The sequence below is a fragment of the Haliotis cracherodii genome, unplaced genomic scaffold, assembly GCF_022045235.1.
Source record: "Haliotis cracherodii isolate W230 unplaced genomic scaffold, xgHalCrac1.p SCAF_33, whole genome shotgun sequence".
Taxonomy (NCBI): Eukaryota; Metazoa; Mollusca; class Gastropoda; order Lepetellida; family Haliotidae; genus Haliotis; species Haliotis cracherodii.
In genome coordinates this window covers 99,642-164,502 of record NW_027266290.1, presented here as the reverse complement: position 1 = coordinate 164,502, position 64,861 = coordinate 99,642, and the positions used below count along the sequence as shown (strand labels likewise).

General features: G+C 41.8%; 2 protein-coding genes across 2 annotated transcripts; both read right to left on the bottom strand.

Moving 5' to 3' along the window:
* Window positions 1–4,186: 4,186 nt before the first annotated feature.
* LOC139477343 (retinal-binding protein-like) lies at window positions 4,187–23,777 on the bottom strand. Its single transcript, XM_071259897.1, has 13 exons — window positions 23,763–23,777; window positions 22,022–22,090; window positions 20,263–20,332; window positions 17,186–17,229; window positions 16,746–16,808; window positions 14,028–14,216; window positions 13,560–13,635; window positions 12,718–12,798; window positions 11,364–11,447; window positions 10,834–10,940; window positions 9,195–9,334; window positions 7,232–7,380; window positions 4,187–4,362 (listed from the first exon to the last, which is right to left on the bottom strand). The coding sequence occupies exons 1-13, from the start codon at window positions 23,775–23,777 to the stop codon at window positions 4,187–4,189; spliced, it is 1,263 nt and encodes a 420-aa protein (XP_071115998.1).
* A 12,635-nt stretch (window positions 23,778–36,412) lies between these two features.
* On the bottom strand, window positions 36,413–60,357 carry LOC139477344 (SEC14-like protein 3). Its single transcript, XM_071259898.1, has 12 exons — window positions 60,235–60,357; window positions 52,906–52,975; window positions 52,345–52,388; window positions 50,507–50,663; window positions 48,522–48,616; window positions 47,382–47,457; window positions 45,881–45,961; window positions 44,393–44,476; window positions 42,527–42,633; window positions 39,089–39,228; window positions 38,835–39,001; window positions 36,413–38,267 (listed from the first exon to the last, which is right to left on the bottom strand). The coding sequence occupies exons 1-12, from the start codon at window positions 60,286–60,288 to the stop codon at window positions 38,113–38,115; spliced, it is 1,230 nt and encodes a 409-aa protein (XP_071115999.1). The 5' UTR covers window positions 60,289–60,357; the 3' UTR covers window positions 36,413–38,112.
* Window positions 60,358–64,861: the final 4,504 nt, after the last annotated feature.

The window sequence follows — 64,861 nt, the reverse complement described above, 5'->3', positions numbered from 1 at the left end:
AAATGAAAATTCATTCACTTCTTTTATAGTATTGACTGAAACGAACAGTGTCTCTTTCTCTTTATTGTACATAAACAACAGACCGCTTCCGTGGTCTTGTGGTAGAGCGCCCGCCCGGACAGAGGAATTTCCGAGGTACGATTCCCGGTCGCGCCATACCCAAATACGTTAAAAGATGGTTTTTTGTTGTTACCCTATCTGTCGCTCGGGATTAAGGGGCTAAAACAAGGCCTTGAGTCAGTATACTGTGTTTGAGTTGGATATTCATGTTAAACTGCGGCATGGTATCATAGTGTGCTCACTATAAATGGGCATCAGTCCGGACTAGTACAAGCAGCCACACACACACGTGTGCATGCACGTCGCTATATAAGTGCAATAATCTCCGACGCGACGTTAAACCCCGTTTCATGTCACCTCGCATAAACAAGAGGAAAGACATCCGAATATATGGTGCTTAAGAATGAGCAGACATATTGATGGGTGTGGTAAAGAAAACTTTACAAACTATTTATAGATAAAACTCAACTCGCCAAGAGAAGGAGACACTGTCTTATATTTCAAGTGAGACTAAACTCTGGTACACAATTTGATGAGTGAGTGAGTTTGGTTTAACGCCGCTTTGAACAGTATTCCAGTTATATCACGGCGTGTCAGCTTAATGTGGGAGGAAAGTCCGAAGTGATGCAGGTCTCAGACGTTTACCACTTCGGTGAAACCCACGAGCACGGGTATGGTGCTGACAAACCTAGAAACATAATTGGGGCGAACCGGGATTCGAACCAACAATCATAGGTTTCTGGCGTGTCAAAGGGAGGCAACTTTGCACAGCGAACTGCGGCGCCGTAGACGACTTGGACACCCGTGCCCCCTTGCAAGACAGAGTTAAAATTAAAAAAAAACTCAGGAAGTGGAGATGATTTTGCTCTTTTTAACTTTTGTTAATTATATACATAGTTACACGCGACACATATAATTCTCTATGGTGTTTATGCCATTTCTGGTCGTATCCCACTTCTGGTCGCTACAGGCGTCACCCTGCAGCTGACAAGTTTCCCTTGCCGTGGCTGCCTGGTCAACCTTTCAGGTCAAGTGGACAAGGTGTCCGATCTGTGAGAAGGTCCGTAGTCAAATCCTGCCACATGCTTCGGTAATTGTATGGCCGCCACACAGGCAATCATTTCAAGTTTATGCATGGCCAACTATTCTTGATCGATCACAACACGACGCATAGATGTCGCAACTCACAGACAGCCGGAAACCAGTCTCTCTGAGCAGGGCGTCTTTGTCGTGTATGGCACATCCTCTCAAGACTTGTTCTGCGAATATTATATTATTCATCATTATGCAAAGACAATATAGGCAAAATAAAAAAAGGTGTCAAGGTATATTTGAGGTTAAATGCCCTAAAAAAGCCCTTTGGACAAAATATACAAGCCGAAAATGTAAAAAAAGTGAAACATAGAGCAATATTATTTACATGCCAATTTCAGGGTATATGATCATTCCTGAGACAAGAAAATTAATTAACGAGTTCTTGGCTTTACATAAAACACAGGTTGTAAAATATCTTTGGAACAATGAGCGCAAAAACGAAGCCTTTTTCTATCAGGATATACAAAAAGTAACAGCGGCCAGATAAAACGAAAATGCTTTGTAATGTAAAACACAACAACACCAAATACCATATCACAGGCATTTTTATTTTCTTAACAATTTACAAAATTTATGTTTGTTGTCCAATCCCATTAAAAGAGATCTTTACTCCGATACGATACGTGTCTGTGAAAGATCTGAGGACATCTCCGTTTTTAATCTGCCAATCGGTGTCGAGACGTATTCTCGGTACGAGTGAGCGAAGAATTCACACAAGCATAACGGAATATAACCGAGGAAATCCGAATGCGAAAAAAATCCCCGCTAATAGGCGAGGTGAAATTGGGTTTAACGTCGCGTCCAAGATTATTGCACTTATTTAGCGACGTGCATGCACGCGTGTGTGTGTGTGGCTGCTTGTACTAGTCCGGACTGATACCGATTTATAGTGCTAGCTCACTGAGATACCATGCCGCAGTTGAACATCAATACCCCACTCAGACACAGTATACTGACTCCGAGCCGACCAGTCCTTGTTTTAGCCCCTTAATGTCGAGCGCCAGACAGGGTAACAACAAGTACCATCTTTTAACGTCTTTTGGTATGACGCAGCCGTGGATCGAACCCGGACCTTCCGCTCTCCGGGCGGACGCCCCTAGTTTTCCTAGTCAGTGATGGACACTTCCTAGGGAGTAAAAGAAATGAAGCCGAATTGTTTTATGATGCTGACATCTGATTGGCTCTACAACCCACGCATCTTTCCTTACGATTAGGTGGTCAAAGTAGTTCAGGTTTCACCAGACGCAACCTTCTGTAAAAGTGTCCAGTCTGAAAACGCTCGGCCATTTCCGTGACGGAAATGGGCGATGCTGGCCGATTGCAGAGGTGTCCTCAAATCGTGAAGCAGAAAGGTATTGTATGGGAGAGAAAGTGAACTGATTTTAATGAGATTGTCTGTTGTCGAGGCACTGACGCCTGGGTATTCATTCCCAATAAAATACATGATAAATACAACATGAGCATGCTCTCACAGGTAATGTACATTCGGACACTCAACCATGATAACTTGGACCCGTGGGGATGCCGGCTAATAATAGGTCCCCAGTAGCCGAGAACCGCGACTGTAGGACCCCATCGCGTCTCTCGGCTAGGTCCCCAGCAACCCATGCTGGTCGTAAGAGCCGACCAAATTGATCGGGTTGTCAGGATTGATGGCGTGTCATCGTATCCCGACGGCGTTGATCGTTGTTCACAATATCAATCACTGGATTGTCTTGTCCAGACTCGATTATCTACCGCTGTTATATAGCTGGAATATTGCTGAGTGCGGCGTTAAACAACAAACAAACAAAACAAAATCATTCTTGGAATACAAGAAGCTCATCGTGCAAGGATAATGAATAAATAAAACATCCATACAAACACATGGTGTTATACTAGCAACGCCCTTAACATGAATAAACTACTGTAAGCGTTACATAACATCAAGGCAATGATTTATGCGGGATGTTTAAACGTCGATTAGTGTGTATACATACTGAAAAATGTTTTAATTCATTTCAGTCATATTGAAACACTTAAGCGAGGGAGTATGGCATTGTGGCGTTTTTATCAGTACTCATAAGACATAAAGCATATAGGCTTGACACTATGTACTCATGTTGGGATCAGTGTGGCGATGCCTTCCCTTCCTTAACTCACAACCCATATACCTCCGCGTTGTATCACTGATGGTGAGATTGCCTCCCCTCCGGCCAAACATTGTCCCACCCCATATACCCCCGCGTTGTATCACTGATGGTGAGATTGCCACCCCTCCGGCCAATCATTGTCCCACCCCATATACCCCCGCGTTGTATCACTGATGGTGAGATTGCCACCCCTCCTGCCAATCATTGTCCCACCCCATATACCCCCGCGTTGTATCACTGATGGTGAGATTGCCTACCCTCCTGCCAATCATTGTCCCACCCCATATACACCCGCGTTGTATCACTGATGGTGAGATTGCCTACCCTCCTGCCAATCATTGTCCCACCCCATATACACCCGCGTTGTATCACTGATGGTGAGATTGCCTACCCCCCTGCCAATCATTGTCCCACCCCATATACCCCAGCGTTGTATCACTGATGGTGAGATTGCCACCCCTCCTGCCAATCATTGTCCCACCCCATATACACCCGCGTTGTATCACTGATGGTGAGATTGCCTCCCCTCCGGCCAATCATTGTCCCACCCCATATACCTCAGCGTTGTATCACTGATGGTGAGATTGCCTCCCCTCCGGCCAATCATTGTCCCACCCCATATACACCCGCGTTGTATCACTGATGGTGAGATTGCCTCCCCTCCGGCCAATCATTGTCCCACCCCATATACCCCCGCGTTGTATCACTGATTGCCCCACCCTCCGCCCAACCCATATACCTCCGCGTTGTATCAGTGATGACGACATTGCCCCCTCCCCTCCCAATGCTTCTCTCACCCAACCTCACAGACATCCGCGTAGTGCCAGTGAAAGCCAACAATCATTCTCCCCCACCCCCACTCTGACCCCCCGTTCATAATATCCGCTGTCTCCCACCCCCTACATCCGGGTGGTGACAGTCGTGTCAGTGATGACGAGGTCTCTCCAACTCCCATCTCCCACGATCATATGGTCAATCTCCGTCTCAATGTTATCGTCTGCTGCCACTATCTCCACGCTGTACTGAATCTTCTTGCCTCGCGCCCAGCTGAACGAGTTGTCGAAACAAAGTTCGTCTGGAAGAGAGATGGGGAGTGAGTGAGTATGATTAAAAGCCGCTTTTAGGAATATTTTAACATTATCACGTAGGGGACAGCAGAAATTGGCTTCACACATTGTACCCATGTTGGGAATCGAACCCGGATCTTCGGCGTGACGAGAGAATGGGGAAGAGACTTACAGGGAAGTCTCGTTGACACGGGCCCCCAGTCTAGAGGTTAAATTTGTTAGTTTTAAGGTGTTAGCAGAACTCCATGTTAATTCCATTATATTTTGTGACACAGGTAAGATACACATCTTCGGCGAAATATTACCTCAATTTTTGTTATTAGTTTGACTACGCAATATGATCTTCAAAGAGTGAGCGTGTACGTTTTACGCCGCTATTAACAATATTTCAGCAATATCACCGCGTGAAACCAGAAATAGGCTTCACACATTTTACCCATGTGGGGAATCGAACCCGGTTCTTTGGCTTGTCGAGCCAACGCTTTAACCACTAGACTACTCCACCACCCCGAGCTTCAAAGAGCAACATAGAAAAGAAACGAGACGTGGTGCATGTACTGACCAAATTAAGGTTGTGTACTGGTAAAACGATACATTGACTTTGTAAGTAGAAATAAATCTGATGTCGATTTGCCAATGCAAATGACTGAGTTTCAACTCTCAGACATCCTCGACACTGGCGTGCCCACGAACCAGACAACGTGTGCAAAACGGTTATGTGGCAGACGACACAAATATCGAAATAATGTTTACCACAAAATGACTCCAATTACAGAGATAAGACGTAAACAAGGCTACTTTTTTTCCAAAATACTATAATAACCCCGCAACGCAAAGGAACCTCGTGTCCAGAATTAAACGCTTGAACATAACACAAGGATTGCATCATATACGTATATGTATATCCACTTTAGGATTGTATTCTTGAGGAGACGTATGTATGTTTGAAACAGGCGCAGCTAGATGAAACCTACAATTATGGTGTATGATGAATCACCCAAATACATGCATGTGCGATACAGACAGGTGACCAGGTTGAAGAAGATATACCAGACGATGACATGAAGCAGGCAAGAGAGGAAATGACATGACGTCGACAACAGAGGCAGATACATGACGCGGACAATAGAGGATTGACGCGGACAATAGAGACTTGACGCGGACACAGAGACTTGACGCGGACAATAGAGACTTGACGCGGACGACAGAGACTTAACGTGGACAATAGAGACTTGACGCGGACAATAGAGACTTGACGCGCACAACAGATACTTAACGCGGACACCAGAGACTTAACACGGACACCAGGGACTTGACGTGGACAACAGAGACTTAACGTGGACAATAGAGACTTAACGCGGACAATAGAGACTTGACGCGGACAAAAGAGACTTGACGTGGACAATAGAGACTTAACGCGGACACCAGAGACTTAACGCGGACACCAGAGACTTAACGCGGACAGCAGAGACTTAACGCGGACAATAGAGACTTGACGCGGACAATAGAGAATTGACGCGGACAATAGAGACTTAACGCGGACAATAGAGACTTAACGCGGACAGCAGAGACTTAACGCGGACAATAGAGACTTGGCGTGGACAGCAGAAACTTGACGCGGACACAGAGACTTGACGTGGACGACAGAGACTTGACCCCGGGCTGACAGAGACTTAACGTGGACAATAGAGACTTGACGCGGAGCTGACATCAGAAGTAGATACTTGACGCGGACAACAGAGGCAGAGATGTATTGCAACAACAGAGGCAAAACTAGATGCAGACATCAGAGGTAGACACTTGACGCGGACAAAAGAGACTTGACGTGGACAACAGAGGCTTGACGTGGACAACAGAGGCAGAGATGTATTGCAACAACAGAGGCAATAACTAGATGGAGACATGAGAGGTAGACACTTGACGCGGACAAAAGAGACCTGAGGCGGACAACAGAGACTTCACGTGGACAACAGAGACTTCACGTGGACAACAGAGACTTGACGTGGACAACAGAGACTTGACGTGGACAACAGTGACATGAACAGACAACAGAGGCAACTGCCTGGCGCTGACAACAGAGGCAATGAAGAGATGAAGACATCAGAGGCATATGCTTGACGCTGACAACAGACGCAATGAAGAGATGCAGGCGTCACTGTAGGACCTACTGCTAGGTGCTGTCCTCCACCACCATTGATGCAGGAATCTGCTCTATGCAATAATGCAGGGTCTTTTGTCGGAAGAGGCTGTATTTGTTATCAAATCGCAGAGTGTCTGAAGTGGAAGGGTTAACACAACAGAGGTTAGTTGGAGGTAAAGGGTTAACAGTGTCGTCCAGTTGTGGCATACATGACCAAGGATCAGACGTGCTTAATCAGAACGTGCAGGTAATTGTATTATGATGAGGTATTAGGTGATTAAATACTATTAATGTGAAAACATTAAAATGGTATTTCGTGGTGAAATAAAACTTTGTGCCGGAACTTCTTCCAGTCTGCATTATTGACACTCGTTTGTTGTTCGGACTGGATAGATAATAAATAGGACAAAAACATTCTTAAAATAACATGTTTATCTCATTTTGTGACCTGAAAATAATGACATTTTACCTCGAGGCTACGTCACTCATGACACATCAACTTTGTCAGGTTGGGTGATGAAATGTCATTTGACAAGTAAAATCAAAGGTCTTCGAATTCTGTTATACGTGACAGATAGTCTGTTGATTATATATGTAACTCTGATGATGATGTGTTTAAAAATAAAGCCAACTTCCGTTAGATAACCGGTTTAAAACAACTTGAAGAGAAAACAATCATTATGAATTTGGTTAGTTTTGAATGTTATCAGACACAGGCAAGGTGAAGGTCAACCTACATGTTCCCGCCTCCTCGCACGTGCAGCTGCCATCTTCTGGTACCATGTGACTGTTGACGCGTTCTAGAGGCAGGATGGGTATCTTTGCACCCTCTCTCAGCAGGAATACTCCAAAACTGATGTCGAATCCTTCCGTTTTAAATTCCCACCTGGCAGACATAAAATCACGAAAGTAAATTAATCCTCTAATAACACATTCAGTTATTAGCTCACCTGACTAAAAGTAAGTGGTGTGCTTGTCTGTCGTTAACATCTTCACGGAAGCCACGATTCCAATGAAGCTAAAACTTAACAGGCTTGTTCCCAGCAATGATTACACCTCAATTTGTTCAAGAAGTTCCAGGGGGCACGGTTGGCCCAGTCGTCTAAGGCGCCGCGATTCGTTGTGCAGAGTTGAGTCCCCTGGACACGCCAGAAACCTGTGAATGTGGGTTCGAATCCCGGTTCGCCCCGATTATGTTTCTAGGTTTGTCAGCACCATTCCCGTGCTCGTGGGTTTCACCGTAGTGGTAAACGTCTGAGACCTGGATCACTTCGGGCTTTCCTCCCACATTAAGCTGACACGCCGTTATATAACTGGAATAAGGTTAAAAGCGGCGTTAAAACCCAACTCACTCACTCAAGAAGTTCGAATCCGATTTTCAATTTGGTCGCCAGAGTAACCACTTTGAAAAAGCCACATATATGGTCCTTACTGAGTCATTGTTTGGTAAACATTTAATGGAATTTGGCACTAAAACCATTCTGTTAGCGGACATGTCTTTGGTCGTTTCTCAGCCAATTTTAATGTAATGAAATTGGTATTTGTTTAGTTTGTTATTTTGATCATGATTTTTAATTCTCTGCAAATGCATAGTTGGTTCTGTAAATCTCTCTTCTGATGAAGAGGCTGAAAAATCGGAATTTGTATGTTTGGCATGTTTGTTTGGTCTTATGATGACATCATATGGTGCTCAAATTAATAGGATTTTCATGTTGGTGTTAAGCACCGCACAAAATATTTAGATATCAATGTTGACAGCAACATTGGCTATACATAAACAGGTGAGATGCATTGGTGTGGCACTATTATTCTTTCTTCTTGTGATGTTTGGTGTAAACAAATACTCAAGGAAAAAGGGGTAGTGAAACTCTTCCTGCTTGTAGCCAAGGGTGGAAACTGGACTGGACTTTTGTAGTCAGTTAAATCCCTTACCTCTAGAAGATGGGTTTCGCCACGACATCTTCGTGTTAAACACGATGACATGACGCTAAATATAGCCGTCCAATCGTAACACTCTCTTGAACGCTAGGAATGATCTGCTAAGTTTGAGAAATGAGACATGGAGGTACGGTAACGTCTGAATCCAGGGTACTTATCATGAGACAATCTACCATGACGCTGAAGAAGGCTTGATGTTGATTGGTCAAAATCAGGCATATAATTTTATTGATACCTCAAAATCACACAGAAAACCAGGAGTATGCAAATATCGATCTATCGACAGACAACGCATCGATTGCGGATAACCCATTAACCTGGACCTGCATAAGTTCGATGTCAGAACAAAAGTTAAAGCGTTAGGTTCCAAATAAGAGGTATCGAATCTACCGGAGGACGGGGGCGGTCGGGTTGCTTAGTGGTTAAAGCGGTCGCTCGTCACGCCGAAGACCCGGGTTCGATTCCTGACATGGGTACAATGTGTGAAGCCCATTTCTGGTGTCCCCCGCCGTGATATTGCTGGAATATTGCTAAAAGCGGCGTAAAACCATACTCACTCACTACAGGAGGACGACCTCAAATCTCCAAAATGAATATATAATACCGTGGATAATCGAGGATGGTATTTCTCTGCTAACAAAAGACAGTCGAATACCGCCATACCATGAATTAATTGACATTGTATAAACAGTGTGCGTGTGCGTGCGTGTGTGTGCGCGCACGTGCGTGCGTGCAAGTGCGTCTATTGTGTCTTTGTCGTACCTGAGGATGCTGCCTGGCGTGTCCACCTCATACTTCAGGATGATCTTGTCTCCTCGAGGAATAGTGGTGGTCTCCATGTTGTCAGTGTTGGTCAGACTCTGTAGGTAGTAGGTCTCCGGCACATCACCGCCCGCAGGGATCTGCAGTCACAGAGTGAGTGAGTGAGTGAGTGTTTGATGTTTAACGCCGCACTCAGCAATATTCCACCTATATGACGGCGTTCTGTAAATAATCGAGTCTGGACCAGACAATCCAGTGATTGATAGCACGAGCATCGATCCACGCAATTGGGATAAGATGACATGCATCAACCAAGTCAGCAAGTCTGACCACCTGATCCCGTTAGTCACCTCTTCCGACAAGCATGGGTTGCTGAAGACCTATTCTAACCTGGATCTTCACGGGTCGAGTCTTTCAGTGGGAGCAGTGTACTGCAGGCATTAGTATTTAAAATCCTGAATCGGTTCATTCTCTTACGACAAGCATAGTCGCCTTCTACGGCAAAAAGAGTGTTTGAGTGTGTGAGCTGGTCAGTCGCGTGTCTCATGTTGGACACCACAGGTGGCAGGCTAACGGAGTGACAATATGTTTACGCCGCTTTCTGCAATACTCCAGCAATATCACGACGATGGACATCATACGTAAGCTCCACACATTGTATATTGTGGGGAATCGAAGACGTACCTTCGGATATCCGAGCGAATGCTTAAACCACTAAGTGTGAGTGAGTGAGTTGGGTTTTATCGCGGCTTTTAACAGTATTACAGTTATACCGCGGCGTGTCAGCTTAATGTGGGAGGAAAGCCCGAAGTGATGCAGGTCTCAGACGTTTACCACTTCGATGAAACCCACGAGCACTGGTATGGTGCTGACAAACCTAGAAACATAATTGGGGCGAAGCGGGTTCGAACCCAGAATCATAGGTTTCTGTCGTGCCTAAGGGACGCAACTCTGCACAGCGAATTCGCGGCGCCTTAGACGACTGGGCCACCCGTGCCCCCCTTAACCACTAAGAATACCCCAACTCACTTGGTCATGCCGTAGTCGTATACCGACTTGGTAAAACCCACCATAGACCATGGTCTCTGAACCAAGAAACAAAATGCTGACAAGCCAACCATCATTATTTATACATTACTGGAGGGGCGGTCGGGTAGCCTGGTTGTTAAAGCGTTCGCTCGTCACGCCGAAAACCCGGGTTCGATTCCCGACATGGGTACAATGTGTGAAGCCCATTTCTGGTGTCCCCCGCCGTGATATTGCTGGAATATTGCTAAAAGCGGCGTAAAACCTCACTCACTCACTCAATACATTATTGGACACGGACAAGGTACTAAATTCAACATTTTTCACTCTTTGTCTCATTGCTCACCACTGAATCCTGAATACTACATAAACCAATTCTCAAAAACATTAAGAAAAGGGTAGTTTGAACTTACTGAAAAAATATCGAATATTTTTTAAAAATAAAAAATTTACGCACACCATTACTTAATTTTCGATGTTGAATCTGTGTACCAAATACGATTTTAATTGCGTCCGGCCTACCACAATGGGTCTGGAACCTTCTAGATAGCTCCCCAGTTCTCTCCTACCAAAAGGGGACTGGAAGCCTCTCAAAACTCAGCACTTTGCCTACCAGCTCTGAACAATAAGGGTCGCCATCTTTGCCTTTCATAGCTCCACCAAGGAAGACCGGAAGTTGATCGGCGTCGATGTGTTCCAACAACACGCCCGAGAAGTCTCCTGGAAGAGAGTATATCAGCATGTGTATACTCAACAACGTAACAGCGTTAATATAGAGGTGTGATATACTCCTCAAAATAAGTTAGAGAATTTTGTTCATATTACTTTTGTTAATATGTCATGGCAAGGGTGTACTCTAACTTCTTTTGAGTAGTATAACTATGACACTGCGCGATGAGCCGCGACTCAGAGGGCCGAGTATGGGCACCCACTTCCTGGTCTGTCACACAAACCTTGAAACAAATATATCCAATAAAGCCCATGCAAGTCTATCTGAGGTGGCAAGTCTAGATTACTGCAGAATCAATATTCCGATAAAGAGTCTCTGGGGTCGTTTTTATTATATTTTTATTAAGATGATTTTACAACTGTTCTTTTCAGTAAGATATGTTCATTTTAGAGACTAGGTGTTAGTCTACCCACCTCCAAGCACATGGATCTTGTTCTTCATTTCCTCACTGATGAGCGGGCGGCAGAGCTTGTAGAGCAAGGGGAAGATCCGGGGAGCTGGGGGGAAGATCAAGAGTGTCAGTTGGTGATTGAGTATATAGTGCTTATCGTCGCTCAAGGCAATATGAAAAATAAATCACTAGAAAGAGCCTCACACATTGTACACATGTTAAAAAATCAAATTGTTCGACGTGACGTACCAACGCTTCCCATCAAGGCTACCCCGCCGCCCTTAAAACAGCAGTACGATCTGTGGCCCAGTAAGAAACTGGCGTAGTTGACAATACTTGACCTTTTAGTGGGATGGCCTAGCAGTTAAAGTGTTCACTAATCAAGACGAAGACCGGGTTCGATTCCGAGAATGGGAACAATGTGTTTAGCCCTTTTTGCTCCATCGCGATATTGATGGTACATGTATATTGTTTAAAGCGGCTTAAAATCCAACTCACCCATAAAACGATACAACGCAGTCAAGCAACGATTCTACGTACAGTCAAACCTCCGTATATGGTCTTATAACGACACTTGGGGCGGCGGGGTAGCCTAGTTAGCTCGTCACGCCGAAGACCGGGGTTCGGTTCCCCACATGGGTACAATGTCTGAAGCCCATTTCTTGTGTCCCATCTGTTGAAGACTATTCGAGGCAAGGCGGAGCCTTTTATGTGGATAAGAGTGAGTGAGTGAGTTGGGCTAGACGCCGCTTTGAACAGTACTACAATTACATCCTGGCGTGTCAGCTTGATGAGGACAGATCGAAGTAATGAAGGTCTTTGACGCAGACAACTTTGGGGAAAACCACGAAGACGGATGTGGTTCGAACAAGATCAGGCGAAATGGGATTCGAACCCACGACCATATGTTTGTTTACACCTAATGGAAGCAGCTCTACACAGTGAATAGCAACCCGTGAAGATTCTGGGTTAGAATTGGTCTTCTGCAACCCATGCTTGTCGAAAGAGGCGACTAACGGGATTGGGTGGTCAGGCTCACTGACTTGGTACATGCAAGTCATTGTATCCCAATTGCATGGATCGATGCTTATGATGTCAATCACTAGATTGTCTGGTCCAGACTCAAATATTTACAGACCACCGTCATATATGTAGAATATTGCTGACTGCGGCGTTAAACAAGAAACAAACAAACAGTGAATTGCGGACGACTGAACCAGCCGTGACCCCAGGTTTTGGAGGGTTCTATCTTGTTGGGTGAGTGAGTGAGTTAAAACTTATTATTTCAGCCATAGCGAGACGAGAACAAGTTGCTAAGTATACAATATAATATGGAACACGATCCTTCAGCTGCATGTGTTTTAGTGATGACTGACCGTTGACAACAAACATCCTCTTCATCATCTCCGGGTAGTTGTCCTCGAGGACTTTCACCAGGTAGAGGTACATCTGTAGACCTGCAGATAAACACGAGTTCATAAACAATAAGGTGAATCACACTATGTGATACGCTTAAGGGCAGGGCTTTTGACAAATTGAGTAACCTGCTCCTGAAATTCCCGGAATGAAATAAAACGTAAAAAAATCCTTCACTCGCCATGGATGCCCTGCTTCTAAAATAAGGAAGGAGATTCAGAGGTGGTTGGGTTTCAGGGTGTCAGTGGTGGTAGTGGTGATGATGGTGGTGGTGGTGGTGGTGGTGGTGGTTAAAAAGGGGGGTGGGCGCGAAATTTTATCACAATAAAAGGAGGACATGAAAAAAAAATGACACAGTTCTATTTTAAATAGAAAATTTACACATTTGAACATTATACATGTACAGGGATCGGTCATTTATTATAGGTCGCCCGACCCGCCCCACCCCGACCCCTCTTTATAATAGACCCGTGAAGATTCCGGGGTAGAATAGGTCTTCGGCAACCCCTGCTTGCCGTAAAAGGTGACAATGCTTGTCGTAAAAGGCGACTAACGAGATCGGGGATCTGAATATTCCGATTAACGCATGTGTGATGTGGAAGACGGGCCTTTCCAGGAAGCGTGTATTTAACACGGCTGTTGGTCAAGGGCGACACACATACTACATTCGCTTTTCCAATGGACACTCCTCTAGATCCGCCTATGTGTGTGATCGTGCCTGTAGATACATGTGAGATTATGTTGCTCGAGACTAGATACTATTGACGGAGTTATATTCTAGAGATGGTTCCATGCTACCTACCCGGCCTCCACATCATACGACTACTGACGCCCTCCATGTCGAATACCACCGTGATGCCGTCCACTCGACGGCCCAGCTGAAACAGAAAAACTGATTTAGGACAACACCTTCTGAAATTAACCGTTTCACGGTTTTAAATACTAACGTCTGAGGTACACTGCTACCTACGACAGTCTGCTCCAATTGAAAGACTCGAACCGTGAAAATCCGGGTTAGAATAGGTCTTCAGCAACCCATGCTAGCTGTAAAAGGCGACTAACGACATCGGGTGGTCAGGCTCGCTGACTTGGTTGATGCATGTCATCGTATCCCAATTGCGTGGATCGATGTTCATGATGTCAATCACTGGACTGTCTGGTCCAGACTCGATTATTTACAGACCGCTGTCATACAGCTGGAATATTGCTTAGTGCGGCATTAAACAACAAATTAATCACTGAAAGACTGACCCACCCACGCCCGCTTTACCTTCTGGGACTGTGTTTCCCAGTCGCGGACAGTTCCCTCACATTGCAGGATCTTCGTCTTCTCCAGGTCCAGTTTTTTGCAGGAGAACATGATTCCCTTCATGTCCAGACGCCCGTATCTCTCCACCCGGACCGGCGACCCCTCCTTGTCGTACCCGCAGAACCCACCCGTCAGGTACTTCTGCAGGACCTGAAGGTTTGGTTTGGATTGGTTTGGTTTGGTTTGTTGTTTAAAGCCGCACTCAGCAATATTCCAGCTATATGACGGCGGTCTGTAAATAATCGAGTCTGGACCAGAAAATCCAGTGATTGATATCATGAGCATCGATTCACCCAACTGGGATCGGTGACATGCATCAACCAAGTCAGCGAGCCTGACCACCCGATCCCGTAAGTCACCTTTTACGACAAGCATAGACGCCTTTTACGACAAGCATAGTCACCTTTTACGGCAAGCATGGGTTGCTGAAGACCTGTTCTACCCCGGAAAGGACCTGAAGGAAACAGCTTCTCAGTCGCCGGTCTCAAACTTAAATACGAGGATTGATTGATACGGTCTAAGCCTCACACATAAGTAACCCGTGAAGATCTGGGTTAGAATAGGTACTTCAGCAACCCATGTTTGTCGAAAGAGGCGACTAACGGGATCTGGTGGTCAGCAGATTTGGTTGATGCATGTCATTGTATCACAATGATGTAGATCGATGCTCATGATGTCAATCACTGGATTGTGTGGTCCAGACTCGATTATTAACAAACCGTCGTCATACAGTTGCAATATTTTTGGTGCGGCGTTAAACAACAAACAAACAAACAATCACATGGAAGTAAGCAGGGGTCTGTGACCTTTGGAAAAAGGACACACTGGAGGAACGTGCAGCTATTTCATGGAAAAACAAAAAAGAATGTCTCAATGACTCAATTTGAGTGGATATTCCCCTAAGACATCAGGGGCATGGGTCGTCTAAGGCGCCGCGATTCGCTGTGCAGAGCTGTGCAGAGTTGTGGCCCTTGGGCACGCCAGAAACCTATGATTGTGGGTTCGAATCCGGGTTCACCCCGATTGTGTTTCTAGGTTTGTCAGCACCATACCCGTACTCGTGGGTTTCACCGAAGTGGTAAACGTCTGAGACCTGCATCACTTCGGGCTTTCCTCCCACATTAAGCTGACACGCTTAACAGGAATACTGTTAAAAGCGGCGCTAAACCCAACTCACTCACTCTAAGACATCATGTAATGCCCACACCAGTAAAGTTCACTTTAACGCAATTCCTTCTCTGTGAGGTTTACAATTTATAAGTCAACCCTCGTTAAGCTATACTTGACCCAAACCTTAGGGTATATGATGTAACGACTTTGTCGAAACATCTGTTATAAGTCACAACCGTTACTCTATCTTGAGTATTAGCACCCCTCCGGGAAGAGAACAGGTCTTCAGCAACCCACGAAATGTAACACATTTAAATTGTAAGACCTAGGGTTTACAATTTAATTGTATAAACAACCTTTCAGTGTGCTTCAAACGTTGACTTTTGCTTCGTTAAAAGGCACATGAAACATCAAACGAACCTCCTTGAATTTTTAATAACTGATGGAAATGAATAAGGGAACATTTAGTTTTAGACACAGTAAAATGATATGATATCATGGGTTCCCAGCCTTGTCTGTCAAACAGCTTTGGAAACAATTCACACAGACAGATCTCAACATTTGATTCTGGCGTACTGAATGTGCATGAGCGCTATTTCGCACGTACTGACAACAGAGACAGTATAATAGATAATCTATTACATGGTCCCTGCTTACATTTTTCATTGTTCCCTTATTCGTTTCAATCAGCATATTTTCTACCAAATCCTCGAGTCTCTAAAACTGTTACTGCACATGTACTGACAACAGAGACAGTATAATAGATAATCTATTATATGGTCCCTGTTACATTTTTCATTGTTCCCTTATTCGTTTCAATCAGCATATTTTCTACCAAATCCTCGAGTCTCTAAAACTGTTACTGCACATGTACTGACAACAGAGACAGTATAATAGATAATCTATTATATGGTCCCTGTTACATTTTTCATTGTTCCCTTATTCGTTTCAATCAGTATATTTTCTTCCAAATCCCCGAGTCTCTTAAACTGTAACTGAGCACGTGGTCTGCATGAGATTGCATTATGATGAGTGACGAGACAAGCTGCATCCATCGACTAGTTGATGCGTGGCGTGATGCAGGGGATTATTCTGATCCGTGATCGTTGTCGGGAGAAGCAAAACCCTCTCGGAACGCCATCACGGATTAATCCAATTAGTACAAATGCGGGTCATATGAATTCCTGCAAGGGGTTTGTCATTAGTTCATTGTTTAATATGTTTAATGTTATTAAAGAAAGCATACTGTTTTGCTATGCAGTAATAACACCATGTGGGGAGGTCCGGGGAGGGAAGCTGGTTTAAGAACTCGTAGTCACTGCGCCCAGTTATTGAATGACCGTATGTGAGCATGTATCACAAATTACGTGTTATATACATGCACGGACATGACATGTCTCAGTATGCCGTGTATATGTTACAGTCAATCTGTAGATTGTCTGACATTTTAGTTGTTTTGTAAATTGCTTGATGCACTTAGGCAGTTTACAAGAAGCCTAAATATTTACACACTCGGACAATTTATTTAACTTGCATGCAGGAGCAGGCCAACACGCGTCTGAGTCTCACCTCTGGGGGAGTGTAGTTTTTGACAAGATCTTCGATCTTCATCTTTTCTCTGTAGGCCATGCTCTGAAGAACAAGAGTGAGTTCAGTGAGTGAGTGAGTTTTCCTTTACGCCGCTTTTAGCAATATTCCAACAATATGACAGAGCATCTCTAGAATTGTGCTTTACACACTGTGCTCAAGCGGGGTTTCGAAACCGGGTCTTCGGCGTGACGAGCGAACGCTTTCACCACGAGACTACCCCAAAGTTCCTTTTGTACTGGTTAGTGTAAATGAACGGATCCAAGATGCGACTTTTGCAAATGGTAATAAAATGTTACTTCATAAATGCTGAGCAATGCTTCATCAATCTTATGTCACTTGATAATGTGATTATTTGATACTGGTTTATGCTATTCTATTCACGTCATACCATTAGGTATTAATTGTAAAATTGTACTCACCGTCCTAAACATGTGTTCGGCTTTGGCAACGTCGAACTGTCGGGCTGTTGACAAGGACAAAGTTGTAATGAGGCTTGTGTCAATATGACCTTACGTTATATCATACAGGAAGGGTGAATGGGAGAGTTTAGTATAACACAGCTCTTAGCAGTATGTCTTTTGTTTGTTTGTTGTGTAATGCCGCACTCAGCAATAGTCAAGCTATAACAATAACAAGTCCATTTATACTGTGTCTAATTCCATTCACCATGTTAATGCTCATAGCGCAACATAGTTTTAGCAAATAATGCTGATGAAAAATGAGTAGAGCAAGATTGGATAGTGTTGTCTGAAAAGGTGTGTTTTCCCCATGAGCCTTAAAGGATGTAAGCGATGGCGATAGCTTAAGATCAGATGGTAGTTTGTTCCATAGCGAGGAACCGCAAAACTGGAAAGATCTCTGACTAAATGTTTTGAGACGGGTTTCTGGGACTTGTAAAAGGTGATTATTCTGAGAGCGGAGAGATCTGGAAGGCATGTATTTAGGCAGTAGTTCGGTAAGATAATTGGGCTGTTTCCATGTAGCATTTGTAGACCGGGGTTAGAATTTTGAATTCAGTTCTAGCTTTGAGTGGTAACTAGTGCAGCGACATCAGAGCAGGTGTTACTGGAGTCCATTTGGATGTGTTCGTGACGATACGTGCTGCTGTATTTTGTACACGTTGGAGCCTGTGGAGCTGATCATTTGTGGTGTTACTCATGAGACTATTGCAAAAGTCAAGCCGTGATATGACTAACGATCTAGCCAAAGTGTGTGCAGCTTCTTTTGTGAGTAGATGAACGCTTCCAATGCTGCGGAGATGAAAGAAGCAGGACCTTGAGACACGGCTTACATGTTGTTCCATAGTTAGTCCACTGTCCAGACAAAGTCTTAACGCCGAGATGTTTCACTGATATTGAGAATGCGATATGGGAATCACCAACTAGTATGTTGTTAACTCCCTCTTTCTCAAGCTTAGTTCTGGTACCAGTCAATAATGCCTCTGTCTTGTTGTCGTTTGATTTTAGTTTGTTTTCAATCATCCACGACTTGATGGCTCTGGTGCAATCTTCGAATTTATTAAGCTGTTTCAGTTTCAATTGGCGTGAAAGTCTTCATCAGTTGCGTATCATCGGCGTAGCACTGTTAGCTCAGTAGTCGCTTAGAGGTGATATGACCCACACTTTTAATGTACAGTGTGAAAAGAATGGAGCCCAGAACTGACCCTTGGGGAACAAAACTATCTGATGTTGCCTCATTGACAGTGACTGACTGAAAAACAATCTGGAATGATGTTTGTGTGACTGTCATGGGTGGACTTCTCATCTAGGCTTTGTCGAATGTTTTGTATCTTGTTAACAAAGTAGTAAGTGAAATCATTGGTTAATTGTTTGCTGCTTGCTGATTTTGGCAGAGTCTTTTCCGTCTTCTTGCCCATCAAAGAGAAAGTGAACTTATAGAGATCGGATGGACGACCCGCACTGTCCTTGATTTTCTGTAGGCAGTAGGCTGTTTTAGAGGTTCTTATCTCCTGAGGGGGCACGGGTGGCCCAGTTGTCTAAGGCGCCGCGATTCGATATGCAGAGTTGCGTCCCTTAGATACGCCAGAAACCTATGACTGTGCGTTCGAATCCCGATTCGCCTCGATTATGTTTCTAGGTTTGTCAGCACCATACCCGTGCTCGTGGGTTTCACCGAATTGGTAAACGTCTGAGACCTGCATCACTTCGGGCTTTTCTCCCACATTAAGCTGACACTCCGCGATATAACTGGAAAACTGTTTAAAAAAGCGGCGCTAAACACAACTCACTCACTCACTCACTCACTCACTCTTATCTGCTGAGTAACGACACTGCGAGCCGCTTTATCGATCTGTCTATGAACTTCCAGTTTTGATTTACGCCACTGACGTTCAGCAATACGTCCATGTGCCTTTGCACGTGAAACACTATCAGAATACCAAGGAGCTGCAGGCCTACTGGGGCTTGGCTTGTCTACACCTGGTGCATGTAGATGAAGGAGATTGGAGAGTGTGGAGTGGTAAGGCTGGCAAATCTTGTCTAGATCATAGGGTGGATCTATCAGTAGACTAGATTTGTTTCTATATGACGGCAGTAAATAATCGAGTCTAGACCAGACAATCCAGTGATTGACATCATGAACATCGATCCATGGAATTCGGATACGATCAACCAAGTCAGCGAGCTTGACCAACAGATCCCGTTAGTCGCCTCTTATAGACGCCTTTTACGACAAGCATGGGTTGCTGAAGACTTATTCTAACAGGCATCTTCTCGGGTCTCGAATGTCAGTGATATCACGGCGTGACAGCGTCGTCGTGAGAGAGGAAAGTAGGCGTGTATCACGTTGGTGAAACCCACGAGCAAGGGTGTGGTACTGACAGACAGACCAAGTGTCATAATCAGGACATGGCAAAGAAACAAAACTCTGCACAGAGAAACCACAGTTGCTCTATGAGCCACCTGTGCCCATCACGTAATAACTACTACTGCTATCACTACCACGACGACCTACGGGTGAAGATCCGGGTTAGAATTGGTCTTCAGCAACCCATGCTTATCGGAAGAGGCGACAAATGGGATCGGATAGTCAGGCTCGCTGACTTGGTTGGTGCATGCCAACGTATCCCAATTGCGTTGAACGATGCTCATGCTATCAATCACTGGATTGTCTCGACCATTTAAAGACCGCCGTCATATTGTTGGAATATTGCTGAGAGCGGCGTTAAACCCAACCAACCAACCAAACAAGGAAACTTACCTGAAGTCATCTGAACAAAATACATGTATACCAGCTTCATTTTCTTCAAACAAATAACAATAAACTGATAAACTGTAAAATCTTAAACGCTTAATCGGTCTCAGAGAGCTTTTATATAGATAATGCTTCATAATGCTTCATACTGCTTCACCTTAATTACAGAGTTTTTGTTTTGATTTTCTAGAACATGTGTTATTCCCCTTTAATAGGTCTACATGAGCGTCTTCCGGGAGTACTGGGGAGAAGACGACATGTCTTTCAAAATAAGACCACTCACCTTTCAGCCATTTAGTCAGCGAATGGTCGTCATGTCTGTCAGTCAACAGGTCCTGGATCTGAACTTTAAACTAAAACAAAACAAGGTATCTGAATATTGACTGGCAACTGTTGCCTGCACAACATGCGATATTATGGCATTGCTACACAAGCACCAATGCAACCCCACCCTCACAAGTGGCGTACCCTCAAACATGATTGCCACTAAACTGACATTTTTTGCAGTACATAAATGTATCGGGACGGCATTCCTTATTTTTTTCAAATCATGTTTTTATTTTACCGTAACGTTAAAAAAAATTAATCATTTTTCCAATGCAAAAAAAGCAACAAACGAGGTAGCGTGTACCGTTGCCAGATTCCCATCATGAGGTCACCGTGACCTGGGCGAGTGAAATATAATGTAAAACGCCGACCAATCAGCAACTGTTGCATTCGTCACCACTCGCCCCTTTCCGTAAAATGAAAGAAGACTCGTCCCCCTATCGATAAAAGGTTATGTGCGAAAATACGACAAACCAGTCAAAATGAGCGTGTAACTTCAAGTACTTCCGTAAAAAAAAAACCTCAGGAATAATGTTTGATTTTGCATATGTCTTGCATCTAAACAGATACCCAACATCCAGTTAAATGTGTTCAATCATACTGTATAATACCTTACGTCCCGATGTGTCTTTAATAACATCTGGAATATATATGACATGGCGGAAATATACGTGAATCATTACGCAACGAGTTGACAATTATCCCGGTTTGCGCTTAGACGGAACCCAGTTGCAAACCAATGGCCACGAGAGGGGCACGAGTCGCTATTCGGCTTGTCCCGGAATAACACGAGTTGGTCACGAATGCAACTGTTGTCTTCCTATACCCAGGGCTGGACACCGGGAGTTATATACACATCCTTACTATACATCTACTCCAATAGTTCATTTCAGACCAGTAGTTCATGAAACATACAAGATTTGGGAAGAACAAGGGTATTCCTTGAAATAATCTGTCTCCGAAAACGATGGAAGCAAAATATGATCGGAAACTTGTTCCCGCCTACCCCAATCTCGTGTCCTGTAAAACATGTTTTTCTTGAAGTGTTTTGTGAAAAATAGTCTGTCTTAAAGAAATGTTCTCAGGCCCTCTAGAGTGAGTGAGTGAATATGGTTTTACGCTGCTTTCAGCAATATTTTAGCAACATCACGGCGAGGTCACCAGAAATAGGCCTCACACATTGTACCCATGGTAGGGAATTAAAACCGGGTCTTCGGCGTAATGAGCGAACGCTTTAACCACTAGGCTACCCTACATGTACCTCAAGACGATGAAATGTGTTCCTTCTCTTAGTTTCACTACTAACTTATGAGAGTGTCTAACCCTGCCTAACACCTGACACACAACCCGCTGTCCAGAACATGGTTAGATATAGCATTATCTTTTCAACCCTGCATCGTGTACATGACTATATATTTATATTTATCATAGTGAGTGAGTGATTTAACGCCGCTTTAACATTTTTCCAGTTATATCACAGCGAAAGCCCGAAGTGATGCAGGTCAAAGACGTTTACCACTTCGGTGAAACCCACGAGCACGGGTATGGTGCTGACAAACCTAGAAACATAATCGAGGCGAGGATTCGAACCCACAATCATAGGTTTCCGACGTGTCCAAGGTACGCAACTCTGCACAGTGAATCGCGGCACCTTAGACGACTGGGCTTTCCGTGTCCACTATAGTTATCATATCATTGCCCCCCTTCCCCCTTACCTTCTGTAACGCCGGGTGCCCCTCCCCTTCGTCACGGACGCAGGAGCCATTGTGTTGGGCCAGAGTATACTGTGGATCCATAAAACAACTTCCTCTACAACAGCATCAATGTCTGTCACAACCATACACTCACACTCAATTTGTGCTGTGGGCGTCTGCGATCGCCTTCACTTCCAGCACCAGTTCAATAAGTGATGGTCTGATTCTGCTGCTGCTACTGCTGCTGCTATAGGAAACTGACTTATACTTAACTGATTCAGTAATCTGATCGACTTAACTATGTAGTACTGCCAGTCTAGACTTGCTCGCAGTCTCTTTCTCGCAAAATAATTCAGGCAATTCAAACAATTCAGATTTCGTTTTAATCATATCCGGAAGAAAAACTAGGATATTTTACATTCACCCAGGCTGTCTCTTTATATCTTTATATCTGAAGCAATGTTCAAATCACGAAAGGGCAGAAAAGTTCATCAATCAGAAAGATCTGTCATAGTTGACTTGGGCGAACTTGGGCAAATTAATATATTGGAAGATTCGTTGTGTGTTGTGTAGAAACAGGTTTTCATGATTGTAGTGTACATAAACGCGATTGTCGTAAAGTCTATTTACCTCTAGCGTGCACATTGGTCGCGTTGCGTGTGAAGAAGGCTAATTCTATCATATGGTCCAGTTATCTACTTAGCCCGGAGCATGCAGTGGGGATTTCTCGGATGACCTTCACTCTACGTACACGGAATCATCGATTGATCACTGACAGGTGCTCGATGTATGAGGGGTAGTGAGTATGTTTTACGCCGCTTTTAGCAATATTCCTGCAATATCACGGCGTAGAGCGCAAGAAAATGGGTTTTGCACATTATACTCATGTGGGGAATCGAACCCGGGTCTTTGGCGTGACGAGCGAACGCTTTGACCACCAGGTTTCCCCACTGCTCCTTATGAGGGGTAATATGTTTTGGACTCGGAGAGATTTGGGTTAGGTATTGGGCAAATGTTTTACATGTATGGTTAGAGTGAGTGAGTGAGTTTGGTTCTACGCCGCTATTAGCAATATTCCAGCAATATCACGGCGGGGGACACCAGAAATGGGCTTCACACATTGTACCCATGTCGGGATTCGAACTCGGATCTTCGGCGTGACGAGCGAACGCATTAACCACTAGGCTACCCGACCGCCCCTTTTATGATTAGAAGGCCAATAGAACAGTCAAGTACTATTTCTCCGTTCTCACTCAAGTCTCACTCCCACACACTGGTGTCTCATTTACATTATGTTGACCGAGATCACTCATTCAGGAATACAGCTCTGTACATTTTAACAGGCAACAACCACTTCCGTGGTCTAGTGGAACAGCGTCTGACGTCAGAGCGGAAGGTTCGACCCCCTGACCGCGTCATACCAAAGATATGAATCGAATGGTGCTTGTTGTTGCCCTGCCTGGCGCTTGGCAGTAAACAAGGATTGGTCGTCTCGGAGCCACTATTCGGTGGAAATGGTATTTCTATGAGTTCGAACTATAAAACAGGCTTTTGTTTGTCCGGACTAGTAACACACACACACACACACACACACACACACACACACACACACACACACACACACACACACACACACACACGTGTCGCTATATGAATGAATAATCTTGAATTCGACGTTCATCCCCACTTCACTTCACCTCACATTACAGGTAAACATGTATCAGTGTTAAAACACTCAAGGCTTCATTACAAAACATCTTACTTTCCGGCGATGCATCTTCTAGTTAAGGGACACTGATGATGTGTGGGAGTCGTCGTCATCAACGTCGTCGGTGTCGCTGTAGTTCATGCAGCAGCTCTGAAGCCGAAAGAATCATTTTCAACACGTCTTTTTAGAAAATATGTTAAAGTGTGGGAGGGCCAGACTCAGGTCACTAAGCGATCGTAACACTAAGATGATCGTAACTTCCATTCTTTAATACAGACTTACGACAGTCGTAGCACTGAGATGATCGTAACTTCCATTCTTTAACATAGACTTACGACAGTCGTAGCACTAAGATGATCGTAACTTCCATTCTTTAACATAGACTTGCGACAGTCGTAGCACTTAGATGATCGTAACTTCCATTCTTTAACATAGACTTACGACAGTCGTAGCACTAAGATGATCGTAACTTCCATTCTTTAACATAGACTTGCGACAGTCGTAGCACTTAGATGATCGTAACTTCCATTCTTTAACATAGGCTTACGACAGTCGTAGCACTAAGATGATCGTAACTTCCATTCTTTAACATAGGCTTACGACAGTCGTAGCACTGAGATGATCGTAACTTCCATTCTTTAACATAGACTTACGACAGTCGTAGCACTAAGATGATCGTAACTTCCATTCTTTAACATAGGCTTACGACAGTCGTAGCACTAAAATGATCGTAACTTCCATTCTTTAACATAGACATACGATAGTCGTAGCACTAAAATGATCGTAACTTCCATTCTTTAACATAGACATACGATAGTCGTAGCACTAAAATGATCGTAAATTCCATTTTTAACATAGGCTTACGATAGTCGAAGCGCTAAGATCTGTGTGGGTCCCTGGCAAAATGTTTGTCTGTCCTGTAACGACGCACTCAGCGATATTCTTACATCTGGTCAAACTTATCCACTTAACCGTTAAGATAAAACGTGGTTTTAGAGAAACGGAATATTGATGTGAGAGTTATGAGAAGTATATCTGGCTCCCTCCATCACGAATCGTGTTTAAAGTGTACATGTTGTCAACAAACCGAGTGTTATCCCAAATATAACATTAGTTACATTTGACTACTTTCTAAATGGCATTGTGTATTCATTGTGGTTGTCAAGCGTTAGAAGTAAACTGTCGGGTAAAAAAAAGTATACACTTGATAATTAGATTTGATAAATAAAATTACAAACGCTATGAAAACGTTGCTAGGCTGAAAACAGTCGCCGAAATACTGCAAACTCAAGGTCGAGTCCTCAAGGCGAATTACGGCGCCTTAATCGATTGTGCCATCCGTGCACCCTGAAGACAGCTATTAAGAATTGTGTATGGGATCACAGAAACAACATTGTTGCGCTGCCGCAGTGTCGCCCTTAGGTAAAATCAAACATATTATCCAAGGCGCGACAACGCAACAAGTGGACAAAAGGTCAACATTTCGCGTTGGCGCATTGTCGCGCATTGGTTAATTTTGACCCGTTTTGCTTGGTTTTTGGAGGGAGACAACGCGACAGTGGCCTTTCTAGGATTCCATAGCTAGAAGACAAAACGTCGAAAAGAAGTTTGAAAACAAATCCTCTTGTTATCAGTTTGTTATATTTAGGACCGACCTTCCATCACAATTCTACGACAGCTGTGGGAAACATTAAACACGTTATAGTGTATGAAAATCTTGTCCTAAACAGATAACTGTTAATGAGCCACGTTAAATGTCAGTCGTGACGGAAATAGGATCTTGCTGTTATTACATTTGACGACACTACCGCACACTAGTCCCTAGTCCCTGAAACATATTATTTCCCTTAAACCCACCCCTTTCTGTAATACTATAGCCCTAAATGAAGCAAGTCTAGGTTTCAACAGGTTCTGAATCGCCCATCTCACTGCGGCTCCTTTTCAATTTAAATGGAGTTGCTTGTTTCTATCAAAATAATATGTTTTCAGAGACCGAGCGTTAGTCTAACCGTACGCGTACAGCAACGCTTAGTATGGCGATTTTCAAACGTAAACCGTGACGTTACCGAAACGAATTGCTCCCATATACATATATTGCTTTATGCCATTTGAAATGAAAAAAAAGAAAGCTGGTGTATTTTGTTCAGATGACAGTAAATGATGGGGGTCTGAAAATAATCGTGCCTGAACCAGTCATCAATCATGAACATCTGATTTATGCATTTGGAATACGATGACATGCATCAATCAAGACAGCGAGCATGACCACCCGATTCATTTAGTTGCCTATGCAACAAGCATGGGTTGCTGAAGACCTATTGGGACCCGGATGTGCACGGGTTATACCACGTAGTGAGTGAGTTAATATTTAAAGTCACATCGGCAATATTTCAGCCATATCGTGACTTGAACATGGTATAGCATATATAAAAAACTGTCGTCAAAGGACAGTACAACAACTAGCAATATATCACAGATTATAATTTAAAACTAGTTTTAGATCAATAAAATGATTGGATTACGACAGACGACACATTATAAAAACAGGCTATTAATCAGCAACAACTAAAGTTAGGCCACCATACTGGGGACCATGGGGACTTACAGTACCTTTGCTACCTACATGGTTCCCCAGCAGGATTTACACCATTCCTTTAGTCATTGGCGAATGTTGACGAGAGTAGCCGAAAATTAAAATATACAAATATTCTGCGTTTAAAAACAGGGATAGATAAATTACTTTGAATGAAATGGTCTTACATATCCTCTCTATACCACGTAAGTAGTAGTCGCTATTATTGCAATTAAAGAAGTACGATGGATGTTTTTTTGGTTGGAGAAAAATTAAACTGCTGCTCTGAAAGAAAAACCTTGCATATTAGACAGGGTGGTTTGTACGTCTGTCACCTGGGTGTTTTGTTCAGTGTGGATGACGTACAGGCATTTACAATACATTTATTTAAACCTTCTGTAAAAGTAAGGCAAAGCAAAAGCAATTAGCACTGATTATCATTTATATACAATGTTTAGAGCATTTCGATTGGGCACTGGGCTAATCAATTCGCCGTCCTCCGTAAACAACATTTCTTACGTCCGGAAATACACGACCCGTCACGAATGACCTCACATTTCTCAAACTGGAAATGTCGGGGTATTGTCCACTTCTATGCGCTAGCCTCAGGTCAACAATCATTGCTATTTATACCCGATTTAACCTTATCACGTCAGCGTTAGAGGGGGACCAGCCGTGCTCTTCACGCCCGGTCAGCTATGAAAGAGGGCAGTTCTTCGTGGATATTTAGAGGATTGTTGTCATGTGTAATAAGTTCACACTTGTCGGATCAGTGTCACTTAGAATATCCTTACAAGTCGAGAGTTTGCTGGACGTAAAGGCTACCGCTACTTTAGTGATGAAGGTCATACTTACAAGGACCGTTGACGCATCTTTATAAATGCTTCGTGATCAACTTCACGTCACGGTGTAAGGATCTGTAAGAGCATAAGTGACTAACCATCCTTCTAATCTTAGAAAAAAACACCAAAGGTTAATGAAATAACAAACGGAAGGGTGTCACATTTTCTTTCCTCACGTTGTTATATTATTTCTATTGTTAAATTACATATGGTCATAAGGGGATGTCCAACGTACGGCGAACGCTAAATTCTGTCCAGATCAGGGTTTTCTTAAAACAGGCCATGCGTATTCGAAAACCAGAATACTGAATCTTAACAAAAATGTGCGTATCCAGCCAAATATATATCAAATGTCCACAGATATATCCTTGTGTGTGAAACAGGAAACTTGAAGGAAAAAAATTAATTTACAAATGTGAAAATATATGCTTGTTGTCTGTTGTAGAACGCCGCACTCATCAATATTCCAGCTTTATGACGGCGGTCTGTAAATAATCGAATCTGGACCAGACAGTCCAGTGATTGACATCATGAGCATCGATCTACGCAGTAGGTATACGATGACATGCATCAACCAAGTCAGTGAGTCTGACCACCCGATCCCGTTATACCTCTTTCTGATATTATCTGATGTCACAATAAACATAACATACAGTATAGTGTATAGTATTTTAAGAAAGCTAGTCCGCTAAAGGGAAACTCTATCCTAAGGTGTGGCAGTGGAGTATCCTAGTGGTTGAAGCGTTCGCTCGTCACGCCTAGGACCTGGGTTCGAATCCCCACATGGGTACAATGTGTCTAGCCCATTTCTGGTGTCCTCGCCGTGATATTGCTGGAATATTGCTGAAAGCGGCGTAAAACCATACTCACTCACTTTCCCTAGGTGTTCTCAACATAGCCCCTATAAGAAGTGTTTAGTCCGTGTTTGTCTGAGTTGGTTAGGGCTGTCATAACCAACTAAACCGCCACATATGCATTTATCATGGGATGTGATAAAATACACATATTACACATACCAAATTACAGAGCGTCATGATCAACCATCCTCGGTTACCCAGTGTATATCATCTCTCCATTTTATCATGATAAATACCCTTAAGCAATTCGCTGTCATACTCGTAGATTCGTTTGGAAGATGACGTCAAATCTTCCATGCCTCTTAGCAACTTTCCATGTGAATTCTCGTGCGTATCAAGTGTTTGATTGGGCGATTCTCTTCTGTCAGTCTTTCGAATCGGACCAAACATGTATAATTAATGACACATGAGCTCTACTTCCTCTTTGTAAAGAATTACGGGAAGGTTGTGCTGGGTAATCGAAAATTTAAAACCACGCGGGAAGCATCCATGAAAATCATGTATAGATCTACAACAAACCCACACTTAAAGTAGGTGTCACATTGGCATGACGCCATCACGAGCTAACGACGTAAACGAAGCAAGCATGGCGGACCACTATGCATGAAGCTTAATTGTCTGACGCAGGTTGCAACAACAGGTTCTTAAATGCTGTGAAGTGAACTGGGGTTTAACGTCGCGTTGAAGATTGTTGCACTTATATAACTTATATAACTGCGTGCATGTGTGTACTTGCGGTAATCTGGACCTATACCGGTTTAAAAGTGCTAGCCCTCGGAGATACCATGGCATAGTTTAACATTGATACCCCAGACACAGTATAAGGCTCCTTATTTTATCCACGCACGGTAATAACAAGTACCCTTTTTTACCGTCTTTGGTGTGACGCGGTTGGGGATGGAACCCCTGATAATTGACAATTAAAACATATAGTATGTGGTACCGATATATATGTCACCCACCCACATGTAGAACAGTACACAGACTACAGGGGCAGACCTACCTCAGTCGCTCACTCAGCCAGACCACTGACCCACGGCTAGTTTGCAATGGTCAGTCAAAAGCGATCCGTGTTCCGATTGTCATGCTATGCTGAGTTTTGACAATGCTCAACGGGGAGAGGTCAGACGGTTTTAAATGGTTCACATTCCTAGTTTTAGTACACACCTAGCGGGTCTGCGGTAGAAAAACAGACTTGTTGAAAAGCGGGTGTCAAAACGCTATTGCCTCGCTTTCGCTAAACCGATGGCGTAATAACAGTTACGAAACGCAAGTGCACTAAACATTTTTAGAACATAATGTCAGAGGTCTTGAGAGTTTCTGTTCGGGTTTGTTCCATGTGTGATATTGCGTGCGTGATTGATTGATTGGTGTTTACGCCGTTTCTTTAGAATTCCCCCTGGCAACATTCTTCACAAATTCACCGACCGCCTCTGTGGTCTAGTGGTAGAGCGTCCACCCGGAGAGCGGAAGGTCGATCCCCGACCGCGTCATACCAAAGGACGTTAAAAGATGGTACTTGTTGTTACCCCCGTCTGGCGCTCGACATACGGGGGATAAAATAAGGACTGGTCGGCTCATGTATATACTGTGTCTGAGTTGGTTATTCATGTTAAACTGGGGCATGGTATGACAATAGGCAAGCACTATAAATCGGCATCAGTCCGCTCTAGTACAAGCATCCACATACACGTGCATGCACGTTGCTATATAAGTGCAATAATCTTGGACGCGACGTTAAACCCCATTTCACCTCAGCCTCACGTATTCTCCGCATGTGGGGATCTAATCTTCTTTGGCGTGACAAGACATGGTTTTCACCAAACTGCTAAGAAAAGGCTCCATTGAAGATATTTGTTCTTTTAATCCAGTTCAAGTCTAACCAACTGAAGTCACAGATGAGTTGGTCGTGGGTTCGGACGAGTTCTGATCCGTGGTTTGTCTGCGCCCGTAATCATGTTCAAATTTGGTATATCTCGACCTAAGTCACAATGGGTTTTCCTTCCATATTAAGTGAATGGGTGAGTGAGTTTGGTTTAACGACGCCTTGAACATTATATTGTTTTACTGCGAGAAACCGATAACCGAGACGAGAAAGCTATACACAATATCGCTTCCTCACCTCGTTTCATCGTCTCGTGTTATCGCGGCCGTAAGTGAAGGTGATAACGCGATGTCCCTCTCGGCCACCATATATTCTAATGTGAGGTGTTAAACAAATTAGCGCTCTAGGACCTGTCGCTTGTGGCAAGGGCCGACGAATCGGTACATCGTCCTTGTTGTGCGTCATCTTACATGAGGACGTGCTTGTGCTATTATCATATTACTTGTTTCAAACAGTTCAGAAATCCATGTTTCCAACTCCTGCTTGCAATGTTTAATATTCCCTCATCAGCAAATATACTACTCAAAAGTAGTTAAAGAACACCTGATTCTTTCATATTACTATAGTTAATCTGTCTTGGCATGTGCGATTAACTATAGTAATATGAAAGAATTGGGTGTTCTTTAACTTCTTTTGAGCAGTATATATACACCAGTGTTTCTTGTCCCATCTGTATTCCTCGTTATTTTGGTTTAAAAACTTGATCCTAAGACTGAAATTTAGTTCCAGAAGTAAAGTTATCTTATTTAAGAATATATATCTAATAAAAAAATCCAAATGGAGCCCAGAACAATCCTTAATTGCAGGAGCAGAGGCATTCTAGACTTGCCCAATCATTCTAGACTTGAGTTGGACTACTTTTTTAATGTTTTTTCTTTAGGGTCTGGGGGACGGGCTAAATTGGTGCCCAGCAACCAATGCTTGTCGTAAGAGGTGAAATAATAGATTGGGGATCCAACTCAGTTGAATGCCTTAACGGACCCAACGGCTTAAGATGTTGCTCATACTATTTATCAGTGATTGTATGGTGCAAATTTGATTATTTACAGGCCGTCGTCATAATTCAATCATATGTAAACGTTATACGGACAAACGCACATTCACACATATTTGCGTCTTATGCCCATTGTATTGAATTTCAACATAATTCACTATGGTACAGAATAGGGACATATCTGACATTCTCCACTTGCTTTTCCAATGGCGACTTATTGGAGTTATATGTAGTATGTGATGTACAAAATACAAAACACTGGCAGGATATATGATACTTTTTGATTTATTCACTCATCACAGACTTAACATTGCACATCCTTTTAAAACAAATACACATATGTTCTACACCAAATGTGTACAGAAAGGTAGTTAGGATAACAAACATACGTCTAATGATATCAGGTTGAAGAGATGTAATTTGACATGACCGTCTATATCTTCACAAAGACACTTCAAGTACAGCTGGAGATGTGGAGAGACAAGGCTGGTCTGATGCGCCTTTGTCAAATTAGCACACGATTTTTACAAAAACACTGTAACATGACCAGAGTCCCATTCCACTAACCGATCGTAGCGCTAAGAACATTGACTTACCGACAGTCGTAGCGCTAAGACCGTCTTACACATGAACATGATATTAAGACAGTCGTAGCGCTAAGACCGTCTTACACATGAAAATGAACTTACGACATTCAAAGCGCTAAGACTGTCTTACCCATGAACCTATGACAGTCGTGGCGCTAAGACCATCTCACACATGAACATGACCTTACGACAGTCGTAGCGCTAAGACCTTCCTACACATGAACATGAACTTACGAGTCGTAGCTCTAAGAACGTCTCTCACACTTGAACATGAACTTACAACCTTAGAGCTAAGATGCTTGCACGAACTCCCTTCTGTAACATAAATTTATGACAATAGTAGGGCCATGGCTATCCCTTTGTGTCATGGGCTCTCACCCTTACCCTCCCATACTTTAACATCTACAATCGTATACTTTAACATAAATTGACTTTCAATATTATTTGATATGTGATTATCAAAACTCCCACATTATAACAGATTTTGATGATCAATAATTGCAGAACTATGATTATCATCGAAATTGCCATAATTTAACAGTAGCTAATGTAACTCAATGTACGGGAGGTCAGTCTGGCTGACTGGGTTGATGCATGTCTGTATATCCCATTAGCGTAGATTGATGCTCATGACATCAGTCACTGGACTGTCTGATCAAGCCTTGATTATTTACAAACAGCCATCATATATCAGAGATATTGCTGAGTACTATAAATTAAAAGAATAAATGCAATATTGGATAACAATGGAAACATCGCTCAAAGGTGATAACTTTATGGAACAAGCTCCTAGTCTGGATAGATATCACAGACTCACACGGATCATATTATCTTGGTACATACAAAGTGGAACAAACGTCTACACCTGTCAGCACTGATTCAGCACCATCCACTTTTTTGGGATGTATGATACATTATAAACTGTCTGGTGCGAATCATTGTTGAAAATACCACAGACGTAATAAACTCTCAAATAGCCTGTCACTACCATCTCACAAAAAATGAAGCTGACACTAAAATCAGTAGGGAGTTATTGGCATTATGCCTTGAAGTCTAAAAACATTCATTTCAAAAAGGCGGAAAAGTATCAGCACCCAACCCACACCATGAATCCGATTGTCACACAAGGGCAGATCCGGCATTTTTGAAAGGGAGGGGTAAAAAAAAATCAAAATCCTCTCTCAGTAGAGAAATTTTACTACCTACAGCATACTACATTTCGTTTTCGAAACGAAATGTGTGGGGGGTCTGGGGGGTCTGGGCCCCGTGGACCACACACACACACACACACAATTCATTTGGATTCAGATCAGAGTTTGTCATTATTTTTTGGAATTGAATTTTGAATCAGCTGGTGCTTAATTTATGCTCATGTGTATATTTCCACTGACAAATGTAACCCCAGATAATACACAGTTTCTTTGCCACAAAGAAAAAGGGTTGTGAACAAAGTTACAAGACAGCTATCTCCTCTCAGCACTGGAAGGAGGGAATCTAGAATGAAATTACCTGTTGATTCATAGTATTGAATAAACAATAAATAGTTATGCGATATAGAATATATACACCATGTTATACTATCACAATCTAAGGTATGTGGTATGTAATAGCACTTCGGAACTTTGGTACCATGTACTTGTAACTACTGATAAACGCCAATACCAACATTAGGATTCCTGTTGAGATCATTCCTGCCACACTACTGTGATTAATGGTACAGTGCATCCCATTAGTAACACTGGCATTGATCAGTGATGAGACATGAAGGCCTAGGTGACCGGACTGTTAGGCTAGATCATCAACACAGATGAAACTACAACAGACAATTGGCAACAATGAAGAAAGACAGTTATAAAGCTCCACTGAATGTACACAACATGACAGGTTGTTGTAGGACAGCTTATGACATAGGGTGCCAGGCAAAATAAGTGAGTGAGTGAGTGAGTGAGTGAGTGAGTGAGGTTTCATGCCGCTTTTAGCAATATTCCAGCAAAATCACGGCTGGGGACACCACAGATGGGCTTCACATATTGTACCCATGTTGGGAATCGAAACCAGGTCTGCAGCTTGACAAGCGAACGCTTTAACCACTAGGTTACCCGACCGCCCCCAGTCAAAATGAACTGGCTGTACATGTGTATGTGTTCAGACAGGTACCCATTAGGGGCTGGGGCAGAGGCGGTGGTGGCGGTGGTGGTGGCGGTGGCGGTGGCGGTTGTTCAGATGGGTGGTGCGGGGGCTTGGTGCTTTGCGGGGGTGGTTTGGTGGTGTGGGGCTTTGCGGGGGCGGTGGTTAAGACGAGGGTGGTGCGGGGGCTTGGTGCTTTGGTGGTGTGGGGCTTTGCGGAGGTGGTGGTTAAGACGAGGGTGGTGCGGGGGCTTGGTGCTTTGCGGGGGTGATTCGTTGGTGTGGTGCTTTGCGGGGGCGGTGGTTAAGACGGGGGTGGTGCGGGGGCTTGGTGCTTTGCGGGGGTGATTCGTTGGTGTGGTGCTTTGCGGGGGCGGTGGTTAAGACGAGGGTGGTGCAGGGGCTTGGTGCTTTGCGGGGGTGATTCGGTGGTGTGGTGCTTTGCGGGGGCGGTGGTTAAGACGAGGGTGCTGCGGGGGCTTGGTGCTTTGGGAGGGCGGCTGTGGGGGCGGGAGAGAAATGGAAAAATGACATGGTGAAAAAAAGGAGGGTAGCCATAATGTTTCATAACTAATGATAGGTAAAATGGGGGATCTCACCCCTACCCCATAATAGATGACGAGACCCTTAAAAAACATCACACTTTCCACATGGCTTATATATTTGTAAGTGATAAAAATGATGTTCAGCATATTGAGTTTTGAGAAATATGTGATGCATGTCTAACCTGTGAGGTAAGCTGCCAATGGAGTGTCATTAGGATTACCTGCCCTTGTCATGTGCTTGAAGTTCAGGAAAAGGGTGGAAAGGCAGAAACATGAGACAGAAGCCGATAGTTACGATAAAATCAAAGGAAACATTAACAGCTGGTCGTGAGGGAGTTGAGGGGTTTGCACAAAGTGACCTTTAGAGAGTTAGTTTAACCAGAGAGTCTAAGTCTTGTGCAGTATATCAGTAATATCACAGCCTGTCAACTTCATGTTGGTCATAGACACTGGTGAAATATACAGAATGAGTCGAGACTATCCATAACGATCTCTAATGTTATAAAAAATTAGTACTCAACAAATACTCCACAAATAACAGCAGAACTAACCCAGTGAACCCACTAGTTCCACAAGGTCATGTAATTATGCAAGGTTGCAGTCCGAATAGCACTGTTTGGTCCTATTAGCTTGTAAAGGTCTCAAATGAAATCAATGACGTTCTATCCACACCATTTTCAATATTAAACATGAAATAACCCTGTCCACACTGTGAGCATAATCAGAGAGCTCTATATATCGTCATGGAATTCGAGATAAGTAACCATGGTAACAGTTACTGTGTGACATTCCCAAATACAAATAATGACATTCAAATCTTAATACATATAATAATGTAAAGGAAAAACATATTTCATGACAGTTTTCATAATCATGACTGACTGATGCACTTGTTGCCATGACAACTAAGCAAAATACATAGGTGTAGTTGTTGGTTGCTGTTGCAGGTGTGCTGTGTATGCTGGGTGGCTATCCGAAACCATACCTGTTGCAATAGTATTGTGATACTATTGAAATATTGGTACAACTATTCAAGTAGTATTGTCATAGTTAGAAAAAACTATTGCATACTATTATAATATTGATTAAAAGTACATTGTTTTATTGAACAATCATCTAAAAAACCTTTAACATAAAATATATCAATAAACCTGTTCTAAATTTAATATTAGCAATTTATGCTGTGTCAATTTTACGTTGATAAATCAACATAAGAAATTAAAATGTTTAGGCAAAACAAATATTCAGGTCATGTAGTACATTTTACAGCACATACACAAACCAGAGGCCTCAGTGACACGTGAATAAGTAAATAGCTTATAACAGGCAAACACTGGCAATTTGTACGGACATAAAAGCTATAGGCAAAAAAAACATCAATTATATATTGAAAATATCCATAACATTAACAGCAGTTGTGAATAACTAAAAAATACACAAGAAAATAACCAAAGGCCATTCATTACCCAACAAACTCAAGTGGCATAGGTTCTCAGTTACCTCCCCTTGCAGGAAGTACTTGTTATCTCCCTTTGCACCAAGGTCATGGAAACAAGGATGTGGGCTGCTACACTACACTATCAGTTTTCATTTAAGAGATCCTCTGACCTGACAAATTATTTTTAATCAAGTTCCAACCACCACTAATCTTAAAATTTTGCACAAAATAGAAAAAGACTATCTGAGGCTGCAGCAAAACTCATCAAGCCTCAATAGTGTATCCACATTCCTAGTGAAATGTTGTCACTTTGAGGGGGAAATATACCCAACACTCTGGGTGAAATGTTGTCACTTTGAGGGGGAAACATATCCAACATTCTTGGTGAAATGTCACTTTGAGGGGGAAATGTATCCAACACTCTTGGTGAAATGTCACATTGAGAGGGAAATATGAATGTATCCACTCTCGGTGAAATGTTGTCACTTTAAGGGGGAGAATGTGAATGTATCCAAATTCCTGATGAAATCATGTCCCTGTGAAGTGGAAATATGAATGTGTCCACATTCTTGGTAAATGTTGTCCACAGTGAACAACCCTCAAATGGTAAATGATGTCCAGCAGCTGACCATCATTCTTCTCACCATTGTTCACAATACACTGATCACAATATCACAATATGAACTGAGACTTGAGGAATGACTACTGAGTTGATACATAAGGCTAAAAAAAATAATAGTCTGGGTTCTCAGGCACCGCCCACATCATCATAAAGTTCGCCGCACGTTTCGTTTATATTTCCATTTTGAACACCCCCCCCCCCCAAAAATAAAATAAATATTCCAAGACCATGGTAGTCAACTACTGTATTCCAGTATTTTTCTCATCAAGGAATACATTTATGTAGGGAGGCCCTTTGGGTACATACTAGTTTGAAGAACCGAAAAATGAAAGAAAGAAGACACAGCCCGCCCGCACTATATTTAAAAAAAAAAATATTTTTTTAAGCCTAACCTGATAATTTGACCAGGGTTGGTGTGAAAAGCGGACACAACAGAGTTGTCCCATCGCATGGTAAAAGTAGCTCCACAACCACCCCATGCAATAAATTCCCTGACATTTCCCTGAACATGCTGAACACTATGCTCTATGAGGTATGTTTATTCCCACTATCCTCCAATCCCAACATTGTTCTTGATCCCTTCAATACCAGATACTTTCACATGAGTCATTGTGTGTTTGGTCTGGTGAACATAAATGCAAACATTGAATATTGTTACTATATCATTTTCAAAGAGTACAAGCTGACATGCCTTGACATAACTGGAATATTGTTAAAAGCAGCGTTAAACTTTCAACCAGTTCTAAAACCTACAAATCCTTCCTGTGTAACTTCAGATGCTATGAACGATCATCCCTGAAACCCCAAATACCAGAATACAAAAATACAAACATGCCAGCTTGTAAGTCCCTAATTCTAAAACACATCTTAATTTCCTATAACAAAACTTAAAACATGCACTATGATGCACTAATACTTCCACTGGGTGTCTTTAGAAGCATAATAATGGATCAGGGTTAGAACAAATTAAAAAAGTCTAAAACACATCTTGATTTCCTATAACAAAACTTAAGACATGGGCTTATACCTCCCTGGTAATCCTTTGAAGCCTAATCAGGATCAAAACAAAACGATAGCAGACATTTCTCTCCTTTTCTAAAATAAAGTCATCTTGTGTCATAGATGACAAGTCTCTCCTACTACCCCTGACAGAAACATGAGCCTGCCATGGTTTGTATTTTAAGGTATGAAAGCATTTTACTCATGACTTAAGAGTCTCGGACTGTTTATAAGAATTGAGCTGTGGTTTTTACAGTCGAGGCACATTGTCGTGCTACCAAACTAGAATAATTTACTATATACACTCTTTACACAGGATAGGCAATGTTTCTGTTAGCATGGTAATGACAACATAGAAATACCATGTTTTTTCTGAGAAACAAGAAATGTTTTCATGTTGTGTTCATGTTGTCACAAGTTCAAAACTTCTCATTCACTCAAAAAACAAGGTATTTTCCACAGAAACATCCAAGAAGTTTTAAAGGATGGTTTCAAATGAAATTTTTGGGGGGAAGGAAAATTAATTCACAGACCTAACCATAATTTCCACTTGAATCTGCCTATCATTCATTTTACAACATCACTGCATTGTACATGAGTGAGTGAGTGAGTTGGGTTTAATGCTGCTTTTAACAGTATTCCAGTTATATGACAGCATGTCAGCTTAATGTGGGAGGAAAGTCAGAAGTGAGCAGATCTCAGACGTTTACCACTTTGGTGAAACCCACGAGCAGGGGTATGGTGCTGACAAACCTAGAAACAAGAACGAGACAAACCGGGATTCAAACTCATAATCACAGGTTTCTGGCATGCCCAAGGGACACAACTCTGTACAGGGAATTGCGCCACCTTAGGAGACTGGGCCAGTATTGTTAATGAAGTCATGTCATCAGTCCAAAGAGGTGTTATAGTTGTGTAGTATTACCACTGTGAAGGTTAGCTGGTGTATGTATCGTAGAATGAGTTGTCACTGTCTTGTGAAGGGGATCTGGGCATCTGCAGGTCTGTCACGTCTGGCTCCAGGACTTCGATCTGGTAGAAGATCTTCTTCCCCCGGGCCCAGCTGTATGTGTTGTCAAATCGAACCACATCTACAAATACACCCATGCACTGAACATACTAAGGGTCAGTCGTTGGGGAAGCAGTATATGTTGAAATTGAACCACCCACCCATGCACTGAATATACTAAGGGTAAGTTGTTTGGAAAGCAGTATATGTTGAAATTAAACCACATCTACATATACACCCATGCACTGAATATACTAAGGGTAAGTTGTTTGGAAAGCAGTATATATGGAAATCGAACCACATCTACATATACACCCTTGCACTGAATATACTAAGGGTCAGTTGTTTGGAAAGCAGTATATGTTGAAATCGACCCACATCTACATATACACCCATGCACTGAATATACTAAGGGTAAGTTGTTTGGAAAGCAGTATATATGGAAATCGACCCACATCTACATATACACCCTTGCACTGAATATACTAAGGGTAAGTTGTTTGGAAAGCAGTATATGTTGAAATCGACCCACATCTACATATACACCCATGCACTGAATATACTAAGGGTAACAGAAAGCAGTCATCAGACAGCTTGTTTTTAAACATTCAATGTCGAAACACCTAATAGATAAGGGGAGGTAACTCACATGTGCCTGTCTCCTTACAAGTGAGACTGCCATCTTCAGGCACCAGGTGACTATTGACCCTCGTTGTCGCCATCACAGCCTCCATCTCACCAGCCTTCTGGCGACCGTCCTTTGTACGACGATAAACTCCAAAACCGATGTCAAACCCGTCTGTCTTAAACTGCCACCTAGAGAACAAGATTTGTTGGGTTGTATTGTTGGATTGGGTTCAGAAAAGAACATCAAAGTGTCTCCAATCCAGGTGTGGAACCTACCTGATGGCACTATTCTTTACTTTTATTTCGTAATCCACTTGTAGGGATGACCCTCGGCCGATGGTGGACTCGGTGAAGCCGGCCAGGTTAGCGATCTGCTGGATGTAGTAGGACTCCGGGACTTCACCCCCAAAACAGATCTGGGAACACAGTGAGTTTAACAGTATTACATTTGTTACATTTGACCACTTCCTAAATGGCATTTTGTATTTATAGTTTTCGGCCATGGGAGCCGTGCCAATTTACACTTGTCAGAGGGGTACTCAAAATAGGTGATCTAGACTACCAATTATTGGACTTTCAATTTTGTGGAAGCCTCCGTCGCTGAGTGGGTTAGATTGCTGTCTTTGTGTGTTGGCGATTAGGTGCCTCACTCTGGCAGTATGTGTTCGATTCACGGATGGGCCAACTCCAAAAAGTACTAGAATCTGTACTTTACTAAAAAAGTGTTATCCCAAATATAACATTTGTTATATCATGTTATTTGTATAGTAAATATGTAAAGGGGGAGTTGGGTGATTTACTGTTCGTCTGCGATCTCGAACCAATCTGATCAGACAAACAAAAATTTGAATTCATCTGGGAAATATGGGAAGTCGTAAACATTTTCATAATTTATTCTTTCATCCCGAAAGACAAAACGAAAGGTATAAACATTACTACAATTTGGGTTAGAGGGCAAATTCCAAGATTCTTGTAATGACCTCGTAAACATTTTCATAATTTATTCTTTCATCCCGAAAGACAAAACGAAAGGTATAAACATTACTACAATTTGGGTTAGAGGGCAAATTTCAAGATTCTTGTAATGACCTCCCACATTGACGGCAGCAATGTTACCAAGAGTGTATTGAAGGTTTCACATGCTGGGAAGGAGCTTGGTAACGCTACAGCTAAGGGACACAACTCTGTATAACTAAGGGACACAGCTCATTCATGACCAACTCGTGTCATTGGGGGACAAGCCTCCAGAGGGAATTCATATTAGTGGATTAACATCAGAACTTCTTCAAACAAGAACGATAACTCTATTTCTGATCGATGAGTTTAATAGCAACAAGAAAACAGTGTTATCACTATTCCCCGCCATAGGGCACATAGTATGTTTTTTGTTCATATAGTAATAATTTTTTTATTTGAAGTTTACACGATATACGGCTTTTCCATTGGATGAGAGGTCGGTCACATGACCGCGAAATTGACGTTCATAAGTGTATGAACGACACAATTTGACGTTCATACGTTTTTCACGAGACCGTGTTCTTGAAATGACGTAAACACTGACGGACTACTTCCACATTCCTGGGGAAACCCCTGGGAATTCCCTAGCACGAAAACATGCGTAAGTGTTCTTTCTGATCATTTAGAACCTTTATTCTTGGTCTCAGCGTTTCAGTATACCTTGAGAAATGTCAGAGAGCGTGACTGCATGATAGTTCACGAATATCCTCGCTACGGCCCATCCTAATGAACAAACGATGAAATGCACATCTAAACTATCGTAGTATCGACTTGATCCGTGCCTAGGCTAACATTGACAGTCTCCAGCAATCTATGAATTTACCTTTGTGTCTGTTTGACGCATCTTTATTCACCTTTCAATGATCGGCCAGTTGATCAATGATGACCAACACATATAACCGCCAAAGGTTCATCAACAACTTCGGAAATCTCTCCCGTCACGTTTATCGTGTCGGCCATTTTGAAGTCTTGTACTTGATGTAAATGTATTACGACGCACTGTCACTGTGACTGACTTACTGAGGCAGTTCTCTACAGACCTTTCTCATCTAATGAGGATATGATTTGAACACATGTGCTGCGTAAGATGTTTCTGGAGAGCAAGTTGTGCACCCATACGCCAATGTCACCTCTCTTTTTGAGGAACTATTTTACACATATGTTGTTGTATGTCTGTCAGTTTAAACATGAAGTCACACGTACTAAATAAAATTGTTTAGATCTTGACCTACATCCTTTGAGGTAAGAAATTGTGATAAAAAATTATAAGAATTGACTTTCACTTTGTGTGAGTTCATTGGAGTATGAACCTTCATAGAGTGAGGGCCAAACATTGTATGAACGTCGTCGCAAGCTCCGACGTTCATACAGTTTGGCCCTCACTCTAGGAAGGTTCATACTCCAATGAACTCACACAAAGTGAAGGTCAATTCTTAAGTGAATATCGACTATAAAACACAAGTCGTATAAAGCCTTAAGAAAAGTTGGGCACTTGGATCACTTTATGGCATCAGAAAATATGATTAAATGTGAAATTGATACACAAAAGGACCCAATAATTTATGGCACCAATTCTCGAACTCATTCTTGATAAGTATCTCTAGGATAAGTGAACTTCAGTCATTTCTGAGAATACTTGACCCCACACTATGCACTAAGTTGAAAAGCATGGATCATGGCAGTAACTGTGTTAAAGAATAATTCACGGTATCAATTTTCGAACTCAACTTTGACAAGTATTTCTTAGAAAAGTATGCATACTTTCATTCATGTAACTTCAGTAGTTTCTGATAACACTTGTCCCCATTTCACACATAATGCACTGAGCTGAAAAGCATGAAGCAAGGGCCATAACTCTGTAAAAAATGAATTTAAGAGACCAATTGTCAAACTCATTTGAGTTCATGACTAGTTTCCCTCAACATACCTGTGTCATACACTTGGAGATTCCCTCAACATACCTGTGTCATACACCTGGAGTTTCCCTCAACATACCTGTGTCATACACCTGGAGTTTCCCTCAACATACCTGTGTCATACACCTGGAGTTTACTCAAATAACCCGTGTCATACACCTGGAGTTTACTCAAATAACCTGTGTCATACACCTGAGGCTTCCTTCAACTTACCTGTGTCATACACCTGGAGATTCCCTCAACATACCTGTGTCATACACCTGGAGTTTCCTCAAATAACCTGGATCATACACCTGGAGTTTCCTCAACATAGCTGTGTCATAGACCTGGAGTTTCCTCAAATAACCTGTGTCATACACTTGGAGATTCCCTCAACATACCTGTGTCATACACCTGGAGTTTCATCAACATACCTGTGTCATACACTTGGAGTTTCATCAACATACCTGTGTCATACACCTGGAGTTTCCTCAAATAACCTGGATCATACACCTGGAGTTTCCTCAACATAGCTGTGTCATAGACCTGGAGTTTCCTCAAATAACCTGTGTCATACACTTGGAGATTCCCTCAACATACCTGTGTCATACACCTGGAGTTTCATCAACATACCTGTGTCATACACTTGGAGTTTCATCAACATACCTGTGTCATACACCTGGAGTTTCCTCAAATAACCTGGATCATACACCTAAGGCTTCCTTCAACTTACCTGTGTCATACATATGGGTTTTGCTCACTTCACCTGGATCGTACATCTGGGGTCCCTCTCAAAACTCACCTGGATCATACATTTGGGGTTTCCGTCAGGGTCAGTCTTTGTTCCCCCGTAGTGGGTGGGCAGCTCCTGAGGGGGGATGTGGTTTATCAGCACCTCTTTGTAGTTGGCTGCAACAACCAGGAAGAGACAATGTCTTATCACAGTTATTTTTTTTTCTGGGCGGTAAACCCCAGAAACATTCCCTCAATCAAACCTGCATGGTCAGCAAATGGTTTCCTTCAAGGTTCTTTTTTCTTTTTTGAGTGATACTGGATACTCATCCAGGGTTTTAGGCGACACAAAAATGTGTGTCCAGTGCTCACAAATGTAGAGAATGGTGGCAGAGATAATATATCCTGCATTATCCACACACAATAGTATTCATTGTACCTATTGCAAATCAAGAGCAGCTATTGGTGTCTGTTATTTCATCCATCAATCATGACTACTGTCCACATGATCACTGATTCATTCCAGGCTCTAAAGTAATTATCAAAACACAGTACACTACACCATTTCATTACTTTACAGGACCCTTCAAGGACCCTATAAAATTAATTACTGTGGGTCCTCTGTACCCCAACTTTTGTTAAGTCAAGGTAAAAAAATCTTCAAAAAAATTATCCCCTTTTTTTGTTCAGTGTATAGAGGTTATCACGCGAGTATCCTGCATTAGGAATAAACATTGTGTTTAGCGAGCCTTGTCGAAGTGTGTCCGAGAATTTTATTTTCAATAACATTGCGGGAAATAGTGCCTAGTGAATACATTTTTGATCTATAGATAATTTTTTTTTATAAAATCAAATGGAATACGTATTTCAGACATTGTGAAATGTGATAGATTTAATAAATGAATGATATGACAAGTAGGTTAATACAATTATAAACTATTTTGACGTGACTTGGACGGTCTACCGTGCGGTGTGACTTGTGGCTTTGAATGGCCAACAGTGTTGAAATAGTTAAACTAGTCACCACTGCGCTTTGCGTTGACAAGCTTTGATGGTATCAGAGAAGGATCCCAGCAAGAAATATCAGAGTGACTTCCCTTTGCTTTACGCTCGACGAGGAAATGAAATCTATTTTTTGCTTGAACTTTTTGTCGAAAAGATCGGCGGTAATAAAAAAAAGGGAATTTTCATTTTTATTTTTTTTTAACATTTGGACTTTGAAAGAGCGGCGCATCCGTAAACCAACAAATAAAAAAATTATCCCCTAAAATGAGTGTGACTTTTCAGTGCCCGGTATTCCCTCATTAAATATACCAGGTAGCTCATTTCACCACACCACAGTATTCAGGGTAGAATAGGTCTTCAGCAACCAATGCTTGTCGTAAGTAGTGACTAACGGGATCGAGTGGTCATGCTCTCTGACTTGGTTCATGTATGTCATCGTATCCCAATTGTGTAGATCAATGCTCATGATTTCAATCACTGGTGTGTCTGGTCCAGACTTGATTATTTACAGACAGACATCACATAGTTGGAATACTGCAGGGTCAAACAACAAATAACAAAAGACAACAAACACTACACGACCGCCCACTGAGATTCCATGCTGCATATTAACCTGGATACTCCATTCAGACCCAGTATACTGACTCCGTCTTTTGCTATGACATAGACAGGGATTCGAACCAATGACTTTTCTCTCTCCAGACAAAAGCTCTATCCACTACACCACAGAAGTGGTTGAACTACAATGAGTGAGTTTTGTTTTACGCCACTTTTAGCAATATTCCAGCAATATCATGGCAGGAGACACCAGAAATTGGTTTCACACATTGCACCCATGTAGGGAATCAAACGCAGGTCTTTGGTGTGTCGGGTGAACGCTTTAACCACTAGGCTACAATCACTAGTTTCTGAACAATCAGTGGTAACTCACACCCAAGAATCTGGACTTTCTTCACGGTTTCTTCACTCAGGAAAGGTCGAAACAGATTGTAGGCGATGGGAAATATACGAGGAGCTGTATTAATACAAAATACATCATATATAGAGAGGAAGTTTATCTTACCCAAAAACATGCTTATCTCATCGAATGACCTGACATACTTGATAGAATCATGAAAGACACTGCAACTCGTGAAAATGTCATAAGATATGACAAACATGTTATTTGACTAGAAAAGACATTTGTTAAGTATTTTCTTACTGATATTTGTCTGTCATGTCACTTGAGTCGAATATTGATTTAAATATTTCAGATATATACATTTCTGGTATTTGATCCCTAAATACAAAACAAAAAATCAAGAATACTATTTTGCAAATATGACCATGATGACACATACACAGACCAATCTCAATAAAGTAAGATCTAAGTTCTCGCTGAACCATAACAAAGATCTGAGGACATCCCATTACGGGTCAAGTCAGCGTGACCTTTCGCAAACTTTGACCGACCACTGAAATGACTAACAAGAAGTCGACATCAGCCGATTAGAAAGCAGCTTTCTCGAGCTTTACGGCACTCGTTTCAACCTGGTGACTTCTATTTCAGACTACGCTTGAAAAATATGTTGACACAGTTCTCGATTAAAATTTTGAAAACTGAACAAACAAACATTCCGGAATGTCTAATATATGGTTGAGATTGTATGGCAGTGCTACGGAAGCAAGAGACAGACGATAATTTTGATGGAATCAGTCGTACGGGCCGTAACTGTCATTCGGAATACCCCATGTTAAAGTTTTCGAGTTTGCATGAATAGGAAACACATTCCAACTGTCAATTTTTACGATATGGTAAGCGATGCTTTGACTGGTTGGATCAAAGGTCGTTCTGACGTGACCCGTAATGGGATGTCCTCAGATCTTTGTTAAGCGATAGCGAGAACTAAGATCAGATTTTAATGAGATTGATACAAAGATTTAATCATTTATGTAGCAGTGTTGCTTACACTAAACAGTAGTTACAATACCAAGTATATTATATGACCATAAGGCTTAAAATAAATAAATAATCGGTTCTCAGACAATGACTTTTGAAAAAATAGTGTGGGCAGGCGGTGTGGTTTTTTTCTTTGGCTTGTTCAAACTAGTAATGTATGTGCCCAAATAAACAGTTGTGATCCATCAACCTGGAAAACGGCCTCCCTACATAAACAAGCATGCAAACTCCTATTGCCGCCATGAACATAACACGAGATGTGCAGTAAAGCAGTGAACATGTAAAGGGAAGTAACTGTGTGCTATACTGGATCACATTGGTTTTAAGTACTAGGATTTTATTAAATGTTTTTTTGGTGCGGTAGACTTTATGATGATGCAGATGGTGTCTGAGAACCAAGACTATAATTTTTTTTAACCAAACTGAAGTATTTATAATTTCAACTCAACCCGCTTTACTACCAAACCCTGTGTACCGTACCGTTGATAACGAAGGATGACTTCAGGGTCTCTGGGTAGTGGTCCTCGAACATGGTGATGAGCTCACACATCACATCCACCCCTGGGGACAGAAAGCTTATTTTCTTATACATATATACTTATTTTTCATCACTAATCTTCATAACTATTGTTGGATATATTACACAACAATCAAACAATCTGTCAAATATTGACCAAAATGAAACCCCATAACATGAAACTAATAATCAGGATACAATCTCAATGCTCGTCTCCCTGTGGGAATTTCTGGCAGACTAGGTCCACAGACCTCAATGCTTGTCCCCTGTGGGGATTTCTGGCAGACTAGGTCCACAGACCTCAATGCTTGTCCCTTGTGTGGATTTCTGGAAAGACTAGGTCCACAGACCTCAATGCTTGTCCCCTGAGTGGATTTCTTGAAAGACTAGGTCCACAGACCTCAATGCTTGTCCCTTGTGTGGATTTCTGGCAGACTAGGTCCACAGACCTCAATGCTTGTCCCCTGTGTGGATTTCTGGAAAGACTAGGTCCACAGACCTCAATGCTTGTCCCTTGTGTGGATTTCTGGAAAGACTAGGTCCACAGACCTCAATGCTTGTCCCTTGTGTGGATTTCTGGAAAGGCTAGGTCCACAGACCTCAATGCTTGTCCCTTGTGTGGATTTCTGGAAAGACTAGGTCCACAGACCTCAATGCTTGTCCCTTGTGGGGATTTCTGGAAAGACTAGGTCCACAGACCTCAACGCTTGTCCCTTGTGTGGATTTCTGGAAAGACTAGGTCTACAGACCTCAATGCTTGTCCCCTGTTTTGATTTCTGGAAAGACTAGGTCCACAGACCTCAATGCTTGTCCCTTGTGTGGATTTCAAGGCAGTCCAGGTCCACAGACCTCAATGCTTGTCCCTTGTGTGGATTTCTGGAAAAACTAGGTCCACAGACCTCAATGCTTGTCCCTTGTGGGGCTTTCAAGGCAGTCCAGGTCCACAGACCTAAATGCTTGTCCCTTGTGTGGATTTCAAGGCAGTCCAGGTCCAAGGACCTCAATGCTTGTCCCTTGTGTGGATTTCAAGGCAGTCCAGGTCCACAGACCTCAATGCTTGTCCCCTGTGGGGATTTCAAGGCAATCCAGGTCCACAGACCTCAATGCTAGTCTCCCTATCGGAACTCTGGGGAATAATAGGCCCACAGATCTCAATGCTTGTCTCCCTACGAGGATTCTGGGGAATAATGGGTCCACAGACCTTAATACTTGTCTCCCTGTGAGCATGGTCACGACTTTGGGGATGAATAGGTCCCTGGTACCAAAATGGATGATGGAATCTGGATAATTATTTGAAATTGTACCTTGAAGGCATCATTTGTTGCTCATGCTATAAACCAGTTGTTTGCCTCATGCAGACTTCATTATCTACATGCTGCCGCAATATCATTGGAATAATTGAAAATGGGACTTCTTGAAAGCCAGTTTTGCTTTTAAGGAACACTTTCACAGTGATTAACTCACCTGGTTTCCAGAGGTGCTTCATACTGAACTTGTCCAGGTCAAACACTATGATGATTTGAGCAGCCTTGTGACCCTTCTGGCAACACACCAGGAATGAGTTGAAATATCATGTATGTTAGTTTGTTTGTTGTTTAACGCCGCACTCAGCAATATTCCAGCTATATGAAGGTGATCCGTAAATAATCAAGTCTGGACCAGACAATCCAGTGATTGACATCATGAGCATTGATATATGCAATTGGGTTACAATGACATGCATCAACCAAGTCAGCGAGCCTGACCACCCGATCCCGTTAGTCACCTCTTGCAACAAACAAAGTCGCCTTTTACGGCAAGCATGGGTTGCTGAAGACCTATTCTACCCCCGATCTTCACAGGTGTGAAATATAAAGTGTGAGTGACTGACCATGTGATATTCTGAGGGGGCCTGAGATTTTATCAAAAAGAATAAATCGTCACAGAATATTCATGAAAAAATGATTGGACTTCAGACTGTTGAGGAAAAATGAAATTGTCTGCCACAACAAATACATTTTACCAAGGTGTCTTTTCTTAAGAAAATATTTAGGCTTTTAGTTTTAATTAAAAAAAACCTTGTATGCAGTTGTAGGTGAAAAAAATATCTAGTTTCCTTACAAAATCCCCGCCCCACCCACATCATGAGTGAGTGAGTATGGTTTTACGCCGCTTTTAGCAAAATTCCAGCAATATCACGGCGGGGACACCAGAAATGGGCTTCACACATTGTACCCATGTCAGGAATCGAACCCGGGTCTTCAGCGTGACGAACGAACGCTTTAACCACTAGGCTACCCGACCGCCCCTTCACGAATTTCTTATGGTCGGTCCCTCAGCAGCAGGACCAGGCATGATTCATTTCATTTTGTTAATTTTGCAATGTTATCATAAAGTGTTCTTAACCTCTCAAACAAAGAATGGACAGGAAAGCAAAAACGAGTTTGAAATTCTACTCACATTTTGCGTTGTCTGAATTGGCCTTAAGTGGTCTTACACCCGAGACAAATGTAATGATTACACCACAACTTATGATCAAATGGACATTGTGGATAAAGTAACCTGGATCAAGATCAGTCAAGAGATGATTTTGTCATGTTTGTTTCATGTTTCTGCATCACTGACCTTCTCTTCTGCGGTCCTGAAAAGGTGGTAAATCTTCTCCATCTGCAGAACCTTCATCTTAATGATGTCCATCTTCTTCACCGACTGCAGAACACCTGCAACAACATGAGACAGTCAGACAAGCACTGAAACAGTGAGTGAGTGAGTGAATGAGTGAGTTGGTGGATGGGTGAGTGAGTGAGTGAGTGAGTGAGTTGGATTTAACGCCGCTTTTAACAGTATTCCAGTTATATCGCAGCGTGTCAGCTTAATGTGGGAGGAAAGCCCGAAGTGATGCAGGTCTTAGACGTTTACCACTTCAGTTAAACCAACAAGCACAGGTATGGTGCTGACAAACCTAGAAACATAATCAGGGCAAACTAGGATTCAAACCCACATTCATAGAGATCTGGCTAGCCCAAGGGACGCAACTTCGCACAGCAAATCGCGGCACCTTAGACGACTGGGCCACCCGTGCCCCCCTACACTAAAACAGACAGACAGTTAACAATAGTAATATTAAAGAATCAGGTGGTCCTTAATCTTTGTTGAATATATTAGGATTGTGATGATTCACTGACACCTACGATATCATCCATACTTAGGTCACATGATACTTGAATCATATAAGCCCTTATATTTTGTGTATGCTACAAGGGGCACTGTCATATCAATATTTGTAATAGGTGACCTATGTTGATAACCGCCATGTGTCAGTTGTGAAGGATACTGAATGAGATTGAATTAGTTTTGTAACAACCCTCCCTTTCCCTTTCCCCTTTTAGACATGTTGCCAAGTTCATGTCATGTAATATACGTCACCTTGATAGCCCCAAAGGCTCTATTGGCATTTATTCAAGTTGGTATCTACTAGGGTTGTTACGATTCACTCGCATATTCTGTGAATCGAACCGTATCCATTCATGAATTAAATTCGTTATTCCTGGTTACTAGAATCGAATATTTACGAATATGCAGTCATGTTCATTTACATCCCTGTACCTAAAACAAAGGCTTAATAAATATAATGACATATCTGATTCAAATTTCAGTAGTACATAAAATATAGAATATATTCAGGATATTATATGAGTGTTCATTTTATACTGTTTACAACACAAGTGTCTAAATACAAGAACTGGGATTTTTGTTGTGACGAGCGAACACTTCAACTTCAACCCCAACCCCACCTCCCCTTCTCATCAGAAACATTGCACCATGATCCATGACTTTGCCCCATCAGGGCAACGTCGACTTCAAGCCTGAACAATGCAGCACAAATTTGAAACAGAAAGTTCTATGCTTCTAGCTGCCTAACAACAAAGACAGCAGCACTTCCGGGTTAATGACATCACTTTCAATTAGGAAAAACCTCTCACTAATACAGTACATTAAAACAAAGTCCCATGCCACTACCTACCTTTAATACAAAGTTACCAGCATTTACGGTTTAGTGACCTTCAATGAATTGATATCATATCTGTAAAGTTAAAACTAGTTCCAATTATCAAGATATGGGTTTGAGGAAGTAAACTTCACACTGAAAGAGAACCGTGAATGTCTGGGGTAGAATAGATCTTCAGCAACCCATTTTTCTTGCCATAAAAGGCGACTATGCTTTTCATAAGAGGAGATCGGGATCGGGTGGTCAGGCTCGCTGACTTGGTTGATTCATGTCATCGTATCTCAATTGCATAAACCCGTGAAGATTCCGGGGTAGAATAGGTCTTCAGCAACCCATGCTTGCCGTAAAAGGCGACTAACGGGATCGGGTGGTCAGACTCGCTGACTTGGTTGATGCATGGCATCGATCCCAATAGGTCATCGTATTCAAATTGCGTGGATCAATGCTCATGATGTCAATCACTGGATTGTCTGGTCCAGACTCGATTATTTGCGGACCACCGTTATATAACTGGAATAATGCTGAGTGCTGCGTTTAACAACAAACAAACACACCGAGTGTCCTTGACCTTCCTTGCCATCCAGACTCGTCTATTTCTTACCTTTCAAATCAATGTAACCAAATGGCTCGTACCACACAGGGCACCCCTCGTTGTCATGGCCACAGAAGCCCCCAATGTAGTACTTCTGTAAAACCTCCGGCACCTTGTAGTCTTCACGTATTGTATCCGCCCCTATATGTTTCCTCCAAGAATAATCCTGTAACCATGGTAACCACGAAATGTTTCATATTCATGACATAAAAATTCCATCATACAAAGACATGACTCTGTCATTTCAGCAGATTCACAAGTTATCGGGGAATCAAGAACATGATGAAAAAGGTATTCTCATTGTATTCTTCAATTGGGGTTGGTCACTGGGTGAATTATCTCTTTAGACACATATCTAAAGTAATTCCAGCTGTACATGTCAAAAAATAGGATAGTTTTATGTGTCACACTTACACAACAAAAGTGTGTAATCATTCCAATTGTGTAGGGTGTTTGAAACAACTTTCCAGGGCCCCGTTTCCCAACCATTGTACTCCTGTACTTTACAAGAACGTATCAAGACCTGCTCAAAGGCCGATATTTGGCTCCAAGTCTGCAATTTCAGTAAAAATTCTCAACTTTGAAATAAGATTTTCTCTATTCATGTTAACATAGATATAACTAACATTATTAATTTGTAGAGCTGACTTGTATACTACAACAGGACCAACAAAAGGAGGCGACATTACTGTATTGGATAAAATATAAGCATGCAGGGGTTAAAAAAATACCATTGCCCTATGCCCATGTCGAATAAGGTTCAGATGCTGGGCCAGTAATATACATTTTCTAGCATATTAATAGGGCAAGTAGGACACAGAAAAAGGAACTGGGTCAAGTTTCACAAGGATGTAATCATGTGATCATGTTACAATATTTCATTGGCTAATATTCTGCTTGTGTCCCAGACTGGCAATCTAATTTGCATAGTTACACCAGTCAACCAGTTGGGATTACCCGGTAATACACTTCGATGTCAGGCAGGTCACCAAACACTGAGGACTAGGTTTGTTTCATTGATAAATCATGCATATGGCACCTGCTTCTTGGAAATGGAATGACAGACAGTTGACAACTTTTGAAGCTTTGTTAGCTTTGATGAAACATTTTATTTGAATACACCAGTCACCGTCAAGGCTCACGCACTCTTGATCACGAAAACTTTGTTGACACATGAGTCAAACTACAACAAATATGACTTTTAACGAGTCAATGTATGGCATTTTTGGTAAATCTATCCATTCTGTGTCGACCAAAGTTTGTTTCAAGGAATCAATAGCGGTAATCTGACCATGGTTGATGTAAGAGAACGATGAGCTGTGCGATATTACTTCACACATGATTTCGCCAAAATGAATGTAAACAAATACTGAATGAAATTTTGAATATATTACAAACATAAGTCCGGATATACAATGAACACGTTTTTATAACCAGACAGTGTAATGATGGGATTATATTGTGTACTTCAGTTCAGTTCAATAGCGAGGGAACACTGTATCTCTGATTCTCAGTTCTGTAGATGTAACATTTACTGAATTTACAAGCTTGATTTTGGGCAAGTACATTTTAAAATAGGGCAAGTAAGAATGTTAGTCATACTTGCCCTTGGTCAAGTAACATTTTTCATAAATTTTCAATCCCTAGCATGATAAGGAGGACTTTAAAAAATTCTCAATTTTTGCACAATACTTTTCCCCAATTGGCTTGCCAAGGGCACTTAGTTTGGAAGCCTTTATCAATTCCTCCTTCAACATACAGTCAAGACATTTGTAGCGCTACGTTTCTTTGTTAAATAGGCCACAGTTCAGATGAAAATTGTTCACCCTGTTTTCAGTAATACTCACATTTCTAAGCATTGTTTCAGACTTCTTCAAATCAAAATTCCTGGCTGAAAAATGAATAAGACATACAAGATATAAATTTGACAAGGTCAATGTGTAAAAACAGGGAACCGACCTCTGTGGTGGTCTGGTCAGAGTCAGACCGCCAAAGGGGTCGGATCCTCGGGGCCTTGTCAGGTCAGACCGCCGAAGGGATCAGGGCCTTGTTTCGCATATTGAAGCAACCAAGATGCAAATAGTGAAATGTTACTAACAGGAGACCAGCTTTCTAGGAGACCAGTCAATATTCATCAGTTGACAGGTCAATACTGATCATGTCAACAATCGAGGTCAAGGTCAGTCACAAGAATTTTGGGTCTCATGTATGGTTTCATCAAATGGTACGGATTAACCAATGAAATTTAAAGTTATTGATAGAGGTATAATAACTTGTAATGGTGTTATAAGGAGTGTATCGATTTACATGTACTAGTTGAAAACTGGTAAAAATTTAAAATAATGACACTTTCATTATGATCATGATGATAAGATTTCTGCAAGTTGTCTTCTACATCCGATACTTACCTCTCAGCCACCGGAGTATGTAATAATCATCATGCTCTGGTTTTAATATGTCCTTCACCTTGTTCTTGAACTGTAGAGAAAGAAAAATGTAAAACTGTGTATGGAGAGTTCTCCGATTAGAAAAATCATTGGTAATGTTGGTATTTAATAGAGGTGAAACGATACAGCAAGGTCCTGACATGATACTTATCACGATACATTGGTCACGATACGATATATTTCGCAATACACATATTTACATCAAATTGTGTGACTATAAATATTTCGGAGCATGTTCTAAAGGAAAAGCTAGCTATGGACACATGTTCGTTGCGGCTTTTTTTCGAAATGAACTTGGAGTGCTAATTACAGCACATTTTGTGATAGTTGACTGACAAAATTGTTGGGGAGTCATTAAATGAGTAGTAAGTGAGTTGGGTTTAAAACCACTTTTAACATTATTCCAGTTGTATCACGGCGTGTGTCAGCTTAATTTGGGAGGAAAGCACGAAGGGATGCAGGTCTCAGACATTTACCACTTCGGTGAAACCCACGAGCACGTGTATGGTGCTGACAAACTTAGAAACATAATCGGGGCGAACCCACAATCATAGGTTTCTGGCGTGCCCAGGGAATGCAACTCTGCACAGCGAATCGCAGCTCCTTAGACAACTGGGCCACCCGTGTCCTGAGTAGTAAGTAATGTATTTTAGCAAGTGTATCGTCTTGTATCGATAAAGAAAAAACAGTACCATGTATCATATCATCGCAAGAAAACTTACAATGCACAGGTGTATTGTTTCAACCCTAGTCTTTTAACACTCATGATGCATGTCTTGAATAGAAAATTGACACTTACCCAAAAAACAAAACTGGTTCCTTGGTACTGGTAAGTATTGCCAAAATCAGAATATAAGTATTATAACAAGATTCCTTTATATTATTTTCCTCTGATCCTACCGAGCTAGTTAACTATAAACATGATAAACCAACCGATTTTGTGAAAACCCATAAAAATAATTCCGTCAATGAAAGAGTGCAATATTGAGCTTCTCATTTCAAAAAGGTATATCCTTAAGTGAGTGATTGAGTGAGTTGTGTTGAAGATACGGTATTTTTTATTGAGTTGGGTTTAACGCCGCTTTTAACAGTGTTCAAGTTGTATCACGGCGTGTCAGCTTATTGTAGGAGGAAAGCCCAAAGTGATACAGGTCTCGGACTTTTACCACTTTACTGAAACCCATGTGGACGGGTATGGAGCTGATAAACCTAGAAACATAATCCGGGCGAACCAGGATTTGACTCTGTTATGATTCATTTCTGGCGTGCCACAAGGGAAGCAACTCTGCACTGCGAAAAAATATGTGCCAAAAACTTCTGAGACTGCTAGCCCAAATTCGACTTTAAGCGTCATCTTATGTACATTTGGATGTTATTATTAGACTATTACTAGCTGTGCTTACTAGAACAAATTCAGGCTTCGGACAAGTAGCTAAAGTCGCAGAATGTGTGTCCTAGTTTAATCATATTAATACTCATTTAATAAGCATCTCTTTATCATTTTTACTAAAGTGATTCACATGCAAACACTCACATAAATACATGAGATCTCATGTATATAATCATGAATATAAACATGTACATAATGAATATATTCAGCCAATCCAGCACCAAGATAACGGACATTATTTAGTCTTGAGAAGTTTCGATACTTGACAGAATATTTCAAATCAAGAAAAAGCATCCCTACTTGATCGTCTGTTTCAAGAGTGAATGAGTGAGATGGGTTTAATGCCTCTTTGAACAGAAATGGGCTTCCAACATTGTACCCATGGGGCGAATAGAACCCAGGCCTTCCGCGTGACAAGCAAACATTTAAACGACTAGGCTACAACACTGCCCCGTTAAAAATAGACACATGCAAACAGGCAGACTTCAGATATTGTTACACAATTGTTCACGTAGGTAATTCAGCGTGTGTTCTGCCAAGGCAGCTGCCTCACTGGATTCTTGCAGATATTAACTCTCAGTGAGACAAGGGGCACATTCATGTAGATGGGTTTATTTCATATAATTATGGGTGTCACTAACTGCCTCAAAAAGAGGTGATATCACTGCTGCTACTATTATTGAATGTAAACGCTGTGATTTTCATTGCCTTATGTGTCTCAACATGCTCAATGTACGATCAGGGTATTACAAATGGTCCAATCAGAAACAGTTATACACATTTCTTAAAAATAGTAGTCATAGTTCTGATAATGCCAAAGATGATTCTCTTTCAAATGACCCCAGTATCGCAGAATCGCTGACCACAAGTAATGTTAGCGATAGACAGAATGTGTCGCTTGGCCTGAGAGCAACCATGGTATCAGGCTGAGGAACATCTTCCCAAGGCAAGGAGTTAACTGACTATAAAAGTCCAGTTTCCACCCTTGCCGAACTAGGCTTGAATTCCTGGGCTCGATCGTAGAACCACCAGTGGTTATTACAGGTTATGTCCCTCATAAGCCTCTCCTATGGACCAAACAGATTCCACCTCTCATATCACTTGCATTTGTTTCAAACAAAACGGCGGCACCGAGTCAAGGTGATCTGATCGATAATCAAGATCTATATTGTGATAAAACGCGACTTACATCACGAAGTGCATCAAATCAAGAGAGCACCTTGATTAGAAACATGAAAAGACTTTGAAGTTATCTGTTGACAACGAGTTGGCAGTGCATATGCTTTGCAAATCCTGCAATCGTCCGAAATCTGCAAAACAGTTTACTAACCGGATTTCGATTTCGGTGCGCAATTTTGATTGGACTATACCTGGACTGAACTCCTGCCTAGGTCGGCAAGGGTGGAAACTGAACTTGCCTCGGGAAGATGGCTGAGGAAAGGCGGAAAAACTAAGCAGGGTAGAAATTTTCAGGGAACCTGCTTTGTGACTGCACATTGTTGCAGCCTAACTCAGAAAGAAAGAATATGACATGTCAGCTTTGCATAAATCATGTGAAATCTAATTCAGTGACAAAGCAGCCTTCTAATTTTAGAACAAGAGCGAGACACATGCTGACTGCAGTGATCCCAAGCTAACTGTTGAGGCTAAATATGTATGACATAGGATGTTGTTGCTGCAATATGTAATATCTGAGAAAGATGCCCTGTGAAAATACTGTGTATCCTAATGTTACTTGTGGACAGCGATACTGTTTCCATAACCTGCATACTATGAGGTTTAAGTTTTATATGATCTCTCATAGTGTGGCCCCATAAGTTTTGAAAATGACCCCACGTATTTATGCTGAAGGGGTTCTGGTCCCCACTTGTTCAGTTTCTTGGCAGAACACGGATTAAGTAAGCTAACAACGAGTGTCGGTCTGACGTTGATTAATGAACAATTTGCATACTCGTATATGCAAGGGACCGATGTATGGTTCTCAGTAGGGAGTGACAACTTGGAGACGATGGCTTGTGGTATATACAGTTCTACTTTATACATGTTGATATATACATACAAAAGACACTATGTGCCTGGTCAGGACATGGTGGTAGAGGTTGTTGTCTAGGTGCCCCGGAGCACCCAGCCTATCCCTAGCTAGGCTAAGGGTATGACCTTTCTTTTTTCTTTTCTCCTCTCTCAATCTCTCTGGACCAAGGCTTATATAGCCAAGGTCACCTGACATTTAGTAAGTAATAAATATAAATGTAAACAGTAAATCATCAGTGACATACTTGCACATCCTGTTCAGGATGGCAGACGGTCGATGTACACAAAAATGGGGATTAACAAATAGGATTAGCATCTAATAAATCTAATAACAGCAATTAATTGTTTCAAGGCATATAGATGTCTCCAGGGTAATGAGCCTTTGCAATCAAATGTTCTTCAGACAATGGATGTCGTAAATCAGTCGCTATGACAAAGCACAAAGCTCGAGAAAAGCTGCATATTTGTGTAAATTACGCATTAAATAAACAGAAATATGCAGACAAATCAAATTCTGGCGTATCAAATATGCTAGTCTGTCTTACAAACCCTGATACAAATATATATCAAATACAGCCCATGCAAGTCTATAATGTTTGGCAAGTCTACATCTCCCTTTTATTATATCTTTATTAAGATAATTGAACAACTGTTTTTTTCTGTATAATATGTTCATTTCAGAGACTAGATGTTAGTCTACAAATATGCAACAAAAACAGTAAAAATGCTATTGAAATAAACATGATAAAACTAATGCCTATATTACAACTATGAGATAAAACGATTGCATATATCATGTATATTACATTTGTTAGATTGTGTATCAGCTGATCACAAAATTCACTTACAGACAGTTACATTCGGAAAAACTTGTGTGACAAACAAATACGAAAACAGAAAGATTCCAACTGAAAAGCACATCGTGCCAAGTCAATGTATCTTCAACAGTTGTTGATTGGTGATTAAAAAGATAGTCTTTTCTTACAATGCTAGGTTTTGCAAACAAAAATGGCTTCTCGAAGAAGAAGCCGCATGCAGACGCAGATGGGTATATTACTATACATTTAGTTTTAAATTATTTACATGATAACAGGTTTCCAAGTTAAAAGACCCAAATGTAAAGAAATGGGTGGGTAAAAATAATTTTTATACCCTCTTAAAACAGTTGATTCTCAATCACAATCAAACCCCTGGGTAAAATACCTAAATAACCAAAAGCTTATCTATAGCTCTGATGCACCCAGCTCTAATCATGCTAATAATGCTGACAAATGTAGTTCTACTATGTATCAAATTCATACAGACTTTGGATATACCCAAAGATAGGGTCTTTGTTTTGAATCTGATATGTCACTGGTCTGTTTTGACTAACAGTTGTCTTTTTTCTCTGTCACATGGGCCATTTTGATCCAATAGGGTGGTACGATTTGGCACTGGTCCATTTAGACCCACTCCCACCCTAAGCTATTGATTAACAGATTACAGAATACAAAGTAAATCTGATCGACTGACTGGATTGGGCGAAATACAGTCATACACATACCGTATTCGACGTAATAAGCACCCATGGCGATACTTGCTAATATATTGGCTAGTGAACAATCCCAATTAGCACCCTTCCAATTGATCAATGTACACAAGACTTATTCATAGTACGCACTCGTGTGTTATATGCAACCTTAATTACGGGCAGTTAAATTCTGGAAAAAATATATCTGTCATGTACAATACGCACAGACTTTTCTTTTGTATCATTTCAGGCTGTCAGCATAAACCACGAAATCTACAATCTTTCAACTCTTTCACCAAAACTTTATTCTAATATGAGCCCGCTATTTGTAATTTTGAGAGCGCCCTAGGCGCTTATTACAACGAATATTGTAACAGGAAAATTGAGGTGAGGTGAGCAGGTCAGGTTGAGATTGTGTGTGTGTGAGAGTGAGCCAGCATGCATGTGTCTACCTTACTGTCCTGTACCAATGCCAGTTTTATAGTGCTAGTGCACTGACATTCCATACAGGAGTTTATTATGTAGGAGATAAACATACTGTGCCTTTCAACGTAGAAAAGGTTGCCTGCACAATATGGAATTTAGAACCAAACGTGCAGCGTGAGATTTCAAATGTTTAAGTTAGCGCAGTAAAATCTACAGGTAACCTAGCTCTACATTGAAAACACAGTATGCTTATGCGAACTCTTTGGTGTTAGCCAATATATTGAGTAAAGTGGCATAGCTTGAGTCTATTGTTTTCAGTAGGTTGTTGATCAGAATTTATGGAATCACTGACAACAGCCTTTAAACAAAACATGGTGCTCCATATGCTCAAGCAGTTTGTTTACACCGTATTACTTCACTCAAACTAATGAGTCACTGGAAGCATGTAGCATGGCAAGTTCGTAAGATAACATGAGATGGAATCCCTAAACAAAACTAAGCAAGCCATGCCAATGTTTCGTTCCATACCGCACATCACAATTATGACATCATATCGCTCATTGTGATGTAAAAGATATGACATCTCACTCGTATAAGCGCTAAATAGCAAGCTCTCTGTTGTCTTCAAAACTTGAAATACATTCTCTTTGTAGATTTCTATCATGTTTTCTGCTCGATATGTATTGCCATACAACATTTGAATATTGTAGTTACAGCAACTTCCCATTTTGTAGTCTATAATTGTACAAATAATTATGTAAATATGCCTACTGACTAGGGCTGGGACGAGTCCAAATTTACTACCCGGGTACCCACCCCCCTATTACCCTACCCTACCTGGGTACTCACTGTAAGTGTCAAGAGCATGGGCAGATACAGAGTGGGGTGAGGGGGTGCGCATCCCCCCTTTTTATTTCGAAAAAAATCTTTATTTCTGTATAAATTACCACCAAAGACAATAAATAGATCTTAATTGTGCACCCCCCTTTTCAAAAAAGCTGTATCCGCCCATGAAGAGATAGGTACAAAATGTGCAATTGGTACTACATGTAGTTTGACCATAGCCCAAGCAAAATTCACTTAGATACACATATAGATTGATCTGCTCATGCATACACTGAATTTGAATAAAGCTTTATCTTTACTCAAACATAGAAGGAATGTGTGCATAGTCAGAAAGAAATGTGAACATTAGTGACTTGTAGTGTAGCCATGAAGTTCTAGATAACTTATATATATCACGAGACTAACCCTGGGTCCGGGTAGTCCTTCGAGTACCAGGGTCCTACTCAGTACCCACCCGATCCGAATACCTGGTCCGATTACCCGGTCCCAACCCTACTACTGACAATGATTGTAAAAGAACTATTCTGAAAAATATTAGCTTCTGCAGTGAAGTTGCTGTGAAAGGCTGTTTCAATTAGAGGGGGCTAATTGTGGTTTGACACCTATGATTGACAAATGAAAATTGAGTATTTTCCAAATTCATGGTAGAAAATATATCTGTACGGTCCCTCTCTGACAGTGTACAAACTCCGAAACAACCAGTCCATGTTTTATCTCTAATGACGAGCGCCAGACTGGGAAATAAATTAAATGACTAGTCCCTGTGGGATCCTCGAATATGTGCTACCAGGCCACGCAGAAGGGTGTCAGACGCCGCCCCATATTTTCGACAATCGACACAGCCAAGGGAACACGGGCAAGGTTTGCCTCGCGGGTTATACAGAAGTGTATTCACTGTTCTCATCATTCGCGCGTCTTTTCGGAGCTATAATATGATATGTGACAACTAAATAAATGAGCGCTTGTTTTATCTGATAAAGAACCCATATGACGGTATCATGGACACCCATATTCAACTCAACACCGTGTGACAGATTACACTGAGGGCACCTATCGATCAGTGACTATGACAACATAATATTTTTACCTTTTCCAAAATGTCCTTCTGTTTCTGACTGAGATCGCCGACATTTCCACTCATTGTTACTTATGTCCCATTCAACAATTTCGCTACGGTGGGCGACCTGAAAATAAGAAATTATCTACACTATCATCCTTTGATCGAAAGGACGGGAAATACGGTTTCCCTTCAACTAATAACAGTGGATCGATGCCTGACTAAGCAGCTGTGAAAGTTCACGGGTTCTTAAACAGAAAATATGTCATGGCACTAAGTAGAATGGACATTATATGCTTTATACCGACAAATAAATATTAAGTATTTGCTTGGTTTCATGTACTACCAGAAAACCCTGGTTAATATAAGTGTAGTTGCTACGGAAATACCAAAGACGTAAACACAAATGTATTTTTAGACAATCACGGTGGTCAGAGACCTATTTTTAGCACGACAACGGTTGATTCAGAGTAAAAGGGGTAAATGACTTATAAATATGTGTTGGACATGATATTTGTGGTAAGATGTCAGGGCACAATATCCGTCAAATGAATACATTCATAACTGGCATCACGTTAATATGACGAAGGTCGCTAAAGAAGATAAGAACAAATAGATCGACTTATCACCTTTAATTTTGTGATCGTTGTGCAGCCACGGGCTCTTTTTGCAAGCACGGTGTCTGACTTTTTAATCTCTCTGCAAGTAGATCTAGAAAGACAAAACTAAACAACATGCTAATATTATTTTTGATACTCGGTTCTCCTTGAGCAAAATTCACAAAATAGTGAGATTAAAGGACGGGGAGGGGAGCTTGCCCCCGCAACATATGGTCTCAGTAATGCCTTCGGGCTTTCCTCCCACATCAAGTATGTACACGCCAAGATACAGAGATAATTCGAGGAGGGGGCCTTGTTCTTTTAGCCCCTAAGTTTGAAAAACGAAGGTCCCACATTTTCAAATACAATTATTGGGGTGTTGTATGTGGGCAATTTAGTGTTGGTGTAACTCACTAAGGACCCATGTCAGAAAATTCCTAGCGTGAGTCTGGTGATATAACTATAAAAGCGTCGTAAAACGAAAGTCACTTACTGAAAAGGTCCTCTGTTAATGTTGACTGAATCTCTTGTTAATTAATGACAACCCCAGAAGTGATCCGTGCATGTCTGTACGCTTATATATAGAGGCTATATTACCAGTACCTGTAAAACTTGCGGTATTTAATTATATATATATTCAATTAAACCCGTATAAGCGGAATGATTCTCCCGGCTACAATGGCACATGAGACAATTATACCTCCAGAGCCGCGCTTTCCAGTCAGAGCGTTTATATAGAGATTATTTTAACCTCTTGAAATTTCTGTAGGCGTATTGTCATGATTAGCAGAAGAGTGAGTGAGTTTGGTTTTATGTCGCTTTTAGCAATATTCCAGCAATATCGCGTCGGGGACACCAGAAATGGGCTTCACACATTGTACCCATGTCGGGAATCGAACCCGGGTCTTCGGCGTGACGCGCGAACGCTTTAACCACTACGCTATCCGACCGCCATGATTAGCGGAAGAGCGTGGGGATGAGATACATGTTTGACTTTTCTGAAGGTACCTGTTGTTGATATCTCTAGGGATGTGAGTTATCGTTTCACACCCCTTTCAACAATAAATTCATAATCCATACAGCGAAAACAAGAGAGGTGGTGAGAGAGATATGGATGTGAGTTATCGTTTCACACCCCATTCAACAATAAATTCATAATCCATACAGCGAAAACAAGAGAGGCGATGAGAGAGATATATCCTTGCCTCTGGAGACCGCCTCCGGGGTCTAGTGGTAGAGCGTCCGCCCGGAAAGCGGAAGGTCCGGGGTTCGATCCCCGGCTGCGTCATACCAAAAGACTTTAAAATATGGTACTTGTTGTTACCCTGTCTATAGCGCTAGGCATTAAGGGAGAACACTGCAGTCCGTACCAATACCAGGACTAAACCCACAGAGCACACACACCCGTACTGCAGAGTTGTCATTGCATGGCTGCCAGTTAAACAACGGATAAAGTCCCTGCTGTTTAATATTACCTATACAACGTCTCTCATGATCCACAGTATCTACAACATCTCCGGGGGCACGGGTGGCCAAGTCGTCTAAGGCGCCGCGATTCCCTGTGCAGAGTTGCGTCCCTTGGGCACACCAGAAACCTATGATTGAGGATTCGAAACCCGGTTTGCCCCGATTATGTTTCTAGGTTTGTCAGCACCATATCCGTGTTCGTGGGTTTCACCTAAGTGGTAAACGTCTGAGACCTGCATCACTTCGGGGTTTCCTCCCACATCAACCCGACACGCCGTGATATAACTGGAATACTGTTAAAAGCGGCGTTAAACCCAACTCAATAAAAAATACAGTATCTTCAAACTCTAATTTTAGTTCACAAGCCTAGACCAAACCTACGCTCCGCCGATCAAATGTACTTACTCTACTAGGAACCGAAACAAAATTGGGTGAAAGATCTTTTTCTCTGTCGTTTCCCCTACTGTGTGGAAATCACTACCTCTCTTCATCAGATCTTCCGTTCTTCTTGAAGAATTACCTCCCCTGTTTGTTTGTTTGTTTGTTTGCTTGCTTGTAGCACCCAGCAATATTCCAGCTATAAGACGGCGATCTGTGAATATTCGAGTCCAGTAATTGACATCATGAGCACCGATCTACGCAATTGGGATTCAATGAAATGCACCAACTGCGCCACTGAGCATCCTTTTTAGTTTTGAAATCAGGATATATATATCAAGTGACTTTGTACGGATTTAATTTGTTTTAAATGTAATGTTTCGGTACAGACCCTAGTACCTTTATCAAACAATTGTCACCCATAAGTCTGTATAGGGCGGTTGGGTAGCCTAATGATTCAAGCATTCGCTCGTCACATCGACCGAAGGCCCGGGTTCGATACATGGGTACAATGTGTGAAGCCCATTTCTGGTGTCCCCCGCCGTGATATTGCTGGAATATTGCTAAAAGCGGTGTGAGACCATACTTAGTCACTCACACTCATAAGTCTGTATCCAGTGATTTCTGTGGATAGAAATGGTTGATGTATTGACACAACATCTTGATGATTTTACAGAAATCCCGTTTTGAAACATCTGTTGATCAGTGAAACTTTGTTTTGGCAACACAATCAAACTACTAATTGTATGTGCTCTATGGCACGTGATGACGGTCTTGTGAAACGGAACGGAGGTATTCTTCTGTACGCAATAACAGTAATATCCACATTGTGTTGTTCGTGTGTTGGCGTACATTCTAATTACAAAAACAGCTGGGATGTCCAATAAATACTGAACAGTTGTGTTGGTAGGTGAGACCTAATCAACATTCGACACGATCACTGCCTCTGATCCATATAAAAGATACTATCGGTGGTTTATCAGATGTGACAGTTGCTATCTATATAGAATGTATTCAATTTGTTATATACGTGTTTCAGAGGATGCCCCGTCAATTCACTCTGACCATGCCCATATGATTAAATTGATCAAACTGAAGCTGTACTACTTCAAGCATGTAAAAAGATTTATTTTTTTTATTAAATTGTTTAATATATATATATTTATGTATGTATTTTACTCCATCATGCGTGATTTATCATGATATATCAATGTATTATGGGCCGTGGCCTGTTACTGTTTGTTTGTTTGTTTGTTGGTTGGTTGTTTAACGCCGCACTCAGCAATATCCCAGCTTTATGACGGCAGTCTGTAAGTAATCGAGTCCGGACTAGAAGATCCAGTGATTGACATCATGAGCATCGATCTACGCATGGGATACGATACCATGCTGTTCAAGTCAGCGAGCCTGACCGCCCAATCGCGTTAGCGCTTAATGATTGTACGATTCCGACTATGTCATGTGTTTATGAATCACTATCAAATAGTGATGATACCATGTGTCCCACCCTCTCTCTTCCTCCCTTCCTCTCTCTGTCTGTCTGACTGTGTGTATCTATCTGTCTCTCTATCAGTTCCTCTGTCTGTCTCTCTGACTCATTCTCTCTTCCCCTCTCTGTGCCTGTCTGACCATGTGTATCTCTCTGTCTCTCTCTCTCTACCAGTTCCTCTGTGTATCTCTCTTTTTGTCTGTCTCTCTTCCTCTCTCTGCCTGTCTGCCTGTGTGTATCTCTCTATCTCTCTCTCTCTATCTGTTCCCCTGTTCCTCTCTGTGCCTCTCTATCTGCCTCTCTCCCCCCCCCCCCCCCCCCCCCTCTCTCTCTCTCTCTCTCTCTCTCTTGGCCGATGCTGGGGCAGTATTAAGCTAACTTCAGATGACAAGTGATAAATTTAGCCCTCGTGTCTGAAAATTATACTTTTATAACTTAACGAATATGATATTGTATTAGTGAGTGAGTTTAGGTGTAACACCGCTTGATGATGCCAATGACTCGTTGACTTTGATTGATGCATGTCATCGTATCCCAAATGCCAAGCTCGATGCTCATGATGTCAATCACTGGATTGTCTGGTCCAGATTCGATTTATTACAGACCGACGTCATATAGCTGGAATATTGCTGAGTGCGGCGTTAAACAAAAAAACAAAACAAAAATCCAACACGTGCGTGGGTGACATGAAGAGAAACGGTACGCATCTTAACGAAGGTGATGC

What these genes read in the sequence shown, in the direction of transcription:
- LOC139477343 (XM_071259897.1), bottom strand. An exon ending in AAAACTACACTCCCCCAGAG is followed by an intron (nt 14,217 to 16,745) that starts GTGAGACTCAGA and finishes CCAAACCTTCAG; the next exon opens with GTCCTGCAGAAGTACCTGAC. An exon ending in CAAGATCCATGTGCTTGGAG is followed by an intron (nt 10,941 to 11,363) that starts GTGGGTAGACTA and finishes ACTCTCTTCCAG; the next exon opens with GAGACTTCTCGGGCGTGTTG.
- LOC139477344 (XM_071259898.1), bottom strand. Translation starts at nt 60,288, where the DNA reads ATGAGTGGAAATGTCGGCGATCTCAGTCAGAAACAGAAGGACATTTTG. An exon ending in CATACTCCGGTGGCTGAGAG is followed by an intron (nt 52,389 to 52,905) that starts GTAAGTATCGGA and finishes TTCATTTTTCAG; the next exon opens with CCAGGAATTTTGATTTGAAG. An exon ending in GAAGCACCTCTGGAAACCAG is followed by an intron (nt 45,962 to 47,381) that starts GTGAGTTAATCA and finishes TTCTGTCCCCAG; the next exon opens with GGGTGGATGTGATGTGTGAG.